This window comes from Equus caballus, chromosome 17 (assembly GCF_041296265.1).
Source record: "Equus caballus isolate H_3958 breed thoroughbred chromosome 17, TB-T2T, whole genome shotgun sequence".
NCBI classification, from domain to species: Eukaryota; Metazoa; Chordata; class Mammalia; order Perissodactyla; family Equidae; genus Equus; species Equus caballus.
In genome coordinates, this window is record NC_091700.1 from 76,815,636 (window position 1) to 76,887,724 (window position 72,089).

The 72,089-nt window shown below is 34.4% G+C and overlaps 1 pseudogene; it reads left to right on the forward strand.

Annotated features, from left to right (window-relative positions):
* The first annotated feature begins 33,898 nt into the window (after positions 1–33,898).
* LOC100056206 (small ribosomal subunit protein uS2 pseudogene) lies at positions 33,899–40,103 on the forward strand (annotated as a pseudogene).
* Positions 40,104–72,089: the final 31,986 nt, after the last annotated feature.

The following is a 72,089-nucleotide window of genomic DNA, read 5'->3' on the forward strand; positions in this document are numbered from 1 at the left end:
CAGTAAAGAGAAATCTGTAATTGTAAAAGGCAACACAATTGTATATTTTTCTTCTTTCTTCTCTTAACTGGATTAAAAAGTAATTTTCCAAACAATATAATTGAATTTTTGGTCCTATAACATATAGAAATATAACATCAGTGACAATAACAAATGGGGCACAAGGGAGGCGGATGAGAGCAATGCAGAGGTGGAGTAAGGAAATAATAGCAGATAGTCACTCAAATGCACAGAAACAAATGAGCAGTAGAAATGGTAAACAAGACAGTTAATATAACAAACTCTATAAAATATATATGCTCTATTTTCTTCTTTTATTTTAAAGTTAAAACACATGAAATTATACAAAGTAATAATTACAGCAATGTATTAGTGGATTTGTAATATATTTAGATATAATATTATTTTTAAATGCTCAAAAGGAATAGAGAATATAGCAATATAAGTAATATTTACATATCTAATGGAATACAGTTCGTATACTTCTAAAGTAGATTATGGTGAAGTTAGGAGGTATATGGTAAGACCTAGAACAACCCTTTAAGAAAATAACTTGGAAATATAGTGAAAATCCTTCAAAGAATTAAAATGCTAAACTAGAATATATTCACTTAATGCAAAAGAAAGCAGTAGAAGTGAATAGAAGACCAAAAGACATGAACCATATAGAAAACAAAAAGTAAATTAACATACATAAATCCAACTATATCGATGATAACATTCAGTGTGAATGGATTAAAAAATTCAAATGAGGGGCTGGCCTGGTGGAACAGCAGTTAAGTTCACACATGCTGCTTCAGCGGCCCTGGGTTCTCGGGTTCAGATCCCGGGTGCAGACATGGCACCACTTGGCGAGCCATGCTGTGGTAGGTGTCCCACATATAAAGTAGAGGAAGATGGGCACGGATGATAGCTCAGGGCCAGCCTTCCTCAGCAAAAAGAGGAGGATTGGCAGCACATGTTAGCTCAGGGCTACTCTTCCTCAAAAAAAAAAAATTTCAAATGAATAAATGAAAAGGATTGTCAGTCAGAATTTTCTTTTAAAGTATCAACTATATGCTCTCTATTGGAGACACACTTTAAATTCAAATAAACAAATAGTTTGAAAGTAAAAATATGTAAAACATATATATCATGCGCACAGCAACGATAATAAAGCATGAGTAACTATAATAATATTAAACAGATTTTCAAAAAAAAGTTTACTAGAGATAAAGAAACATATTACAATGATAAAAAAGAGTAAATCCACAAGAAAGCTGTAACAATTATGTACATATGTGACCCTGAGAAGAGAGTCCACAAACACAGGAAACGGAATATGAAAGAATTAAAGGGGGAAGTTGACAATTAAAAATAATAGTTGAGACTTCAATATCTCACATTAATGAGGAGAACAACTTAGCAAAAGACTGACAAGGAAATAGAAGATCAAAACACCACTGAAAACCATTGAGACATTACAGATATCTCTAGACTATTTCACACAACAACAATAGAATACCAATTCTCTGGTATGCACTTAACATTTTCCAGAACAGACCATATGCTAGGCCATAAAATAAGCTTCAATATATTTCAGAGAATTAGAATCCTTCAGAAATTTGCTCAAATCATCATGGAATGAAACTAGAATTCAATAATAGAAAGAATTTTGAGAAATTCGCTAATAAGTGGAAATTAACACAAACTGCTAAATAACCAAGGAACCTAGAATCAAAACTTAAGAGAAGCATATTAGTGTCCAGAGAGAATTTTATAGTTTTAAATCTCATATTATACAAAGAAGAAAGATGGTGAGCATAGTTAATAACACTGTATTGTAAATTTGAAATTTACTAGGAGAGTAGATCTTAAGCATTCTCACCACACACACACACACACACACGCGCACACACACACACACACACAACTATGTGAGGTGATGAATGTGTTAATTAACCTGATTGTGTAATCATTCCCAATGTATACATATATCAAATCATCACTTTGTACACTTTAAATATATACAATTTTGTCAATTATACTTCAATAAGGCTTGGAACAAAAGAAGAAAGAGTTCACATCAATAATCAACCTTCCATCATAAGAAACTAGAAACAGGAGAGCAAAATAATCTCAAGACAACCAGAGGAGCCAAACAGTAAAGATTAGCACAGAAGTAAAAAAAATAGAAAGTAGACAAAATCAATGAAACCAAAAGTTGGTGCTATGAAGAAATAGGAAAAAAAATGACAAATCTTTAGCTAGCCAGACCAAGAAAAAAAAGGAAAGAAAATTCAAATTATTATAATCATATGATTCCATTTATATGTACTGTCCTAAATAGAGAAATTGCAGGTAAATACTTAGAAACAAAGTTGATTGTTTTGCCTAGAACCATTGGGTAGAGGGTTGTCAGGAAATGGGAAGTGATTGCTATTGGGTGTGCGCCTTTTGGGGGAAGGTGGTGATAATGCTCTAAAATTTATTGTGGTGATGGTTGTGCAACTCTGTGACTATAATAAGATTGTGCACTTTAAATGGGTGAATTATCTCTTAGAGCTGTTATATATATGTATAAATTTCAACATGTAACTATCCACCAGAGATAAGAGGTCACAGGCATAGATATTGAATGTTGTTATTATCTCAGAAAAGACATGGCTGTAATTTACCTGAAACAGACGAAATGGATTCTATTCCAACAAGGTGAAAAAAATAAGGTATGTTATCAAGAGTAGTTAGTAATAACTACTGACTTGTAACGTTAAGAGTAATGAACACAAATTGATTGAGATCATAGAAGTAGAACTTAGAAATCCATATTAGAAATGCATCAACTATTAGAATATACTATCAATCTAATTGTTTGAGGGTGGCAATTTTCTCAATGCAATTGGAGCAGCAGTCACAAATCTCTCAGTTCTAAGAGTCCAAAATAAAAATATATGTGCCATATATTTAATGCACATTACAGCTCTTTCTACCTCATGCAATATTATAAATAAATAAATTTTATTTCTATAAGTATGCAATCAAAATTTCAAAATATTTGAAATTCAGACTAAACTGACATCAATACAACTGAAAGACTTGAATTCTAATGCATTAGATTACTAAGTAAAAAAGGACTAATTGTGTTCAATTTCAAGATGAAAACATTCTGGCTTTCAACATACTTTAAATCTGTATTTATCATAGAAGACATACGAAATGATAGATAAACATGGGTGTATTAAAATTTTAACAACTACATTAACACATGAAGTGAATATCTTTTAAATGATATCTGAAAATAGCCAAAGAAATTAAATTAATTAAATATTCAGTTATGTTTTCAATAATATAAGCAGTCATATCAAAAGTAGCACTTGCTTATTGCACTGAAAATTGAAAAGAAACATAATCACATTACACTAATATTTTCAAACGATCACTGAGTTGCTTGTGTCATTTTAATATTAACATTTACTTTGTTTAGAAATGAAACAATTATTTGGAGAACTAAATATTATATAAAAAAATGTCTTCACATGAATTGGTTGCATGAAGATTATTACAAAGCAGGCAGTAGCTTCCCAATATGGACTAGGTCTGGATGTCCAGCAGAAATAGGATTCAAGGGAGTCGCCTCCTCTGTAATTCTGTTTCTCAGTTCCCCATGGCTTACCTCCAGCTCTGAGGAGAAGGTCAAAGCTAAACATTTTTTTGGAATGAAATTACTGTCTTAACAGACTCTAGGCATGAGAGAAAGGAGCCTAGAGAGCATGTTCATCAATATATAGATGAGACAAGCCAAGATAGATAAAAATCTGGTCAAGATTTACCTAGGCGTTCTATCCTAGATGGCAGTACATAAGTGTAGTGGGATTTGCTGGTGTTAATGCTTCAGCATGCCTGTCTCTGACTATCCTAATCTAAAATGATTAATTTCTATGTCCTATATAGTGATTATCCTGGAATTTCTCTTTTCTGTCAAGCTGAGTCGGCCCTTTGTTCCCCTACCCTGATATTTGGCATGTGTGTGCGTATGTAACTGTCATTTCAGTGAAGCATATGTTCATTATTTATTGAAAAAAAGTACAAAATTATAGTTGAATAAGATTTTCTTTCATAATTGGATCATCTTATTGTTTCTGATATTGCTGTTGAGAGATTTGACACTATTTTGTATTTGTTTCCATGTATTAATCCTGTCACTCTAAATTTCTACCCCAACTCAAGTTCCCAGTATATCGTTAAAATGCTCCTGTTTTCAGTGTTCTAAAATTTCACAGTGATGTGCCTTTGTATGGAGATATTTTCATCCACTGTTCTAGGCAATCTTTGGGTACTTTCAATTAAGAATTTCATATATGTGAGTGATGGGAAATTTCCTTCAGTTATTTCTTTATTTTCTCACCCCCGTATTCTCTGTTCTTTCTTTCCGGAACTCTTATTTTTAAGATGGGTCTAGAAAATCCTGGACTTCTTCCATTTATACTAACATGTTTTTATTTAATTTCTTTTTTAAATCTTTCCATCTACTTTTTCTAGCATCCTATTCTTGTGTCATGGATATAATATCTTATCTCTCTGATTACATTAATGATAGATTTCCTTAAAATTTTGTTTTTCCTGAACAGTTTTTCATTTTTCCTAAAATTCCTGCTGTTTCCTTATTTTGTTTTCTTCTAAATTTCCATAATATAGAATTTCCTTGTAGACTTGGGATTCTTTATTAAAAGAGGATCAAAAGCATGAGTTTGTTGAATTTTAACTTCACTCTAGAGTTAAATGGGTGAATTTCTATTCTATTGTCATGCCTGGCAGGTACAGTTATAACTGCTGGCATTTTGGCAGCCAAGAAGCTTCAAAGAGGGCTGGAAATCTCAGCTTTCGCTATCTAGTATGCCTATGATAATTTAATCTCACTGTTCTTGTCACAGTACCCAAATTCGCAATTTGAATTGGTGTCCTCCGTATAAAAACCTTGGATTTTTCTCTCCAGACAGTAAAGATTTGGTTGTTCACAAAGGCAATCAGAAGCAGTTGTTCAGCGTTGTGAAGCAGAATGGGATCTTCTCAAACAGTTCACCGAACCCTCTTCAAGATTCTCTTCGCCTCTAGTTCCAGAAGTATGTGTTTCCAGTTCCTCTGCATTTTGAGAATTTTTTACTGAAAAATTTTTTTATTGAAAAGGCAGTTCTCATCCTTTTCCACTCAGAGCCTGGAATTTAATTTTTTTTTTAATCTAAGTGATTAAACACTTATTTATTTCCTTTGCAGATTCTAAAGTTTGTGGCTGTTTTCTCCTTCCCTGCTTTTGCTATCGTTGAGGTTTTGGTCTTTTAACAAAGACTTTGCTTTAGTTTTGTGGTGTTATGTGAAGGAGCACAATCAATGCATGTTTTTAGTCTTCCATCTTAACCCAGAACTCATCAAATCCTGCTTTTCTCCCCGCTAGTTTATGTTCAAATTTACCTCCTACATAAATATTGTAGTAACTCATGACTTTCCCGTTACTTGATAATGGTATCCTTTGTTAATCTGCAGATATGATTTAGTACCTGATTGTAAGTTATATTTATTGTTCTGTAGATCTTTCTAGTTGTTGCTTTGCTTATTTTATCACCTCCACCGCTGGAAGTTTCATGAATGCAGGGTATATGACCTTTCTTCTTTATTTTTTAAAACCAAATGCACATAACAGCATTTTCATAAATAGTAAATTAAATCACTGGCTATTTTCATAATTTTTTATTATCTTTATGAGTAATAACAATAAAGAAAGAGTTAAGTTGTATGCTATCAGTTTATAAATATTAGCTCAAATCAATTAAGGCTATTTTAGTCAGTAAGTATATTAAAATGGATAGATTCTTTATTGTAATTAATGTAATTTAGAATATATTATAGTTACTTGATATTTTGCGAAGATAATCTTTTTTCCATGCTGTTGAGCAGAAATACTTCTCCTAATTTCTTAAAGTTTCCTTTAACAAAGTGGCTAACTGCTTTAGTTTGATATTGTTCATTTCAACCCTCAATAACCTGTGATAACTTCAAAACAGAGTAAAAGAACTATAGATGGTGAATAAGTTTGTTCAACAACAGGTAAGTTTGCTTTGGTGAATTTAAATTATTTACACATAGAGTCATCTTTAGATTAACTTTATATACATGTATATATGTATATACACACACATATATACGAGAAAGAGGCTTGTTTTGCTGTTCCTCTCTTTATTTTCAATTTCCTAAGTTAGATAAGGCTGCTGACAGTCTTATGTATCTATTTGAGATATTCACATTGGCTTTGTGATTTAAATTTCTCTTCACAAAAATAAGCTTTCAAGAAATCATAATGCATATTTTCCTTTTCTTCTCCAATAGGAATTTTATTGTCTCTTGATCTTATTTTCTCTTCACATTCAGAGCTTCCTCAAACTCAAGAATATTATCAAAACCCCTATGAATACAATCTTTTATAAAAATGTGGGGCATTCATCTGTTTCCTTTAAGCCCCTTTCCCATAATTGTATGCTCTATGTATTGAGAGGGGCTGACATCCTAAATATAACACACAGATTCCATTGCCAACTGGACTCCGGTAAGGTTCTCTTACTGGGAAGGCCTAGAAGAAGACTAGACAGCAGAGGAGGGAGAAGTCAAGCAATTCCCACTTCTATGTTTCTTGGAATTACCCCTCCAACACCAGAGAACAGATATGGGCTACAGCCTCATCTGAAGCTGCAGCTTCAAGACCTGCCTTCTGCCTCTTTCTTGGTCTCAGTACCAGAAAACCCTGTCCCAGCTCCACAGTGCAGCCCCTAAGGGGTGTTCCTAGCACCTGCAGCAAGGCAGCTACACTGTGCCTTCGGCAATAACTTTCACAGTGATTCTACCACCATTCTCTTCTCTGAGATTCCAGCCAAGCCTACGCCACGGCTTCTGGACAGTAGCAGGACCCATGTGGTTGGTATTCGCAAGGATGTTTCTGAACTCTTTTAATACAGACTCCTCTCTTTTGTTTTCCCAGGGCTAGAGCTGCCAGCTGCTTCTTGTTGATAGAGCCCTGAGTTACTTTAACTTCCTTTCTTTGCACTTTTACCCCACTGGATACTTTGGACAACACAGGATCTCTGTGTTGAACTGCTTCTGTTTGACATACCTCGACTGCCTGCTTTGATTTGTCCTTTCTTGCTTCAGGACCAGAATTGGACAAGCCACTTCCGTGGCAAAAATGATTTGAAAAACAAGATATTCATTTTGTTGAAATATAAATATTTTTAAAAATTGAGTAAAAAGAACAATAGATACTTAATGATCTAATATAATATTAGATATAATATTTTATAGATTAAAGTATATTAAAGGGGTTTCATATTTCATAGTGCAAAGGTATCATAATTTAATATTATCTGAAGTGGTTCATTACTTGAGCTTTTAATGGAAAGCATAAGATAAAGGGAATTCAGTAATATCAACCAGTTAAATTCTTGTGATTTATGTGGATTTGCTTGATTTGGCAGTTTTTTAATGCTGATTATGAATATTAGATTTTTAAACAAAATTATTATAATAAATTAGATATTAATTCAGATAACTGACTACATTTTTGATATTGGATGCTGGGAAAGACGTGGATAATAAACACGTTTATGAAGATGTTTTTTGTTAGCGTGAGAATTATTTAAAATTTTTTGAAAAGTCGTTAAAATTTAATTTACTAAGATTTTTGTATGTGCAAAGCTTACACCCATATTATTTTTATGAATCTTTTAGAGTTAAAAGCACTGGTATGTTAGAATACATGTTTAAGCATATGGATATCTATTGCAATATGTTTTTTTAACTAACAATTAGAAGCAGCATAAGGTCTATCAACAACAATGCCTGTCAATGTGGTGGTGACTAAAAATGTATGGTCCACTATGTAGTATCTCTAATAATGCTATTTTAATAGTTTATAGTATCTACCTCTCTCTCTCTATCATCTATCTATAATTCCAGAATGATGATGAAAAGAAGGAAGGGATATCAATAACAATTATATTTGTATAGTTCAGTACTGTTTGTTGAGACAAAATAAATTGATGCTACCATGGGAATCTGGAAAACAAAAGTTAAAGTATTTTATTTTCTTAAAAAAAGAAACAAGCAATGGAGGCGCTTAGAAGTAGCCTAATAATGTGTTTCAGTGGGAAACTGTGTTACTCAGGTTGTGAGGTAACACTCATGAAATTGATTAAATAAATTGGATCTTATTTTTCTAGAATATTTTTCCTTTGTATTCATTAAAAATAAACCACCCTTTAGGCTTTTTCAGAGATATAAATATTTTTTCTGAGAACTGAAATGAACCTCTGTAGTCAGGAGAAAGATACCTCTGTGCTAGTATTCTTCATGGAATCAGATCTCATTTGATGACGATCAGTGTCATGTAGGTACCACTAAACCCGATTCTCCTCGTGTGAAGAAACTGAACATTGGGTTTGCTAAGGTACTTAATGTATCAAGGAAACCTTTTATCTACACTATTTTATGAGTCACAGACTCCATCACTCTCACATAATAACAGAAAATCATTGAAACAAAAATGCTTACTATCCTGCAACAGCAATAAAAAGCACATTTACCCCGAACCAGTACATCCATTATCTTGTAACCTTAGGGGGATGGAAAGGAGAGAGAAATTGCGATTCCAAGACTCCTTAGCCTAAGTTATTGGTTCAGTATTTATCATTGGTGTAATTTCAAATGAGCAAAAAGACGAAAATGGGATTTTAACTTTGTTATTCATCATTACAGTACCATTTTCCAAAATTTCCCTTATAAGAGCAAATAAAAACATATGCGGTATGCTATATGCTGCATTCCTTGGCATGTTTTATAATCTAAACATAAAACATAAATTAAAAAAAATCTTTTTCTTCAATCTAAAGAGGAAATAGAGATGTTTATTCAAAAAAAATTAATATTGTTAGTATAACACAGAAAGATAATACTTACATAAGAGTGAAGGTAGTCTTTACAATCAGTTTAAATTAAGGACCTCTGACTACATTGATAAATTTTAAGTCAAGGGCCCGGCCCCATGGCCAAGGGGTTAAGTTCTTGCTCTTCACTTGAGTGGTCCAGGGTTTCACTGGTTCAGATCCCAGGTGCAGACTGAGCCCCGCTCATCAGGCCATGCTGAGGTGGTGTCCCACATAGCAGAACTAGAGACACTCACAACTAGAATCTACAACTATGTACTGAGGAGCTTTGGGGAAAAGAATAAAAAAAAGAAAAGAAGATTGGCAACAGTTGTTAGCTCAGGTGCCAATCTTTAAAAAAAAAAACATTTTAAGTCAAAACATCACCACAGTGTTTCCATAGACCAAGAATAGACTGAAGTCGGATTAGGTTATAGTCAAATTCTGCTTTTAATTCAGCTCCAGCTGCAGTCTGGGAACAAAAGTTTCTTTATGTTTAATATTTTGAAATGCTATCAGTCAATTGACATATAAATGTATATCTATCATTGAAAAAACATTTGTAATAATTAATGAACAAGAAAACTTTTTATTTTACGCTTAAAATATTAAGAACTTTCAAATAGCTAAGTAAGTAATAAGTAATAAATAGTAAGTAATAAATAGACTGTTACTATGACTAATATCAGTATATTTAGCTAAAGATGTCTAGGGAAAAATTACCCTTTGATAGTTTGTGTTTCCCTGAAAGCAGAGAAAGAGGCCAGGATTGAGTGCTGGTACCTTTCTGGTCACGATCCTAGGAAACAGGACTGAGGAAACAGGAATAAAGAGATAAGTGAAGGAAAACCCAATTCAAGGGACGATATTGAAGTTGCTGCTCTCTTAATGGCAGCTCACTTATGCCAGGACTTCTGCCACTCTAAATTGTGCACCTGATGAAGGGTGGCTGAAACATTTTTTCATACCTCATTTGTTGGATGTTTCCTCCACTTCACTGATGCTAATTGCCTTTTAGTTCTGATAAGCATTTCTAGCTAAGCATATTTCTGTGTTTTCAATGAATGCCCTGAGATGGAAATTAGAAAGATATGTGACACAGACATATTGTAGAACACTGTTGGTTGAATCTCAACTGTATAGAACTGCCTCCTAGGGCTGGGGTTGAGGACGGGGAGCCTCAGGTGACACCATATAGGCCCCAAAAGTTCCTACTACATTTCATTCTTTTGAGCTAACAGATATTTACAACATTTAAATAACCTTGCTTTTTTGATTAATGTTTGCACGATATGTCTTTTTCCATCCTTTTACTTTCAACCTACCTTATTCTTATATTTGAAGTGAATTTCTTGTAGATAGTGTATAGTTGGATCATATGTTTTAATCCACTATTCCAATCTCTGTCTTTCAACAGTGTGTTTAAACTGTACGTGTTTAGGATAATTAATGACAGGTTATGGCTAAATCTGCCACTTTGTTTTTTATTTTGTATTCTCTCTGGTTTTCATTTCTTTGTTTTCTCTCTTCTGCATTAATGTGGGTTACTTGAACGTTTTTAAAAATTCCATTTGAACAGACCTAAACAGATTTTGCATGTATATACATTTTATATAGATTTAGTGGTTACTCCTGGTATTACATTATACATACATAACTTATCATAGTCTACTGGTGTCCACATTTTACCAGTTTTAGAGAAGTATAGTAATGTTTTTTCACTTTATGTCCTTTTGCTTCCTCCATTTATAATATAATATTCTTCGACCCATATCAGACAATGTTATAATTTTGGTTTCAACTGTCAAATATTAAGGGAGAAAACTCATCAGGAGAAAGAAAATGTATTGTATTTAGCCACATTGTTTCTTTTTACATGGCTCTTTCTTCTTTCCTAATGCTCTAAACTTCTGTGTGTGTGTGTGTGTTTTAAGTAATTTCTTTTAGTTTCCTAGAACTTTATTTGGCCATTATTTTGGGGTAAGTCTGTTTTGACAAATTCTCTTAGTTTGTCGTCACCTGTGATTGTGTGGTTTCTCTTCATACCCAAAGGGTGATTTTCCTGAGTGTAAAATTCTTGGTCGAGTGTCCTTTTATTTCCAGCAGTTAGAAAGCGTTGAGGCACTTCCTTTGGGTTTCCATGCTGTCTGGTGAGAAATACAGTTATTCCAATTGTTTTTTTCCCCATAGCTGAAGTTCCATTTTTCTCTCTATGGTTTTAAGATTTTTTTGTTCATCTTTAGTTTTCAGAAGTTTGATTTCAGTGTACATGGGTGTAGATTTCTTTGGGTTTATTTTATTTGTTTTTTTTTTCACCTATTTTTGTCTGTAGGTTTACGGCTTTTGTGAAAGTTAAGGGGAGGATTCAGCCATTATTTCTTCCAGTACTTTTTCAGTACCACCCTCTTTCTCCTTTCCCTCAGGAATCTAATAACACCAATATTTGATCTTTGGTTATAGTCCAACAGGTCCCAGGGCTCTGTTCATGTTTTTTTTTTCAGCATATTACCTCTATGTAGTTCAGATTTTATTATTTCTATTGTTCTATCTTCAAGGACACTGATTCTTTCCTCTATCCTCACCATTCTGTTGTTGAGCCCTTTTATTGTGATTTTAATTTTATTTATACTTAGTTCTAAAATGTCTACTCGTTTCTTCAAGTGGGTTTTATCCAGGCATAACATGAGGGATCCTTGTGGTGTCTGAAATGCTCTTTTACTTTAACTGTATCAATGCCAGTAACCCTGTTGTAATACTGTATTTTAGTTTTTTAAGATAAAGCTACTGGGTGAAACTGGATAAAACGTTCATGGGATCTCTCTGTATTATTTCTTACAACTGAATGTGGGTCTGTAGTGATCTCAAAATAAAAAATTTAATAAAAAGTGCAATGATATAAAGAAAATAAGTATCCGCTCTATCTACTGTAAACATTTCCATCTAATCATAATATTTAAATTGAATTTTATATTTTCATAAAGCTGGTTACTATTTGTTCAAATTAATATGACTATACTAATAATCACAGCATTTTAAAAATTTATACAAAAGTAATAATTTATTAGATCTCAAAGCTTTTTGGGTCAGACGCTCCAGAAGGGCTCAGCTATGCACTTACGCCTGGGTTCTCTCATGACTTTGCAGTTAGATTACAGCTGGAACCCCAGTCACTGGAAGGCTTGGATGGGGACTAGAGGATTCACTCACATAGCTGGCATACTGGTGTCGATTGTTGGCCAGGATCTCAGTTCCTGTCTATTTGTGCCACTCATTTGGGACCTTTATGTTTTTGTTTGTTTTCATTGGTACGGTGGCTGACTGTTCTCCAGAGCAAGTAATCCAAGAGTCGGAAATGATAATGCCTTTCATGATGTAGACTAAGAGGACGCATCACATATTATCACTTCTTTAGCATTCTGTTCATTATACGGGCACAGCCCTCGATTGCATGGGAGAAGACTACATAAGTGCATGAATATCAGAAGCCCAGAACCATTAGGGCCATCTTGGACCCTAGCTAAATGAACATATGTTAATGTCATTAAAATATTAAATACTTTTATATTTAGATTACTATATGGCTTAAAGTTGAGCTGCAGTAATGAGTCTTTTTAAAATTAATATTTCAGAAATAACTGATATAGATCAGGAGGATACAGTTTGTAAAATCATACTTCTGATACCAGAAAAATCTTGGGAAATTAGATACCATGACATTTGGCTGAGTCAACAGAGTCTCCTAGGTTTCTTAACTTCATTTAGGAACTTCACTAACAGTAATGAATATGCATAAATTCCAAATTTCAAAAACATATAATCACATTGACACTTAACATGTTCCACACCTTGAGTTACATTTTTTTAGGAAAAAAACATAAAACCTCTTTTTTTTATTTGTTAAAATTCCTCATTATGAATAAGTACACCAAGTTGTTAGGGGCAAAATAGAATCCCCACCCTACATCTTATTAAACTCATCTGGATTTTATGATGCTGATTAGAGAGTAAGAGGATGTAATTTCCATGAAATTACCATATATTCATACATACTGTCAAATAAAAATGGCAAGTAATAGGATATATTGGAATATATGAGGAAGCCATTTTGGTGTAAACCTAATTCGGCCTGACCTTGTCTTTCCAAAAGGGCCTGACCGAGGCCGTTGAGCATGCATTGTATATCTGCTTTAGAGATTCCCTATGGCAAGAGCAAAAGGCCCTTGAGATAAAGGTGCAACTTCCCTCCCCCTCCCAACATTGGCCTCTCCTTAAGGATTAAGCATCTTTCCTTAGGCTAGAAACTGATTGCTGCGCTCATCTGTGACTGCCCAGCTCGAGACAATAGACTTGCCTCCTGCTACGCCCACGAAGATAGCAGACCCACTACCTGCTGTGTCCAGCAAGCGATGTGCAGACAGGGCAATCTTGTGACTATTGTGGGAGGGACATTTCAATCATATGTGAAACACCCTCTTTGAGGGTATATAACTGCCATATGTACCCCCACTTCTTTGGAGTGCTCTGTTCCTTTGTGGAAAGACTCTCCCGGGTTATAATCCTAAGATTTAAGCTCAGAATAAACTCACCCAAATTTTCATTTATAGATTGGTTATGGATTATTTTCATCGACAATACAAATGACAAAGAAAAATAACGTATGCAATGCTAAGTTCCCAAGAAAATTGATTAAGTCAGGTTTAGTTAATTGTTTGAAAATGATGACTTTTATAGCAGGGCTTTGAACATAATAGCGGTTATATTTTTCACAACATCTGGTCCCAGATGTCTCAAAAATCCACTAAGGTACAGTTATGAATACTTCATATCTTTATACTGTGTTCCCTTGTTTATCAAAAATGTATATTTAAAAGTATGTGTGGCCAAATATTGTAATAACACCTAATTTGGAAATTTAAAAACTGGTCACAAGATAATGTTTTGGTAAAATACAAACATTGTTATTCAGTACCTAATTACATAGCAATGTGTATTCTAAGTTACAGGTGCACATAGCACATTTAAATAGTAATGGCTGTAGCAAAGCATCATAATTATATAACTGGTGTAGGGAGAAAATTTCATTCTGTTCTTCCTTCAGCAATAATCTCTGCAGAGTCTCCTCTAGGGAGGATTAGCTTCTATTCTGAAAGTTTAATTTTAATTGTTAATTATCATATACAATCCTCTGTAATAATGCTAATTAGTTTCTTAGTGACTGTACAACTATCCTCAGACCTGTCATCTTGCCATTTGACAAGAAATACCGTGATATTTTAATGTTCTATGAGTGCGACACTGCAGAAGACATAGGGAAGAGAAAGACTGTTGAATGGCAATTGGCAATTCTGAGCCAGCCAGTCTTTTCCCTTCTGTTTCATTAAAATCCTCAATACACTTTAATAAAGATTGTAATAAAAACTTTGGAAATGCCTCTGTAGAGAAGCATTTGGTACTCTATGATAATTTTGCACTACATTAAACTTGGGTTTTTTTTTTTTTATTGCTTGCATTTATTTTTCAAGAAGTTTACCTTAAGAGAAAAGTCTAAGCCTATATATTTTCATATTCAAATGTGAACCTAAAATATGCTCACCTATTTGTCTTTTAGAAATAGAATACATTAGGGGCCAGCCTGGTGGCATAGTGGTTAAGTTCACCCTCTCCACTTCAGTGGCCCAGGGTTTGCCAGTTCGGATCCCAGGGGCGGACCTCCACACTGCTTATGCAGCCATGCTGTGGCAGGCATCCCACATATAAAGTGGAGAAAGATGGACATGGTTGTTAGCTCTGGGCCAGTCTGCCTCAGCAAAAAGAGGAGGATTGATGGCAGATGTTAGTTCAGGGCGAACCTTCCTCAAAAAAAGAAATAAAACAGAATACATTAAAAAGATTATGATAAAATATTTTGTAATTAATTATAGATTAGACCACAGGCATAGGCATTTAAGGACAAGTTACACAGTCAACTAAAATGAGGTACTTTTCAGAATTTTACATATACTAGCAATTTTATGCATAGTTAATAACTATAATTCATAAACATAGTTATGATGTTTATAATGGTCATGGTAGTAATGATGATGAATTGAATTGAATGATGATGAAGAATTGAGTGAGTGTCCACATGCCAGAATCTGCACTAAGCACTGAATTGAAATCTAATTCATGTGGTCTCTCTTGGGCCCATATAATGACCTAGACAAAAGATAACCTCTTCCAACTCTTAATACTAATTTTCCATATATCTTTATGTGCATGTATTATTTTAATTAATATATATGTCTGTGTATTTATATCCATTAATCGTGATTATTATTTATTAGAAATTTTCGTATTCACTTGGTATAGTCATACGTGTAGATACATATATGTAATATCCAAACTAAAATTTAGAATTCTATGTTATTTTAAGACCAAGAGAAAAATTGAAAGACTTAAACATCAGAAAAATATTTAAATAGAAATGCTTACCCAAATTGCTAAATGGACTGGTAAATTGTAAATTTAAAGACTTTTCTTTAAATATTGAAAGAAATACATTTTATTTTTATTTCCAAATAAATCACTTGTATAATATTTGCCAAATAAATATATCTTGAATTATTTTTAACAGTAACTAAGTAAGGCTGTTTGATTTTATATTTATACCCTTTAGCTATCTTCTCTTTTTCATTCTTTTTATTAAATATGCAACTATTCTTGGTTTATGTGCATGATAAATAAAATTTGCTTATAAAATTTCTGCAACTTAATAACTTATTGGTGATTTTATTGCTTGAAAACATCACAAGACCAGGAATCTATTACCCAATATATTTTTGAAGTACAATTTAATTATATATGTCTATGTAATTACACATATATGTAAATAAATAATATATAAATTATAATTCTTACATATTAATTTTAAAGGAATTGCATCGTATGCAGTTGTGGAAACTGGTTAATCAACTTTTCCTCTAACCCTGTGTGTCTGATATTAGAGCTTAAAGTCCACAAGGCAGCAAGGAAAGAAAGAGAAATTGACATAAGTTGGAGGAAAACAAGAAGCTGAAATCCACCAGCAGGAGCTGGAACCGGTGAAAATGGACTAAAACCCATATCAATGTTGTGCTCCTGAATTCAGTAATGTAGGTGTCCTGTAGAAGTCAGTATTCTGTCGTGGAACTAAATGCGTACACCTGGCCCCCAAGTTAGAGGTCAAGAATGATGTAGGAAAAGGTAGAACAGTTAGAAGCACAGCATGGGGCAAAGAGGTGAGCCTGTGGCTAAATGGCAACATGCTTGAGTTGCAACATGGCCTGTCTTTCAATTCCACTCTCCAAATGTCCCACAAGACTTCCTTTCCATGACAACCCTACTCAGTTATAGAACCAGTAGACTCAGTCAGGAATGGAGACATCCTAGCTATGCCAAGACAATTATAGTCCATCCAGCGCTGAAGCCCTAATCTCTGTGAAGCAGGGAACTAGCTACTTCTTTTCACGTAAGCATATGAACTTAACACAATTGAGAACTATCTATTTAAATAGTAAAGTGACAGCAGTCCAGAAAATTCAGAAATATTAAAACAAATTTGGTTGGGAAGTAATATAGTCAAATTGCCTCAACTTTACACTTGATAATTTTAGAATACTCTATTTTATTTTTGTCAAAATTCCATGAAAGATGACCCAATGTAGATAGAACATGCACCTAGGAATCTCCTAATTTATATTTTCCTATATTCCACAAATCCAAGTCACTTCCTTAAAATTACCCTTTTTGAGGTATAATTTACATTCATTAAAATTCACTAATTCCTTCAACTTTGACAAATATATACAGTTCTGTATCCACCATAAAATTATAATGTAAAAGATTTCCGCAACCCTAGGAAGTTCTCTCACGCCCCTTGCCAGTCAATTTCCTCTTGCCATCCCCCAGCCTGGGGCAGCCATTGATCTGCTTAACATCACAATATTTCTATGATTTCTAGAATTGAATTAGTATGTAATCTGTTTTGTCTATCTTCTTTCATTTTTCGTAGTGAATTTGTGATTCATTCATTCTGAAATTATTGTGTCTGTGTATTTATAGTTTTCATTACTTTTGGAAATCATTTGGCCATTTCTTCCTTTTTAATTTCTTGCCTCCTCCCCCATCACCTCAATTTACACATATAAGAGCCTGTATGATATTGTTGCGCAAGTCACTGAAGCTCCTTTCCTTTTTGTTTTCAGTCTTATATCTGTGCTCTATTTTCAAGTTCACTAACTGTTTTCTTTCTGCAATGCCTAATCTGTTGTTTATTTCATCTACTATATTTTTTATTGCAGATACTTGATTCTGCATATCTAGAATTTCACTATATGTTTTTATATATTTCTCCTTATCAAGCCCATTTTTCTAACCTTTTGAATTAAGGGTACTTTGAATGTGTTTTAATACCCTTGTTTTCTATTTCCATCATTACTGTCATTTTTCTGTTTCTAATGGTTGATTTTCTTCTTGGTTATGGGTCATATTCTTCTGTTGCTTTGTGCACCTGGTAATTCTATATTGAATGCTAGGAATTATCAGTTTTACCTTGTCAGATGCTGAATTTTGTGTTCCTCTGAATAACACTGAACATTTATATAATACACACAAGTTATTTGAACGATTTTTTTTTATCATGATTTGCTTTTAGGTTTCATTGCAGTGAAGTCTTAAAGGTCTTAGCTTAAAATTTCAGCTTAAAGGTATTTTCGTCCCACTACTAAGCTTAGACACATTTGAGAACTCTGTCTAAAACCCTGCGTATCACAAGGTCTCTCTGAATTGTGAAAACACAATCTCTTAGAAGACCTGTGAATTCTCTGGGAATTATTTGACTTACTGCTTCCCATTGGTTTTATCCTTGGCCCCAGATAGTTTCTTATAACCCATGCCCAGATGCATGCATCTGTCTTGGCCTCCCTGATGCCTGTCTTTGTCCCTTCTCCTCAGTGGCACTGACAGCTGTTTCCTTGCACTGTAGCCTGGAAGCTGCCTCAATGTGCCAAGACCGAGCAATCATAAAGATGGTTTCATTTGTTTTCTTTCTCCCAGGGGTTACTGTCATGGGATGCCTGGTGTCTAATATGTGACAACCATTAATTCACAGTTTTTCCTCCTTAAGGGAAAGAAGTTAAGGCAAGAGGTTAAGCCTTATCTCATTTGTCCCATTATAGCTGGAAGTGGAAATCAAGATAATACTAGGGATCTATTTGTTTTCCAATTGCATAGTTCAACAATTCAAATACAGTTTCTATAATTTTTATGAGTCTAGAATCCCATCGAAATAGGAAATGTGATATTTTGGGATATGATATTCTTAGTGAATCAATCTGGTTTCTAAAAATCAATACACCCTTTAAAAAAGGATTTAAATGAGAGTATTTTAAAGTTCTCTCAAATATTGCTGAATGATAAGCATTATCTTTACCAATTCTTAATTTGAGAAACCCATATGATTTTCTGTTTTAAAAACTGGATAGCAGTTGCTTACTCCTCAATGCATCTCTACCATTTTCAGCAAATATCTAAAAGTTAATTCCATAGTGTGCCAATCTTATTTACAATCACATTCACTATCTAGTAGGGATATTTTCTATAATGGCAGAATTTCATTCATATGTAACAGTTATGCATTCAATTTAATCTTGCTACATCCTTTACAATTGAATTATTTCATAATATTACTTGTTTTACCACATCCAGGTCAATAATCATTCTTAAGAGCCAAAACAGAATCAACATAAACAATGCATAATTCCCTATTCCCACTGTTGTATACTGATATAATATCTTTTCCCAAAGGAGATGATTTCTTTCTTTAAAGTTATTTTTCTATGAAAAAATATTAATTTAAATTTTAGATTTCAGTTGCAGAGAGTTTAATTTATATTACTTTTAAGTTCATAGCATATCATATTCACAGATTCATGAAAAACCCTTTATTTTTTTTTCCATTTGATTCTGATTCCCTTTAATTTCCCTTTCACACCTCCAGCATTGCCACGTCTTTGATAAAGGTCTTTAAATATGCATTTGTTCAAAATACTTAATTTTTTTCTTAATAGTTTTATTTTTGCACAATTGGCATTGTGCTATGAAATTTAAAGATGTTTCCATGTGTCTGCATGGAAGAATGTATTTTCCTAGATGCCAATTATTCCTCATTGATGGTCCCTACATTGCCACCTTGCTAACACAAGTAACATGGTACAGCCCACATATGTTTGGACTAGGATTGGCTCATCAGGTGAAAGGGCATACTCATAATTAATTTAACTAAATGTTACAAAATTGCTTTCCAGAATGACTCTTCCTATTTACTAACTTTCTAAGTTTGCTGTCTTTTGAAAAAATGCTATCTTTATGAACTGTCCATGTCCAAAGCTACACTTAGATAATCTGTTTGTGATTATCTCTATTTTGAATGATGGAATTACATATGCCATCACTGACTTAATTTGCATTACAGTGATTTGGACCATATCCTTACGTTGCTGCAGGCTTTCAGAGCTCACGTTCTGTGATGTGACTACATAATATCTCCACCTGGATTTCCTGAATTATCCAGAGTGATTTCTATTTAGTTTACACATTAGATTATCATTTTTATGGTCAAGGTTTTCATTTAGTACTTCTTCAATCATATTGCTAATTGTTATGCCTTCTTTCCAATTTTTAAACCATCTTTCTGGATTTTAACATGTTATACATTCCTGTTCAGTTGGTTTCCTCCATTTTCGTTTCACTGGTGTATGTTGTTTTTATTCATTTTACCACTTTCATTTTCATGTCCTCCTTAATCGTCTTCTGAGTTTTCCCATGTAAACTCATCTTAATTTGCTTCATACTCTCCATACTTAGGCTAGTGATACCTTCCTATAGCTATAGATAGAGACAAAATCTAAGTTAGCCCCTGAAATGTTTTCCTCACTTAGCGGAGGAGAGATATAAATTTAGGATCGAATATGAGCCCCATCATTCCAGGTAAATCCTTCCTCAGGTTGCTTCCAAATTGCTGCATCATAGACCTTGTTCTTGTTTCTACGTTCAGTGATCCCCTTAATAATTCCCTTTATCTGGGGGGAGTAAAAGAGAGCTCAGAGGTATGCAGTCCAGCCCCTCTCAAGCTCTTGACTCCTCAACATAACAGTCCAGCATCCCTTTAATAGTACCCTTCCTATTGGCTCTACTGCTTTGCTGCCTTCTTGATTTGAATGAATCTGGAAAGATTCTAGGATTATAAGATCTTTGCCAGTGGTGCATAATAATGAAATCATTTTGCTATGCATTATGCTATTTTAGAGGGTTTGGGGCAGCACGAACAGTGCTACTGGCTCAAAACTGTGAGCTGATATTTCTGAATACAACCTGGGACAGGTTTCCATCTTCAACTTCATAATCATTTTCGCATACCTCTAGCTTCAGGCTTTGAGAGTCGCGACTTGAAGGACAGGAGGGGAACAATCTAGACTTTTCTTTCCCAGAATATATCTAGCAATCTGATCCCCTAGTCCTCTCCAGCCATAAGCTTCCATTTCTTCCAACAATAGTGACTCAGTTACTGTGATTCTCTGGGGTTTTCCATATTTTTCCCATTAATATTTGGATTTGAGTTTCATGAGAGTTCAAATTTTTTTCTTAAATTTCTGGGTTTTCTCAGCAATTGGAGCCATTCGTCAATTCCTATTTGCTATCTCTCTTATTCCATTAAACATTTCAATTATGAGTCAACTAAGAAATAACTCAAAACTTTTGCCTTTATTAGCCAATGTTAAGAATTAAATCACAGTCTAAAAACCTTTATCAATTACGACTGATGGACCACTACATTTCTCACAAATTTTATTCTCTTCCACTCAAACTCAGGTACTACTGGCCATTGGAGTTGTTATGCATTGACGTGGCAGTCTTAAATTTTCTCAGAGACAAATTTCTCACATTTTTTTTCTCTTGACTAAATGTGTAGGACTGAACTTTTTATCCTTATTCTTAAGTTCTCTTTTATTACCCCTTCTTGAAAATTGTATTTTACTCAGCATGACATTTTTACCTCAAGTCAACTAGATTGATTGTAATGAAATACGTTTACATTCTCCAGTTTATGGAAGTTTAAAAAACTGTCCCATACCTGTTATATAGTTTACTTGGTTCAGAATTCTTTTTAGTTTCCTTCAATAACTTTGTCTTATTTTTAGTCTGTTTGGATTCCTTCTGGTTCCTAAAAATTGTTTATTCATAAAATAAATTTATGTTCCATTTAGTATTTTTTTACTTTTTATTAGGTTAAAGTTATACAAGGGGAACTGACCTAGTTCATGGATTTCATGGAGCAAGGAAAATAACATGAGCATCTAGAATAATAGGTAGAATATAAGTTGACTGAAACAGTGAAAAAATGATGTTTATACCTTAGTGGGTAAAACAACTAAAATTTACAATGAATATTACATAATTTAACATTAACATGTGAAAAACAGCCCTTTTGCCTAGCAGAAGGTCCATCAGTGTATTGCAACTGTCAAAAACGTATGCAATGTTCACTTCTCAGGCAATGTATAGAATGAGGGGGATTATGGTTCAGTTTTAGTTTGTTCCTTTCTGTGCTGTGTTGTCTAAGAATAATGTGTCAAAGGGGGTGAAGATCAAAAGCTTTGCCCAAGAGTGGAAAATCTGAAGAAATGAGATTTAGCACAGAGAAGGAAAAAGTCACGTGAACATAATGCTTGTTTCCAAATATATGAAACATTGTTTGGTAACAATAACTTTTACTTCCTCAGATGAAATAATTAGTCTACAATGTGTAAGAATGAATCTGGAAATTACACAGATTCCTGGAAAAGAAGTAACAAAATCAGGAGTTCAGTCCTAGAAAATGGGATAGCAAAGAATGACATGTTTAGAAATCAGGCACAGAAACCTTCGTTGTCGAATGAATCCATTGCCCAAATGCTGTCTCTGATTAGGAATTTTTTAAAAAGGGTGACTCTGTTGGTCGGTGATGTGGCATTGTTTTCAGCAAGTAAAAGTTTGAAAGGTTTAGGTTTAATTTGTGTCATCACAAATAAAAATAATCTATGACATGCTGGTCATGATTATAGGAAAACAGACTTAAGATCAAGGTAAATGATGCTCTTTTTCTCCATTAGAGCAGTCAGAAAACTACGTGGATTGCTTTAGGACTTTGTGAGTTCTTCATGCCTGGCTGGTGGAGGAGGAAAGGAGAGCTAGAGTTTCAGTACTACTTTGCTGAGTGTCTACACTGCTTTAGGAACCATGAGGGACAGGGCCTGCAGTAGGAGCTTCTGTGAATCCACTTGTTTGAAAACTAGTGCTAAGGGAAATGAGAGAAAGCTGAAAACGTGTATCTATTTTAAGGCTATTATTAAAAGCACATTGTAGAATTTCAACATCTTCCTAGTGACAGTAATCTGATGACTCTACCACTCATAGTCACTTCTCCAAACTAGTTTGGGCTCCTGAATGACACTGTTATTGAATTGAGTAACCTGTCATCGTCCTTCACGATATTAAGAGCTGTAGGCAGCCTATTAAACCTGTCCTCACGAAGCCTTAAACTAATCCACTGTCGCAATTTTCATTCCATTCCCCTTAAACCTCATATTCCATTACCACACCAATATGTTGTCATAATCAGAAATACACAATCTCAGAAATCTTAAACAGCAATATTCTACTTGGCAATATTTCCTTGAATATTAATCCTTTCTCATCTGAGTCTCTTAAATTCTTTTCCTCATTTATATTTACTCCTTTAATACTTCTAGTGAACTACATCATATATAAAAATATGCATCATGTAAATGAACAATTTAAAGACTAATGAAAACTCAAGAACACAAGAAATAGTGTGTATCTCTAGTATTTTATATACATATATGTACCTTTCATATAAATAAATGTATTCTATACTTTTAATGTATACTACAGGTAATGTATAAATAATATACATATAGTGTGTGTGTGTATATATACATGTATATGTGTGTATGTATTTATCTATATGTACATATACATAGTGTGTTTATGTACATATTATGTACGTATGTCTCCAGTATTTTGGAAACAACCATACATATACTCCTGCCTAATTACATACACTCCCTCAGTGATAATTGCTAATTTACTCTCTGTAGTCTAAGCACTATTCTAGACTCAAAAAGAAAGAAAAAATAACAGTAGAAAATTAAGAATAGATCTACCATATGATCCAGCTATTCCACTGCTGGATATTTATCCAAAGAACTTGAAAACACAAATGCATAAAGATGGATGCACTCCTATGTTCATCGCAGCATTATTCACAATAGCCAAGACATGAAAGCAACATAGTGCCCATCAAAGGACGAATGAATAAAGAAGATGTGGTGTATATACACGGTGGAATACTTCTCAGCCATAAGAAATGATGAAATCTGGCCATTTGTGACAATATAGATGGACCTTGAGAGTATTATGCTAAGTGAAATAAGTCAGGGGAAGAAAGTCAATTACCATATGATCTCACTCATAAGATAAAAATAATGACAAACAAACGCATAGCAACAGAGATTGGATTAGTGCTTACCAGAGAGGAAGGGGGGAGGGAGAAGGGTGAGACAGGGATAATTAGGCATTTGGGTGTGGTGATGGATTGTAATTAGTCTTCGGGTGGTGAATATGATGTAATCTATACAGAATTTGAAATATATTATGATATACAACTGAAAGTTATAATGTTATAATCCAATGTTACTGCAATTAAAAAAAAGAAAGAAAAAGGAAAAAAAATGAAGAAATACTTTGCCTTTGTTGATTTTATATTCAAATGTGTACCTTTCAGAGCATGGGCAAGTATACAACAAGTACATAAAATGCATTTTTTTCTTAATTTTTTGAGTTAATGATAGGTTACAATCTTGTGAAATTTCAGTTGTATATTATTGTCTGTCAGTCGTGTTGTAGGTGCAACCCTTCACCCTTTGTGCCCACCCCCCACCCCACCTTTCCCCTGGTAGCCACTAATCTGTTCTCCTTGTCCACAGGTTTAAAGTCCTCATAGGAGTGGAGTCATACAGAGATTGTCCTTTTCTATCTGGCTTAATTCACTTAACATAATTCCCTCAAGTTCCATCCATGTTGTTGCAAATGGGACGATTTTGTTCTTTTTTTTACGGCTGAGTAGTATTCCATTTTTTACTAAATGATAATAATGTGTAGAAAATAACACAAATGGTGTCATAAAGATCGCTGATTGCGAGGGACTTACAGCTTTAAATGTGTTATTCAGAGAGACTTCATTGAGAAGGTGAAGCGTGCACTTGCACTCATGTTTCATCAGTCAAAGAAAAAACATGGTCACCTCTAACTTCACAATGATTCTCCCTTATGCACACAATTAGAAAAGAATGGACATTTGTGAATAATGACATTCTACATCAAGTTATTACTGCTGTTAAGACATGATAACACACCTAGCATTGCACGATGATTACAGGAACATAGAGAAAAATAAGAGCAATAATAGTACCTAAATTAGGTTGTGTATAATGGAAAATAATCAATTAACAAGAAGACTGGGAAGAGAAGTATTTGCAATATAAAATGCTAGGCACTGGTTGAAATGAAATTTGAACAGCTTCCATCTTTATAGGAGATAAGAATCAGGTTAGAAAGAGAGACAACACAAAATCATTTGCTGTAAACTGATTTTTGACACACCAAACTTTCCTATGTGCTCTGTTTATGCTTATATTATTTAATTATCTGTTTATTAGCTTCTTTTATCTAGGAGATTATGAACTCTTTTTAGGTACAGAACCAAGCATCATTCCTGAAATGTAGCAAGCAATAAATAGCAGTATTAAATTGATAGACAAACAGATGAACAAATTTACATGAGTGATATCGGTGAAACCAGGCTTTAAAAGTGTCATCTTTTTCATATTTCATTCTGAGATGATGAAACGATGCAAAGTTGTTCATTTTCTATTATGTGAGAAAAAGAGAGAAAATTCCAAAACTGTTTTTTATTTCTTTTCTCTAGCCTTCAATTCTGGAAAAACAAAAACAACTCTACTCCTTATATATGTGTTATGTGAATTTTTATATAGATTATTCAAGAAGTAGGGTAATAATTTTTGTTTAGAATTCCTGCTTTCTTTAACCGTAGTCAAACACCTTTGAGTCTTCAGGGGTTTTAAGATGAAGATATTTGCCACAATTCACCACTAAAAAGAAAAAAAAGGGGGAAAGAGAAAGAAAAGAGGATAAGTGCATAGCCTTGACTTGTGAGCGGAAATTGCTCTGACCACTCAGTGACACCGAATGCAATTGATGAAACATTAACAATAAGAAAAGCAGCTGAGAAAATTGCTAGAGTGGACAGTTACAAAATGCTTTTCTAGTCCATTAGACCACAGCATATCCAGCTAGATTTTAACAGATGTTCTCAGATTCCTGCAAAATATTAAAACTCCCTTTCGTTCAATCATAGTATTTCAACTGAAGAAATAGCCCGATTTCTTGCACCTTTTTCAGCTAATACCAAAGGTCCAGTGCAGGAGCAGTGAAAGCACAAGGGAGCCCAGGGCGGCTCAGCCTCTTTGGCACCAGGCCAGTGCCCACTAGCATGCCACTGGATTATTGAGATGCAAATGCCTGGAAGCCAGGCACTCATTGCATCTGAATAAATAGAGAAGTAAAAAAAGAACAAAAACACATGCAAAATCACTGTTTAGAAAACAAATCTTGGCACGTTCCATGGCATTTTGAGCCTCTAAATAAGAAATTTCAATTAATTCATTCTGGCAGTGCCAAGAAAAAGACTATACCAAGTCTGCCTGGAGGGTTTTGTAAGGTGGTGATGACTTGAAAAAAATTTGAAAGAATAAAAAATTTTTTCTTCTCCTTCATCCAAATAGATTATCTTACAGACTTTTAAGAAAGTTAAAAGTGTATGGGTGAGATGCATTTCAAAATACAAGAACTATGCAAATGAAAATGGGAATATGTCAATTATTCAAAAAGAAACTTGATTACTATATTCTAGATAAATCATATACTCTTAATATAAAAAAACCATACAATTAACCAGGATTGATTCTACATCTCAAAAGAAAATATATAATAATTCATTATTTTTTAAGGTTCTAAGGACATGTGTTATGAGCTTTATGATCTTTGAACAAAAATGAAACCCCTTCAAATTTACAACTCTTTATCTTCAACTTTTGACTAAATACACAAAATAACAAAACAAAATTATATTTTAAAAAAACTTCATTGAAAAATTTGCAATGATGGAGAGTATTATGAAAAAAATGATGCTAAGTTCTAGACTTCTCTTCATTCTTTATATATGTAATCTTCCTACTTTCCTTTGTGTTATTTGTATATAGACATGTGTTGGACATTAATGCCGTTTTCCAGAGATTTCTGGGTCATCTCTTCATTGAACCATATGATAAGACTATGTTTCTCTGTCCCCTTGAAGTTAGGAATGGACCTGTGACTTGTTTTGGCCAATGGCAGTAGTTTAAGTGAAAGGAGACATTTCTGGGCAGAAGCATCAAAAGCCACAGCGCTATTTATCTTGTTCCTTTCTCCTGCCACCGTGATCTTAGATGCATAGTCAAGATGAAACGAGGATTGGTCTGTGTCCTCTAGTGAGGTTAATATTGAGCAACGCACTCGTGCTGGAAAAGTAGAGTGAACACATAATAAACTTTTGCTTTACTAAGCCACTGGAATTTGGAAGCAGTTTGCTATCTCAGCATAAATGACCCGAGCTGATATAAACATAAATAGGCAGTGACAGAAGTAGATGCTGCTTTTACAAATAACTACAATGTTTGACATATTTTAAAAGTCCTGTAGTGAGCAGAAAATGGGAGAAATTGGTTATTGAAGCATAGAAGAATAGAGGTTCAGGCAATAGAATGACAAAGAAACTGGTGAAATGGTTACTTCTGATAATGTGGAAGACAGAGCATAGATGTTATGATCTTTTGAGTAAGAGGCTGGAGAACAAAATATTAGTAGTTTGTTTGATTTGCTATTGACTGCAAAAAAAGGGGTAGGATATTAATTTTCAAGTTTGCTAAAAGGAATGAAAAGGGATAGAGTTTACAAAAACTTGGCAATTTGGAAAACCAGGTGTTTCTCATAACCAATTTCTAAAATATAAGATGAAGAAAGCCTTGGGGTTAAAACTCCTCATTACACTAATCATGAAATCAACTATATGCATATCCCACTTATTGTTCAATCCTCTGTACAGATAAAGAGGTCTCAGATTAAAGGACTAAGTGTGGTTTACAGTAAATCCTTTCTTTCAACTCAATAAAATACTTCAGGGAATAGACACTAATCATTTGTCCCACTTTGTGGGCTCAAAGTACTTGAGATTAAATCATAAAGGGAGGCATGGGGATGTGAAAGCAAAAATGTACATAAATATGAGAAGTAGATTATGAAAATTTCCATAGAGTTTGATTATTGCCCCCAAGTGCTATCTGTAATCAAACAAGTAAACATAAAAGCCAATTAACTCTTAAGGAGAGTTATATTGTCTAGTCTGCATCAATCAAAATGCTAAGAATTTTTTGAGATTTAAAGCTACCTTGCTGCCCCCCACAATCTACTGGTGATTGTGGAATGAATACGTTTTTCCCCTATCAAGCAGCTAAGGCCACAAGAACAATGTAAATGAAGGATCTCCCAGAGAGTGGAATCAAGGATTCTGGAGAATAACAGACAAGTAGGCTTCATTCAGGAGCAAAACTAAGGTCTCATCAAATGTCCCCGTTCCCTCATAAAAACACAAAGCATCAACCAAGGATTCTGGACACTGAACTCATTCAATCTCATAGCTGAATAGGAATTTTGTCTCATTTGGGAAACTTGGAGCTAAGTGTAGTTATATGGAAAGCAGATTAAACCAAATAGTTACTACCCAGAAAGGAAGACTGTGATAGTCATTCAAGCTATGCTAATAGTCTGTTCTTTCTGGATACACGATGGGAGCATGTTTTCCCAGCCTCTTTAAGAGAGGCCTGTACATGGGACTTCTTTTAGTCAGTGAAATGTGAGAAGATGTGATATGTCTCATGTCTGGACAGAAGCTCTGAGAGTTGCTCTGAGCTCCCTTCCTCCAGCTGTGGTGTCATTGGAGCACATATTGAGGGAGAGCGTCCATCGGTCTAGATCTTGGATTGACTGCAATGAACAGAGGCCCCTGCCAATCTGCAAACAATGGTAGTATGAGTAAAAATTATGCCCTCCTTAGTTGTGTTACATTACTGTGACTTTGGATTGCTTTATTTTCTCCTAGCAAACCTAGAGATCTGTCCTATAATATGTGATACAGAACAAATATTCTTTAGCTTTCTACATAAGGAAAAAAATAATGATAAAGGTAAAGAATTATGTTCTGTGTAAACAGTTACTATATACATGGGCTAAGGACCAAAGAAAAAGCACAAACTATAATGGCACTTTAAGTTGAGCTTTTAGTTCAACTCATTAATTCACGCAACAAAATTGCATTAACCAGGCTACTTTCTCTCGGATTTTACTGTACATCGGGACAAAAGGAATGTGCAACATCGTTAACAAATAATAGAAATATATCATTTCTATTATTAAAAGTATGCAAAGTATGCGTACTTATAAAATTATGCAAAGTGCCATTGTGAGGAGGAGGGGCTTTGCTTTCGTTTCTAACAATATAAGAAAGTAGCTGATTGGAAATTCCTCTTGCTAGAAAACACCTAAAATCTGGGGATGAAATAGCCAAGTACAGTCTTAAGCATTTAGGTTACCTTGCAAGAAAATAGGAGGAATCCTCAAAATGAAACAAAAGTGCAAGACTCAAAAGCGTAATTTCATGATGTGGCACCTGGGGGAATTTGCCTGTCTTACTAACAAAGAGGCTTGGGTTGAATGTCCGTGATGTGGTGTGCTAGGGCGAGGGGGATGCAGGGCAGCAGACAAAGCCATGGCACAATCCATGATACAGAATTTTATAACTGAAGGTGGAAATAAGAAATAATTATAAGAAATACACCCCTCAATTAAAGGGTAGTCTGGGGAAAGAAAACTTGCCTGTCTGTCCTGATTCCATATGGGAAAACGAAGCTCACCTGAGAAGCCAAGGCCGTGAGTGGGCATGTCCATTGAGAATCCTGTAACTAAGCAATTAACATACTAAGGGCTTGCATACTAGTGATGCAGTTGATATACCTGACAGAAGCTGTCACAGAAATGCTCTTCAGTAAAATGTTAACCAAATCATGATACAAGAATTCATCTGAGCAAAAGTCAGCATGATAAATAAATTTATATGTAAAAATAAATAAAAAAAAGAGACACAAAATAAACAGATTTACACATCCAAGGAATATTTACCTTTTTTTAAGATTTAAATTGATAAAAGAATAAAATGAAAACAATGGAAAGAGCCTCTGTAAAAAAATAACTTGTGAATTTGAGAAAGAACCAAATTGAAATTAAGCATTCAATGATGAACTAAATAACAAATCAGGTATAATTCAATAGAGAATTGATCAAATAGTACAGAAACATCAGAGAAACAGTAAAGAATGGACCACATAAAGAAAGCTTGTGGGACAAGTAAGATGTAATAGAAACTCCACCAAGAGAATGAGTGAAACTGAGTATTTAAATTGATAATGCTAAGTGTATTCCAGATAAAATGAAAATATGTATCTTCGGATTCAGGAAGGACAGTGAGTCTTGAGCATGATAAATAAAAATAAATCAGCACTTAGACATCATAATTAAATTACAGAAGCACGAACAGAATAAAAGATCAAAAAGGTATGTAAATTAAAAAAAAACATATTACTTCCTAAGAATGGAAATTTCCTGGCAACTTTTTTTGAACAGCAAAAAGAATAAGAAGCTAGAATACAATGAAAAATCACTTCAAATTTCTGGAAGAAAATTACTGGTATCTCACATTTCAGTATCAAGATCAACTCAATTAGGAGGAAATGTGAAATAACCACGTTAATACCAAAATAAAGAGGAAGTTCGGCACTAGGAGACCCTCATTTTAACAACTAGCAAAAGGTGTGCATGCAGGAAAAGAAAAGACAGTATATATAGCTACCAAGCAGCAAATGCTTCCTTCAAAAGTAACAGTTGAGGGGCGTATGAATAAAAGATCAGGTTAGCCAAGTGGAAAGAAAATGAGGAATAGAGTAGGCATAAAAATAACTGTACTTCAGATATATGAAAGGTCATCCTGAGGTCCAGGAATGGAATCACAGGACAGACCCAGAGGATATATGTAGATTCATCATCAAAAGATATGTAACAGACATATTACAGTGTCTCACACGCTATTCCAAGAAGGTGTGCTGTTATCAACCAGGCAATGGAGAAGTTGGGAAAGGTCTTAAGTAAATTGCTGACATTCAGGTTGTGTTTCCAAAATACAGATGTTGTAGCAGTTTTGTGGAAAGATTATAAGGGGAAGCAAATACAGATGTAAAGGAAACATTGAAACATGTAAAGTCCTAAACAATAATGGAAGCGTGAATGAAAATTTTATAAATTGGGAAAGCAAACTTTTGTGAATGAATGTGTAAAAAAAGGAGAGAGGGAAAGATTTATAACGCTTTTTTTCTGTAGCCTGAGTGTCTGGGAGGGTATTGCTCAAATTTATTGTGGTAGGAATTAGCCAAAGGGAAAAAATGTGAGATGACAATTAAGAATGGGGTAAATGCTGAACTCTTTTAAGGGGTGGGTATATAAAGAGGAATGACATAATCTTTTAGTTTTCAGGAAAAAAGATTGACAAATACAAGTTAATATACCATCTAGGATAAAGGGCTAATTGTTTTGTGCAAAAAGTGCAGTGAGAACAAGAGGGAGACAGTGAGTCTGAATAGACGATTTGACAAAATGATACCTTATTAGGTTTGTGTTCTCGTTACAAGCATTGACAGCTCAAAGTTTCCTGTTCTGCCATACATACAATCTTGGGAAAATCTAAGCATAGTAACAATATTTTCATGTTTTTATTATTGAGCTTAACATTTTAATTATGGCAAGATATTAGGTAGAATAATATTTCATACTTGAAGGAAATGATAATTTAAAAGCTATTTTCTTCTGTACAGATGACCTATGAGAAAAATAGCTCTTTAAAAAACAATACTTTAGTTAGGATTATTTCAAAGAATTCAAACACACAGAAACCAAGGGGAGAGAACAACTTAGTGTTCTGATGACTGTGTATACACCTTGCTTATTACTTCTTTGCAAAGTTCAAAGGTACCAATTCCATGTCCTAGGCAGTGACAGCAGAAATCACACATACTAAATCCATCAACTGCCTAAGACGCAACCTCTATCTTACATATATTGAAGGATTCTCAAGTGTTTACAAATATCTTGTAACAGAGGTCTCCAGACACGCGGGATTTAATTTGGCAGGGCTCACTCTTACTGAGGTGTACTGACTGCTGAGCAGAAGATGTTTCCTGTGGGCCATATCCAAATGAAAAAGCTGAGTGGCATCGGTCTGCAGGGAAAGTGACATATATGGGCTGTATAAGTATCATCTCCAAGAGAAGATGCTATTGCTCCTTCCCTAGTCTGTTTTCCATCTTCCAGCTTTGGTAATGTTGTTGGATAGCAACTCAGGGTTCCTTCTTCTCTTAGAATTGAGCTTGGCCAAAAGGGAGCTACCTTAATCAGACTTCTCCTAATGCCTGACTGGCATGGGGACACCGAAGATCAGTCTCTTGCCTCAAGGTGAGAAAATTGTTCCAATTTGTGCTCCAGCACTTGTCTCTGTTTATAGAGCTGAGAATATATTCTTGCTTACCTTTCTTCTTCTATCCTTTCCTGCTTCCTCAATTCTCCTTCTCCTGAAAGCATTCCCCAAAAAACACTTGAACAAGAATCACCACCTCAGGATCTGCTCCTAGAGAGTAACTGACCTAACTGAGCTATTTTTTTTTCTCCAAAGTGAGTGGTCCCATTCAACATTGTTGCATTTAATTAAAAGTCCTTCCAGCCAAACAGGCCAGAAACTTCTGGGTTAAAGCTCCGGAGTTTTTCACTCCTCTCCTTGCATAGGAAGTTAGATTTCTCCAAGTTGCTGTCATTTCCTTTAGGGAAATCAGAGTAGACGTTTGTGCACAGTGGTTCAGTGCGATGGCAGTGGCAGAGTCTGCCTGAGAGAGAGCAAATATGTCAGGGTGGTAACATCATCCAGGTGCCACCTAAACTAACTCCAAATTTAGATATATGATTATTCATCTGAAGCTAAAGAAGTTTCTGGTATGGCCAGTGCAAAGGAGCATTATGTGCTGATCATCACATTTTTTTGTTGAAAGAAAATTCTCTTGAGTTAATTTTATGATAGAAATAGAACCCATTACAGATTAGAAATCGAAGTGTTAAGTCAATAGTGTATAAAATTATTTGACAATATCCAACACTTGTCCACGACAAAAGCTCTCAGTTTTTATCAACTTGGTAAATAATATCTACAAAAAACCTATAGCTCACATCAAACTTAATGGCGATAAACTCAAAGCTTTTCCACTAAAATCAGGAAGAAGGCAAGGGAGGCCCCTCTCACCACTGCTTTTCAACATCGTGCTAGAAGTCCTGGTTAATGCAGTAAGAAAAAAATGGAAGAATTGGGAAGGAGGAAATATAACTGTATTTCTTCTCTGATAACACTGCAGAAAACACAAAATAATTTACAAAATGTGGAAAATGGAAAATAATTTACAAAAAACCTCTTGGATCTAATTGATTACAACAGTTTCAGGAACAAAGTTACTGTAAAAAGTCAGTCATTCTCCTGTATATCAAAAGTAAACATGTGGAATTTGAAATTAAAAGCACAATACCATTACATTAGCATCCCCCAAAATGGAGAATTTAGGTATAAATCTAACAAAATATGGATGAGACCAAAATGATGAAAACTACAAAACTTTAATGAAGGAAATCAAGGAAAAACTATTCAAATTGAGGGATAATCCACAATCGTGTATAGAAATACTCAATATTGTCAATATGTCAGTTCTTCCCAACTTGATTTATAGATTCAATGCAATCTCAATCAAAATCATAACAAGTTATTTTGAGGATATAAAAAAACTGACTCTAAAGTTTATATGAAGAGGCAAAAGACACAAAGTAGCCTACAAAATGTTGAAGAAGAACAAAGTTGAAGGACTGACACCGCCTGACTTCAAGACTTACTAAAAAGTACAGTAATCAAGACCGTGAGGTATTGAGTGAAAATAGATCAATGGCACATAATAGAGAGCCTAGAAATAGACTCACATAAATATAGTCAACTGATCATTGACAAAGGAACAAAGGCAATGCAATGGAGCAAAGATAGTTTTTTCAAAAAATGTCATTGGAACAACTGGAAATTAACATGCAAAAAAATGAAACTAGACACAGACCTCAAACCTTTCACAAAAATTAACTTCAAATGGATCATAGGCTTAAATGAAAAACTCAAAACTATAAAACTCCTGGAAGATAACATAGGAGAAAACCTAGGTGGCCCTGGGTATGGTGATGACTTTTTAGATACAACATTAAAGGTATGATCCATGAAAGAAAAAAAATTCATAAGCTGGACGTTTTTAAAATTAAAACCTCTGCTCCGCAAAAGATAATAACAAGAGAATGAGAAGACAAGCCACAGAGTGGGAGAATACATTTACAAGAGACATACCTGATAAAGGACTGTTACTCAAAATACACAAAGATCTCTTAAAACTCAAAAGAATGAAAACAATCTGATCAAGAAATGGGCCAAAGACCTTAAAGGATACCTCACCAAAGAAGATATCCAGATGGCAAATATGCATCTGAAAATATGCTCCACAGGATAAATTATCAGAGAAATACAAATTAAAAAAAACATGAGATACCACCTATTAGAAAGGCCAAAATTTGGAAATACACCACCGAATGCTGACAAGGATTCAGAGAAACAGGAACTCTCAGTCTTTGCTAGTGGAAATACAAAATGGTACAGCTGCTTTGGAAGACATTTTGGTGGTTTCTTAAAAAACTAGACATACTCTTACCATACAACCTATCAATTGAACTTTTTGGTATTTACCCAAAGGAGTTAAAAAAATTTTCACATGGAAATCTGCACGTGGATATTTATAGCAGCTTTATCCATAATTACTGAAACTTGACAGCAACCAAGATGCTTTCTAGTAGGTGAGTGGATAAACACACTGTAGCATATCCAGACAATGGGATATTATTCAGAACTAAAAGAAATGAGCTATTAAGCCATGAAATGACATGAAGGAAACTTAAATGTATATTAAGAAATCAGAGAAGCCAATCTGAAAAGGTTATTTAATGTGATTCCAACTGTGTGACATTCTGGAAAAGAAAAAATTATGGAGATAGCAAAAAGATCAGTGATTGCCAGGGATTGGGTGGGGATGAGTGGTGAATAGCTGGAGCACACAGGATTTTTAAAGCAGTGAAGATATTCCGTATGATACTATAATGAAGGATATATGTCATTATATATATGTCCATATTTATAGAATGAACAAAATGAAGAGTGGATTTTGGTGATGATATGTCAATGTAAGTTCATTGATTGTGAAAAATGTTCTACTTTGGTGGAAGATGTTGATAATGGTGGGGGGGCTATGCATGTGTGGGGGTAGGGGGTATATATGAAATCTGTATACCTTCCTCTCAGTTTTGCTGTGAACATAAAACTGCTCTAAAAAATAAAGTCTACTTAAACAAATAAGTAGGGAGAGAATACATACAAAGAAGAGACTCAATCTTCTTGGATTATTGTAGAGCTCAGATTTTGGGGAGGTATAAAGGAAAAAATAGGGCTGGCCCGGTGGCACAGTGGTTAAGTTTGCACGTTCTGCTTCTTGGCGGCCTGGGATTTGCTGGTTCAGGTCCCGGGTGTGGGCATGGCACCGTTTGGCACACCATGCTGTGGTAGGCATCCCACATATAAATTAGAGGAAGAAGGGCATGATGTTAGCTCAGGACCAGTCTTCCTTAGCAAAAAGAGGAAGACTGGCAGTAGTAGCTCAGGGCTAATCTTCCGGAAAAAAAAAAAGGAAAAATATATACAGACATACGTGTGTGTGTGTGTGTGTGTGTGTGTGTATATATACATCATATATTTACATACATATATGCACACGTAAAGATTTTAAAAATGACTAATTTAGAAGATCACATCTGAGAGAAAGTGGTTATCACAGAAATCCAATCTATGTCAAGTGTGCCTAATAAACTGAATGAATTGTAGAATGAGAATTATCATTATATTGGTATAGTGGAGATCACTGGGCTTCTTCCCATTGTGCAGTAAGGATAAGTGTGTGACTGGTCTGGATTCAAGAGAATTCAACAGGAGAGAAAGGAGAACAATGTGAATAGCACTCTGATGATTTGCTGCTAAACAGAAGCATGGAAAAAAGTGGTAACTAGAGGAAAATATTGGGTTAAGGGTGGTGTTTGTTCATTTCTTTTGTGGTGAAATATATTACAGTGTTTCCTAATGTTGATAGAAATTACTATTCAGGAAGAAAAGGGAAACTTACAAATGGAAACTCTTTGTATAGGTGCACCAGGGGAATTCAATGCACACATGGAGAGTTTGACATTGGATGGAAACATTTCTGACTCATCCATTGTAATAGGGGTTTTAAAAAGAAAAAAGAAGTTTCATAAATTTGGCACTGGGTAAACACGGGAGATCTTTTGTGATCACCTGCATTAGCTCAGTGATGTAAGAAGCAACATTGTCAACTGACCAAGGCCTGGGAAGAAGGCTTGGAGAATTAGTTGTGTAGAAAAGTAGGAAAAATGAATTGATATGAGAAGTATAGGAGAGCCCACTTGAGGCTTCATCGATTAATGAAAGGTGAGAATGTGTGCACACACTTGCTTGTGTATGTGTGTGCATCTTCAGCTATATTTACATGGTGCCTTGCAGGGAGAATATCAATTAATTAATTAATTAATTTACTTATTCACTTTTAAGATTGACACCCGAGCTAACATCTGTTGCAAACTTCTGTTTTTCTTTTCTTCCCCTTCTCCCCCAAATCCCCCAGTACATAGTTGTATATTCTAGTTGTGGGTCCTTCTGGTTGTGCTATGTGGGACACTGCCTCAGCATGGCTTGATGAGCAGTGCTAGATCCATGCCCAGGATCCCAACCGCCAAAACTCTGGGCCACCAAAGTGGAGCACACGAACTTAACCACTCAGCCATGGGACCGGCCCAACAGGCAGAATACTTAGTTCAAACTGGTTATAATCCACACACCCACAATCTCAGGAGTTTACTCAAGGGAGAGAGACCAAATTTGAGGCTATGTGGAAGGGGATAATTATAAATGTGGGCAACTAGTTTACAACATGTATTCAGAGAAGTGAGAATCTAAAGGGTTGATAAAAAGTGAAAAGATCAGTAGCTTGTAGGTCATGAAAAAGCCTATAGATATTTTAGAAGCAAGATATTTGCGTGATTGAGCTATAAAGGCAAGAAGGTGGTAGTTAGGCAGGGGAACATTGAAATTGAAATTCGGGAAATGGTTCAATTACTGTTGATTAAAAATCTAGGCGTGGCAATTAGAATGTCTGAGGTGGGGTGAAAGACAAATTCATTAGCAGGAAGAAAATGAAGACACTATGGTGAACAATGACATATTTATATTGAATGATCATGAATGATGAAATATATAACTGGCAAAATACAATGAAGCACACTAAAATCTTCACTGAATGAGAGAAATCACAGAAGGAAGTAAATGACAGCAAACACTGAGGAATCTAATTATATAAACTGACGGCATATGGATCAAACTGCTGATCTTTCCGAAAGTCTAGACGTTAAGGAATTTGGCGGAGGCTGAGTTGTGTGGCGACTGAGATAAACTAGAAGATAGGGCATGCTGAGTCTGGCTCTCATCCTAAATTAGGGAGTGAGTCACATAAGTGTAGGTAGCTGTGCTAATTATAGTCTCTAATGGCACTGGACTCTTAGGCACGACATTTATGAGTGGAAGTTAAGTGGAAGTCTCATCAGGAACATAAGGAGCTCTCTAGGTCTTACTTTAACCCTGCTATCTTACTATGTGTGATAAGGCAAGAAACAGAGAGCCTTTTAGTTAATGCCAAACTTGGATGAAAGCAATGTTGAGGCTGAGGAACGACTCATGCCATCATGACAATTCTTTTCTTTCTTTCTTTTTGTTGTTTGGTTAATAAGATTGGCCTTGAGCTAACATCCATTGCCAATCTGCTTCTTTTTGTTTGAAGAAGATTGCCCCTGATCTAACATCTGTGCCCATCTTCCTCTATTTTGTATGTGGGATGCTGCCACAGCATGGCTTGATGAGTGGTGTGTAGGTCCATGACAGGGATCCAAACCTGTGCACCCTGGATCTGAATCTGTGAGCCCTGGGCAGCCAAAATGGAGTGCATGAACTTAACCACTATGCCACTGGGCCATCCCCAGTCCTGACAATTCTTATTTTTGGGGGGCGGGAGGGTAAGATTAGCCCTGAGCTAATATCTGCCACAAATCCTCATCTTTTTGCTGAGGAAGACTGGCCCTGAGCTAACATCTGTGCCCATCTTCTTCTATTTTATATGTGGGACTCCTGCCACAGCAGGGCTTGATAAGTGGTGCCATGTCTGCAACCAAGAATCAGGATTGGTGAACCCCAGGCTGCAGAAGTGGAATGCGTGAACTTAACTGCTGCACCACTGGGTTGGTCCCAGTCCTGATCATTCTTTAACAGAGCAAAGCTTATGAATAAATCTCCTTTCATAAGCTAGTACCGTATATGACAGGGTATTATTTTTAATAATATTTTTGAATACTATAATAACTTTGTATACTTACCAATTTATTATTTCAAGCATGGCCTAACGTAATAAACATATCCTCAGTGGGGGGAAACCAAATAGCTGAAAATGCAAATGGAAAACAAAAAAATCTTAAAATTGCTGAACACTCATAAATGAAGAACTGAGATTCTCAAATATCTTTTGTTGTCTAGGAAAGCATTTCTTGCAGTAACTTTTACTTTTTACTCTTCTCAAACACCTGGACAATTTTTAAAGCAAGCACATGTTGCTTTTATTTCTCTTTTTGCAGAGATCCAAAATTATTGTGGCAATTATTATTGCTTTAGTGTAAATAAGTCAAAAAAAGTATTTTGTTTATCAAAGTTCCATCTTTTCAAAAAGTGGTTGAAAAATTTCAATATTCGTCAAAGAGAAATATGCATAGAAGGATATCAAAAGGAAAAGTAATAGAAGTTTGACCAAATTCACAATCTATCTGAAAGTCATTCAAATGCCTTGCCATAAAAATAATTGTTGGAAATACAAGAGACTACTCTTGCTAGAATAAAACATTTACTACTTTGACCATGCTAGGAGCATGACAGTTTCATTTATTTTCAGATATTATAGCTCTTCCATTCCCAGTTTCTTTTGGAAACAGAAGAGTAGGGATGCATAAAAATTTAACAAAGCGTAAAATATAAGATAAAATAAACTTCAAGGGTATATGAGTCACAATGAAGTTTCAATGTATACGAAATATACTTTATAAATATATTTATAAAATATAGGGCTAATTAAGTTGTTTGAACAAAATCAATTCAGTGACTGACCTCATATTTTAAAAAGTCCATGCACTGGGAAGTTCAGGGATTCAAGAAACCATTAAAACACATGTATAGACACACACACACAGACACAGACACACACACATGCTTCTTGTATAGGATTTTGTATTGTGAACTCTTAGTTCCCCAGCTTTTGGAAAGTTGTTTGATAGGTTTCATTAGTACAAAACATCCTACATTATAACTTGGAGACTTCAGTCCTGTTTCTTGCTCTGGTGGGTACAAATCTGTCACCTTGGACAGATCATTACTCTCTGAATATCATTTTCGGTAGCAGAGATAATAACTATGCCTATCTCACACACATGTTGTGATAATTTATAAAAGACCTTGGGAATGGCCTAGAGTATAAAAATATAAGATAATATTTTAATAATTATTAAAGGCAACAGAAGTTCCAAAGATAGGCTCTCGCCTTCTCCTGGATTACCTGGATTCCTCTAGAAAGTTTTATTAAATGTCCACAAGACTTAGGTATTTAAGTTTTATATAAGCCTTGTGGCAACCACAAAACCATAACTTATAATAGACACACACAGAGTGTACACAGAGTTGTTCTGAGTTCCTGTCCTGACTTAAAGGAAAATTTTCACAACATCCAGAGCCCTTGATATTCTGTAAATGGAGAAGGAAAACATCCTCAAATTCCTTGCAGCAGGAACTCACTTTGGTGGCAGCACCCTTGACTTCCAAATGGAACAGTACACCTACAGAAGGAAAAGTGGTGGCACCTACATCATAAATCTGAAGAGAACCTGGGAGAAGTTTCGGCTGGCAGCTCTTTTCATTGTTGCCATTGAGAACGTGGCTGATGTCGGTGTCACATCCACCAGGAATGCAGGCCACGGAGCTGTGGTGCAGTTGGCTGCTGCCACTGGAGCCACTCCTGTCTGGCCTCTTCATCCCTGGAACCTTCACTAACCAGATCCAGGCACTCTGGCTGCTTACTGATCCAGGGCTTGGCCCCAGCCTCTCCCAGAGGCTCTCATGTTAACCTGCCTCTCACTGCTCTGTAACACTGACTCCCCTCTGTGCCAGCTATGTGAAGGCTGCCATCCCAAAGCAAGGAGTTCACCGGGCGAGTCTGTGGTCAATGTCACCCAGGAAGTTCTGTGCATGTGCGGCACCATCTCCCATGAGCACCCTCAGGAGGTCATCCCTGATCTCCACTTCTAGAGAGATCCTGAAGAGATTGAAAGGGAAGAGCAGGCTGCTGCTGAAAAGCCTGTGACAAAAAAGAAATTTCAGGGCGACTGGACTGCTCCAGCTCCCCAGTTCCCTGCTCCTCACCCAAGGGCACAGACTGGTCTGCAGGTGCAGGGGCCCTCCCTGCCTGCCCAGTAGTCCCCACTGACGGCCGCAGCACTCAGCCCCCACTGCTCAGGCCACTGAATGAACCAAGGAGTGGTCTTTAGCAGTTCTTTCACAGACTCTTGAATGGAAAATGGAATAAGATTGACAGAAAATAAGCAGTTTCTAAAAAAATAAAAAGGAACCACTCTTTTGTTTGCTATCATGCTGTGGGACTCGTCAATACAAGCCCCGTTGTCTTTCATGGCTTGGTGTTTTGGGGACCTGTCCCTCAGACGGGAGTCCCAAAAGTTGGGGCACTCGATGTACAGTCCAAACTCTTTGCTCTTCAGGAAGAAGTCGGGGCTTGAGGGTCTCTCCTCATGGTATGGTGTTGTGCCGGGGGTGGCGTTTATGATGAGAGTGTGTCTCAGCCTTTCCCACCCGCTTTGATGTGGGTATTTTCTCGTTTCCACTTAAGAGAAAATTGGAGCATGCATCAAATTCTTTATTGTACTGAAAAGGGGAACACAAAGCAAACTCCTTGAGAAATTAAGCAAACTTCCAAGATATGCTAAAAAGGGCAAAATCTTTAAAAAGAAAAAAAAGTGAAAACTGGGATGGCCTACTGGACATCAAAACAAAATACACACACATTGAGTTTAGAGCTAAGAAAACTTGTGTTTAAATATCTACTTTAACGTTAAATAGCTGTGTACTTAGCTTTATTTTATGAACTTTTGTTCATAAAATAGGGAATTGAAAAAGTAGCAGCTAAATCAAAGAATTATTGTTCTAATTTATATTACATTTTCTTAATTTTTTATATTATTGAAGCAATCATTGTACTTTAGGATAATTTATTTGTAAAACTCTATTGTTGAAGAAATCTTGACTGAGATAAACATGCTACCTGACCTAATCTTATTGATTTTTAGAGGCTGTTGAATTGTAAGATTTTCTTTCATAAAGTTGTTTACCAGTATTTCATTTAACTGCAAGTTTTGGTACTTATTGTCCATTTAGTATAGAAATAGACTGGATTGTTTCATAATGTATATCATTCATCTTCAAACAATTATATTGATATCACGCTAAGTATCATCTTCATTTCACAGGCAAGAAAACTATGGCACTGAAAGTTTAAGTTTAATATCCTGATTTTCATAGTCAAAATGTCACCAAGACAAAATTCAAAGAACGTTGGACTGTACTCCAAAAGAGAACACGCAACTCCTCACAGATTGTTGCCTAAGCACGTAGTAGGCTTGGTAAGAAAAAAAGTGCCATCATGTCACCTTCATTTATGTAAGTATATGATTCAACTATTTCAGATTTTTAAAAATTTGAATAAGAAAATAGGTTTTTTTCTTGTAAATCATTTCAAAAACCTTTATTGTTCACAGTGCCTGAGTTTAAATTTGATGTGGACTCTTGGCTTTTGTTAACTGAAGTATTTCCCATTAGCATTCTAATTACATCAACCACACATACTGGATCTCTTATTTTGTACTTATTATTTCCAGATAGACTTCGTTGAAAATTAGGATCTAACTTACATTATTTCAAAGGAGTTCCAGAACATGACATTTAGCATTTTAGAAATCAAAGTTGCATTCTTTTTTATGCTGTAACCGTATTGGATATATGTATGCCTCTTGTCTTTCAAGCCTGAAATTAATTTCCTGAAATGTGCATTTTAACTATATGATAAGCATTGAGTCCCAAAAAGAGTTTGCTTCAGTGAAGAATAACTAAGCCGTGGGCATTGCTTTCAATCTTTAATGGAATGCAGATTACCCATTAAAAAGCAAAGCCTTCATTTCATAAATTGAATAGAAAAATGATTGAAAATAATTATAACTGGTTGAAAGTAGGTCACTTGGACAAGTCAAAGCTAAGTATCTCTCCAAGGGCCTGTAGTGTTTTTATTTAATTTTGAATATAAAATATTTTCATTTATTTTAAACATCTAATGTTTTGTGCTTTTCCCTTAAAACTAGGGTTGATTGCTGTTTCAGCATTAAGTTTTCTTTTATTTAAAAAATAAATTCTGAAATTTCATTAATATCAGATTAAAAAACATATCTTCAATATCATTGAAACTAAAACTCTTGCAGAAAACATTTATCCTTCTACTTTGCTAGCAACTTAACCTTATAGGAATAATTAAACGAATTCCTAAAGGAATAATTACAGGTAAAATAAAATATTTTACTTTCTCATTCTTAATTTCATCTAACAGATAAGATCTTGTTCAAAATAGGAAGACAAACAATGTCTCAGATGATTATAGCATGTAGATAAATGAAATAAATAATAGCAATGTTATAAGGGACAGGTGGAAGAAACTGGGAATTTTCTGTTGTAAGATGCGTGCACTATACATGAAGTGGTATAGTACCTTTTGAAAGGAGAATTACATTAGTTGTAAATTATATTACAAACTCCAAAGCAACCACTAAAAAAAGAAGAAAAAGTATAATTAATATGTTAAGAGAGGATAGAAAACAGAATCATAAAAAGTGATCAATTAATATCACAGAAGGCAGAAAAGGAGTGGAAGACAAAGAACAAGGGCAATGAATAGAAAATAGTTACCAATATGGTAGATACTAATCCAACTATATCAGTAATCACCTTAACCCTGAATGGTTTATAGATAGAGACTGCCAGAGTGGATTAAAAAAATAATATCTCACTATATGTTGTCTACAAGAAACCCTTTTATTTAAGACATAGATTAAAAGTAAAAGGATGGAAAAAGATGTTTCACTTCAGCAGCAATGGAAAGAAAGCTGGGGTAATGTTAATAGCCCTATTGTTTGCCGGGCTGTCCTAACAAATTATCACAGACTAGCTGGTTTACACAACAGAAATTTATTTTCTCACAATTCTGGATGCTGGAAGTTTGAGATCAAGGTGTTGGCAGGGTCAGCTTCTTCTAAAACCTCTTGCCTTGGTGAATGGTTAACCATTGTAGGGGAGGAAGACATTTTCTCTACCCTCTCTGGGTTCGTCTGGCTGGAGAATGAATTAAATTCACATGAGACAGAATAACAGGAGAAAATTAAATAAAGCTTTATAACATGTATACATGGGAGAGGCTCAGGCAAGCTGAGCAACTTGCCAAAATGGCTGAAGCCACCACCTTAAATATCATAACCAGCTAAAGACAAAAGAGGATGCTGGGGGTGGAGGGGGAGTCAATCATGGGAGATTAACACACAAGTACAGTAAACAAATGCAGATTTAAGTCCTTGCCTTTGGCATTGATTAAGAGTTTCTAGAGATAAAGTCATCCCCCTTCTTCCTGGTACAGAGAGGGAGACACCTTTACAGATGGAGATTTCCCTTATAAATGTAAATGTCTCCTAACAAAGGGCAAGCAAGTTCCACTCCTCAGAGCCTCCCTCCTGTCTGCAGTTTATTAAAAGTAACCAGCCCCAAATAATCCTCATGCCAAAGAGACATATATGGGTTGGCCAATTCCAGGACCCCACACCATCATCTTCCTAAGTCTTCACATGGCTTTCCCCGTGTGTGTTTTTGTTTCCTAATCTCCTCTTCTTTTAAGAAAACAAGTCATATTGGATCAAGGTCCACCATATTGACTGCATTTTCACTTAGACCCCATCTCCAAATACAGTCACATTTTGAGGTAGTAGGTCCCATGCCTTAAACATATGATTTTGAAGAAACACAATTCAGCCCATAATGGGTAGCCATATTAATTTTAGGCAAACCAGATGTCAGAGCAAGGAAAATTATCAGAGATGTAGAGAAGCATTATATGATGAAAAAGGGGTCTATTCTCTAGGATGTTATGACAATCCTTGATGTGTAAGTGCCTAACAGCAGTGTCAAAATAGTAAGGCAAGAAATGATAGAACTGCAAGAAAATATAGACAAATGTACTATTATAGTTGGAGACATCAACATGCTTCTATCAGTAATTGACAGATCCAGGAAGCAGAAAATCAGTAAGGATGTAATTGAACTGAGCAACATCATCAATCAAATGGATGTACTTGACATTTATGGAATACTTCATCCAACAACAGTAGAATACACATTCCTCTCAAGCTGGCATGGAGCATTCATCAAGATAGACCACATTCTGGGCAATAAAACACACCTTAAAAAATTTAAAATAATAGAAAACAATGTTCTCAGACCAAAATCGAATAAACATAAAAATCAATAATAAAAAGATACCTTAAAAATCCCAAGTATATGGAGCTTAAACAGCACATTTCTAAATAGCACATGGGTCAGAGAATATCTCAAAAGAAATTTATGAATACTTTGATGTACGAAAATACAGCTCATCAAAATTTGTGGGATGCAGCAAAAGTGCCTAAAGGGTAATTTATAGTATTGAGTGCATACATTACAAAAGAAGAAAGATTTAAAATCAGTATTCTAATATTCATCTTAAGACACTAGAAAAAGAAGAAAAAATTAAATTCAAAGGAAGCAGAAAAAAAAATCAGAGAAGTCAATGAAATTAAGAAATCAATAGAGGAAATTAATGAAATGAAAAGTTTGTTCTCTGAAAAGATCAATAAAATTCGTAAGTCTGTATTCAGCCTAATCAAAAAAAAGAGGAGAGACACAAATTACTGATGATAGAAATGAAAGTGGGGCCATCACTACTGATTCAGTGGATATAAAAAGGATAATAAAGAAATATGATGGATGACTCTATGCCCGCAAGTTTGAAAACTCAGATAAATAGACAAATTCCTTGAAAGACACAATCTAACAAACTCACAAAGATAGATAATCTGAATAACTTTCTATATATTAAAGAAATTGAATTAATAGTAACCTTCAAAATAGAAAGCACCAAAACTATATGGGTTCACTGGTGAATTCTATCGAACATTTAAGGAATAAATTCTATCAATTCTTTACAGTCTTTTCCAGAAAATAGAAGCAGAGGGAATATTTCCTGAGTCGTCCTATGAGGGCAGACTCAGGTTTGGATCCTGGGCATGGACATGGCACTGTTCATCAGGCCATGCTTATGTGGCGTCCCACATGCCACAACTAGAAGGACCCACAACTAAAATATACAACTATGTACTGGGGGGATTTGGGGAGAAAAAAACAGGAAGGAAAAAAGAAGATTGGCAACGTTGTTAGCTCAGTTGCCAATCTTTAAAAAAAAAAAGGAAATTGGGGAAAACTATGCACCAGGAGTGGTGGTGGAGAGGGGTAAATGAGAACTTTCTGTATTTCCAGCTGCTCAGAATTTCTAGGTATTGTCTATTGTTTACTTTGTTTTGTGTTGCTAGATCTCTTTGGTGTTTTTCACCAAAAGAATTCTTTGCCATCTGCAAATAAGGAGAGTTTTGTTCCTTCTTTTCTACCTGCATGCATTTTTTTCCTTGTTTTATTTGACTGCCTAGACTCTCCAGTGCTGTGTAAAATAGAGGTGGGAGGGAGAGGCAATCTCGTCTTATTCCCGATTTTGGAGGGAAAGCACTCACTCACCATTAACTATGATGTTAACTCTAGGTGACTCATAGCTGTCTATTATTAGTTTGAGGAAGTTCTATTATATTGGCAGTTTCCCGAAAGCCTTTAGTAGGGATGGATGTTGCTTTTTGTCAAATGCTTTTTCTGCTTTTATTGAGATAATCATGAGTAAGTTTTTTGGTTTGTTTGCTTGTGTTTTTTTTGTTGTTTTGTCCTTTATTCTACTGACAGAGTGTGTTATGTTCATTATTTTCTGGATTTTAACCTACTATACCTTTCTTAAATAAACTCCACTTGGTCATGGTGTATATAGGTTTCTATATGTTGCTGGATTCAGTTTGTTCATATTTTTAAAGATTTTCATGTGTATGTTCATGATAGATATTGGTCTACGGTTTTCATTTCTTTTGATTTTTTTTCCTGCATCTATGTTAAGGTAGTCCTGGCCTAATAAAATGAGTTGGAAACTTTGTGTAGGATTGAGAGATCTTTTCCACCTTAAATGTTTGATAGAATTACCCCAGCTTCTTTTGTGGGAAGATTTTTAATTAATTCAATTTTATTACTTGATATGTCTATTTACAGATCTATTTATTCTTGTTTCAATTTTGGTAATTTCTGTCTTTCTAGGAATTTGCTGATTTTGTCTAATGTCTCTTATTAGCACAACACTTCGTATTTCCTTATAATTAGTTGAATATCTATAAAGTCTACATGTAACAGCTAGATCGCAAGTTAACATGAGGGAAGTCATCTTAGGGAAAAGAAGCAATATTGTAACTATGACCCTGACTCACTAGTCTCAGTGAATACTTTCTAGCCTGCATGTAGCCTAGATGATTAAGCACCTCTCGCTTTTACAAAATATGTGCTCTAGTAGTTCTATGAGTCTTGCTTACCTGTATCTCCCAGGTGTGATAAGACAACTTTGTTCTCTGAGTTCCCCAGAACATGACGACCTCCAGAAAGAAAATTTTCATTGGTACCCATCAGAAATGACAGAAGAAAGAGATAACACAGTGCCTTGAAGTTCATCACACCCGATAGTTGACATCCCTAGCCCCCTCCTTCCCTGCCCGTTTCCTGTACATAACTACCTCTAGATTCTGTATGACTTTAGGATGGTTCTTCAGGATACTAGTCCTCCATCTTTGGATTATGCTAGCTAATAGGATGAATTTTCCTTTCTCAATCACCAGCTTGTTTGCAATTGATTGGCACCAGATTGCAGTGAGCAGAACGAACCCCTTTCTAGTTGCTTACAATAGAGGTATTCCTCTTTAATTTCTGTGATCTGAATTTTAATGGCTATATAGATTGAACATATGTCTCCCTCACTCTGCTGTTAGAAAAATTCAGAATCAGTGTATTATGTGAAAAGAAGCTACTTTTAACAGCATACATGAAAGTAAAGTTCTTTATCTTCAAATAATTTAAGAAATATTTCTTCTACTTTTAAAGTTTTTATCTTCCTTACTATACTTCTAAAAGAATACTAAGAGCGTATTTAATCATTCAGTTACACTCAAGCTTTCATTCTACTGCAAACAAGCTAGGTGAATGATGAGAACAGAAATTAATCAAAACAACTCCGATCTTTAAGTGGTTTCTCACTAGAGAAAGGATTGTCATAATGTTTTAATGATCATCATGATTTTAAAGACAATTCACACTCCATCCCTAACATTCTTCTGAGTCAAACCTTGCTCAATAGTTTCAGGTGATTCTGATGTAGATAGTCTTGAATACACTTAGAAAACACTGTTCTAAGAGGGCAATATAACACTGATGTCTATACAAATCAACTCAGCGTTTCTGTTCATTATTGTCCCAGAGTAAAAACTATTAACCCATCGTTTGTGCCAACAAGCAAATGTAGGATAAATAGTATTTGCCATAACATCAAAATCTGAGTGAATTTAATTTTTATCTTTATATATGTCACGCAGTTTACTGCTGTGTAACTCTTAAAAATTATATTAAGATTTTATAGAAAAATAGAGGCTTCCAATGTATTCTGATCTTTAAGAGACTAGTAGTATAGTATAATTTTCAAGCTAAATAGGCATACTTAGCTTGATATATGTATTTTTCATCATGCATTAACTTTATTATCTGTCATACATTTTCATACACCTCAAAGGAGACTTGGTTTAATTCTATCTTTGTACCATTTCATGAAACAAATGTGTGTTTCAATTTTAAATTGTCATTTCTGTAAGCTGGTGTTCAAAAATGGTGTTTCTATTTTGTATATTTTCAGCTGGATCTTGGACCAGAAAATATAAATACATTTCTCATCATATTTCTCACTAAAAATTAATTTCAGAGGTAATGATTAAGATGCTAACATGATTTCAATGAAAATAATAATCACTCAATATTTTAAAATTGTGAAATATAATATGCCAAAATAAAACATTGCTTTTTTTTAAACTGCCAAACCACTTGATATCACTTGACAGAATTGGTAGTCAGAATATTGTCCTCAAATACGTCCATGTCCTAATCTCAGAACTTGCGAATATGTTACTTTACATAGTATAAGAGACTTTGAAGATGTGATTAACTTAAGGAGATTACATGGATATGCCCTATGCAATTACAAGGGTCCTTGGAAATGCAATAGCCAGGCAGAAGAGAGAGAGGGGAAGGTGGCTACAGAATCACGGTCAGAGAAATGAAGTGTTGCTGGCTTTGGAGATAGAGAGGCCACAAATGATGAATCAAGCAGCCTATGAAAGCTGGAAAATGTGAGAAAATGGACTCCACTGTAAAGCCTCTAGAGATGAAGGCAGTCCTGCAAAGACCTTGATTTTAACCCAGTGAGATTTACTGGACTTCTGGCCTAATGAACTGCAAGATAATAAATTTGCATCGTATTAAACAACTAAGATTGTAGTAATTTGTTATGCCAGCAATAGAAAACTAATGGGACGTGAGTGAGCATGATAAACATGAACCACCAGTGATTTACAGGCCAAACTTTGTCAAATACTGGAATAGATTGTAAATTTCAGCAGCAATCAGCACCATGAGAAATGGCCAGTTTTAGCTTGGCCAAATGAAATAGAAGTTGGGCAATTACTAAAACACAAAAATACTTGAGTTAATGCACTCAGATCTATAAAAACATTATGTTCATACAGTCGTGCACTGCAAAACAATGACATTTCTGTCAATGACCAGCTGCATATATGACAATGGTGGTCCCATGAGATTCCTACCATATAGCCTGTGTTTGGTAGGCTAGACCATCTGGTTTGTGTAGGTACACTCTATGATATTCACAAAGTGACAAAATTTGTCTAACAACACATTTCTCAAAACGTATCCTGTCATCAAAGCAAAACATGATTGTATTTACCGTCATTATTATTATACTACAAGCAAAAATAAGCCCTACGTAAAAGTAAGTTTTAATATTCCTATTGCATCTGATTTTAAATGATTTTTATTAGTGACATATTCTAGTCAGAATATTAAAAGTTTATTTGACTTCTGATATAAACATGTGTCAACCGAGAAATTCCAAAATTGATTGTGGGGTTTATTTTATATTTTTAAAGCATTATAAAACCTGTGAGAATGCTTTTACTATCCAAAAAATCTTGCTGCTTGATATTATTTTTGGATGCTTTCAATGACTCTTGCATTTTACAGGTACTCTTCAGTATTACCAAATTTAATCTTTGCAAAAGCCCTGTGATATGAATTACATTATTCCTATGTTAAATACAAAGAATCTGACATAAGATGCTTTAGTGACATTCCAAAATTCAGCTTTGCTAGGCCCCAGAGTTGTAATCAAATCTAAACTAATCCTACACCTATGTCCTTTAATTTATTAATATACTACATACATACCAAAACCCCTTTTTCAATGTCAAATCACTTTATTTCTCCTCCTCCTCCTGCACACTCCTCTTTGCCTCATTTATATACCCAGGTGTGGTTAAAGATTATTTTTTGTTCTACTGAGTATAAATATTTAATGACCTTCTGTATTAGTTCTTAGTTAAAATCAAATTTGATTTCCTGAATGTATATGCTTCTACAAAAGAAATAAAACTAAAGAGAACGGTAGATAAAAATGGTAAAACAGATTAAATCATAACTAAAGGAAATATTAACATATATGGGATTATAGCTTTGTACATTGTGATACCTTTTTAGTGGAAAAATATCCTGAACATCACATGAGTTTTCTCATTTAATGTAGTACACATCACTGCCATTCCATTATTCAAAAGAAATAATTCCCCACATCTTCCAGCAGGTGACAGCATAGTCTCACTATTTGAATCACAGTTTATGCTTTTAACTAGGCAAAACTAAATGGTAAAAACACAGGAATAAAGAATATTTTAGAAACATACTTTGGAGATTTAAAACATCTTTCTTCATGAAAAATATGTACTGATTATAGCAAAATTTCATACTCCTTTATGATTGTAAATTATATTTAGGTATGGAAAAAGTAAAATTCAAAATCATGGTGGGTTTCCCTTCAAATTATAACTTTTCCCAGAATCATTTCCCGTATATTGGATAAAATTATCTTTGAGAGAATATTACTGTTTAATCAATCTAAAATAAAATCAAATATGCTTTAAAAATCTGTTTGCTTTAACTAATTTGATATATGTTATTTATTGTTATAATCCTAAAACTATTTGCCTATTTAATTAATTTAAAGAATAAAATGTAGCATTAGAAAATTTTCTAGAATGTCCAGTTCTGTACAGCGTAGGGCAAACACATTTCCATTATCAAATTAGTTTTTCTCCTCTGTTCCCTAGCTTAATGACATCACTGTCCAATTGATTTTGTCAATCCAGTAAATTCAATTTTTTCAAGCTGACCGTCTCTCTTTACCTTATTCCACACATCAACTCTTATTCTCTCCTACCAGTTTTACCACTTAAATATTTATAGTACCTGTCCACTCCTTTCAATCCCCCTGTCACTTCTGTGGTCTGAGCCACCACGTCACCTAGATAACATCACCAACCTCATGAATCACCCACCAGCCTCAGCATTGTACTGTTACTATGTATCCGTGTGAGGGAAATTTCTAAATACAAATTATATCATACCATTTTCTCTTTAAAATCCGTTTAAAGGTTCCTCATCTCTTCTGGGATACATTTAACAACACTTACACAACAAGTTAATTTTGTTAGGTGCTTGAGACTAAGTAATGACTAAAAGAAAAATTAGCTGCAACTGTGGAGTTTAGATGTTTCAGGGAAAATAAATGTGCTGCTAATATTATTATTTGACAGTGTTGGAAAAGTTCAGGGTGTTATGGAAGCAGAAAAATAAAAAGAGATGATCACAAAAATTTCCCCAGAGAAATGACATTTGTGTTGAGGCAGATCATAAGATGAAGGAGGGAGAGAAGCGGGAAAGGTACGGTAGACTATGCTGAGGCCACGGTCCTGTCTGGGGACTCTATATTCTTCCATGCAGCTTGAGTGGCACGCTAAAGAGTTCCTAGACTATATTTGAATTTTGTAGTCCCTGAAGAATTGATGCATGGGGGTAGTCCCTAATGTGTATTGTAGACACTCAAATTGTATAAGAAGAAGAATTTGTGGCCGAGAGTGAGGAGAGTGAAACAGAAAGCGGGGGGAAAAGTGAATAGTCTAATTATCTAAAAGAGTAATTTTTAAAGCCTCATTTAATCTCCTTCCTCATTATTGATCTTTTCAGATTTTCTATTTCTTCATGATTCAGTCCTCCTAGGTTCTATGGTTCTAGGAATTTGTCATCCATTTCTTCTAAGTGACATAATTTGTCAACATATAATTGTTCATAATAGTCTCTTATGATCCTTTATATTTCTGTGGTATCAGTTGTAATGTTTCCTCTTTCTTTTGTAGTTTTTTTAATTTGAGTCTTCTCTATCCTTCATATAAAAAATGTAAGAATTCCTTAAATTTGCTATTCTACTCTCCTTTCAATATACAGTGAGGTCCATGATCTAGACTTCACCATAGATTCAAATTAGTATCTAATAACGTGAGGAGTCAAGGACTACAATGGGGTTACAGCGGCTGTGTACGATTCCTATAGCTGCAGTTTTAGCGGTTTGAGTGATGGCATCAGTGCCCTATGTTTGTGGAGTCCGTGATGCAATCTGTATTATCTGTCCCAGTACAAATGAGAAGGAAAATAATTTAAACCCAAGGGAATCCCAGAGGGTAGCTCACACTGGCAATGCCCCACCCATATCTCTTGGACCTTTGAGATGCGCCAGGTAGTTTCCAACAGGCAGCATCTACATCCCTGCTATTGAAGGTCCTTTTACCTTGGATTTTAGAAAGGCTAGCTTCCTACACAGCTTTGCCAGCAGGTTGGACATGCCAAGGAACTGTAGCACCCAGGAGCAGCCCTTAATGAACGATGCTTAGGATAAATGGGAATGTGCATCTGCAGTCTTTCTCAGCGTTCCTAACAGAGTAAGCCTGATTAGCACTTTATGGTAGCTGCCTTAATACCACACTCATTATTGATAGTTATTCCTTCCCTTATCAATTCTTTACTTCTTTAATAATTTTATTTTACAACTGAAGAATTTCACATGAATTCTGGACTCTGAGTCTGCTTCTTGATTAATGAATATTAAGACACTGGGCTTAGACTTGTGATGCTAAGTCAAATGGTATACCTTAAAGAAAATATAGTCACTTAACACAGGCAGGTACAACAAAGACTCAGATCCCTTAACAATGAAGATACGGCTCACCTCACAGGGCAAAAACTCTTAATAGTTTAGTTGCTGGCTGAAGTTACAGGAAACATTAGTAAAGACCAGCTATAATCTATTGACAAGTTGGAAAATGAGTATTCCAGCATCTACCCATATTTCCTTTCTTGCTCTGGCACATGCATATGTATATAATGTAGATAATTTCCCTCTACTGTACATTTCTTTCTCTCTGCTATTGAATAAAGATTGTGTGTTATTGCTAATATCAAAACAAGAAGTTTGACCAAGTAAGATTTTAATATTCATAACTAAATGATTATGGTTGTAAATTTGTATTCTGCAATTCATAATAATTTGGTTTAAGCCTTTCAATGAGAAGGTTAAGATGTATTTGATTGTACAAGATATAATTATGTTAGGAAAATAGATAATCTTTTGGTGCTTATTTTAGAAGTAAAAAGGGAACAAATAATTATACTGATGTTGGACAGCCAAAGGTGGTGATGTTGAATGTTTTGTATTACCTTTTGCTCCTCTGTAAATTAATCCCACGTATACATGTGGGGAATCTTTCCTGCTATGAAGAAGGCCATCTTTCCAACAACAGAATTTGAAATTTTCAGATTCTTGCTTTCCAAGTCTCTCTTGAAGATAGTGTGTGTGCTTGGAAACTGGACCTGATTAACCCCAGGCACCTATCCCAGACACTGAATCAGAACCAAATAAAATAAATGACAATGGCCATGTGTGATTTATGGTGAGAGTCATGGAACCAGTAGAATCTGTATCCAGTTTATAGGATTAGCAGTGGCAACAGTTCACATGGGGTCATCCTCAGTCAAGAGAATTCTGAGGTCAGTGCAGTCTTGCAGTGTCTGGGCCTGTTGGCAGTGGCAGTGGAATTTTCATTAACCAGTTCTGTACTTGACTGTGATCACTCTTTCTGTGTCCAGTCCAGCTTCTCTACCCTTGGGTATTCTGTGAGCCACCTAATAATCCTTAAGTATCACCATTACTCATTTGTGTTTACCAGACAGAATTATGTTTTTTAACAAATAATCTGCTCTGATGGGACAATGTTTCATTGTTATGAGGTTAATTGACTTCACTCAAAGATAGTTATATTTTAAAAGAAAGTAATTGAAAAATGTAGTTAAATATAAAGATAAAATAATTCTGATTTCTAACAGAAACCTAACATTTGCTAATATGACAGATAGAATTGAGAAATATTTTCACCAGAGTTTGATTCTTAGTTCCTTCAAACCACATTATGCGGGCAGTGGTCTCCCTTGTCTACATATAAATAAGCATTTTTATATGTACCCAAAACATTTAACATAGATGCATACTGATTTTTTCTATTGGTAAAGCCTTATCAATGTATTTGCATTCGTTAGTCCTTCAGATTACTATGTAAACTAACAATCTTCTCATGTTTTTTATTTTATTATTTTCTATATGAGGAATACTTAGAATAGTTGAAATGAATAATAACCCAGTTTTCAAAAGTAAGCCAACAACTGGAATTTTCAATTGCTACACTATGTGAAAAAGTACAGATCTAGATGTTACAGTCAATTTTTTTTTCAGGTTAGAATGGGTTGACAAGGCCAGTTTTAGAGTGTGGATTCTTGTCATCTATCAAATAGCAGTAGAAAATCAGGAAGAAGTAAGTAGCCTTTCTTGATGATGATAAGTTATTACTATAGGACAACTCTGTCTTCCCCTGGCTGCTTCTAATCACCCCACCAATCCCATGTCAGAATTACCCATCTGAAGCCAAAACAAGGGGAAAAATGTGAAACTAACATACGTCATACATAAAGATACAGTTTTATGAATAATTTTTGAAACAGTTCAAATCACATCCTTATTAGTGAGCATGGCTTCCGTAATGAAAACAGATGTTATAGCTGTCAGCCTTCCCACTTCTATCCTCAGCCCAGATGATGATGTTGATAGAGTTAGTTTTTTACTGAATCTTAAAAGACTCCACTACTTTTTCTTACCGAAATGTATATGAAGATGGGACGAGGATAACCCAGAGGAAAAAAGATATTTTTCCCCAATACAGATATCCTGGACCACTTTAGACACTTAGGCAGATTCTTGAAGAAATCTAATGGCATTCCTATATCTTTCTGAATAAATATTCCATCATAATAAGAAGAATAACAAAGCTATTCTCATGACATTTATAATTATCAGGACATTTTTTAAGTCAATACCCCACAGATCTAGCCCATATACTGATACAATATGAAAATTATTTTGATTATGACTGGAATATTTATCTTTCTTCACCAGAGAAGGATCTCTGAATTATTTATGATTCATATTTATGTTTTGCTGTGTTTGATGAGTATATATTATATACATGTATTCTATGGAATTTTAATGCATTTTCAATTTTCATTAGCTCATAGTTCTGCTCTTAAAATTTTCTTTACTGTTCTGATGCGTCATCATTTATAGCTGTTTTTTGCTGTTTTCTTCTCTTTCAAAAGTTTTATAAATTTCTCTTTACTCTAATAATCAGAAATATTGTGATGATATTGCTTGATGGGAGAATTTTTTATTCTTTTTGCCTGGCACCCAGTTAGTGGTCTGAAAATTAAGAGGAATAAAATCCATGTTAGCAGGTGACCACAATCAAGAGTGATATTGTATAACATCTGATGTCATGAGATTCAAAATTGAGGGCCTTTGTGAAGGAGAAGGGAATTTATTTTGAAAACAGGAATGAGAGGGAAAAAGATGTCTGTCGCATAGTGCTGAACCCATTTGTACAAAGACTGGGAGAAAAAAAAATAAAAAACAGACAGCTGCCACAATAAAAAATTAGAGGTATCACTATCCTTGTGGTAGACCCAGGACTGTTCAGAGAAGAGGTTAATGATATAGGAATTTTCTTGATGATGGATGTCGAGTTCTAGATTGTATATTGTAAAAATTCTCAAAGTTAGGGATCATGAGATATGAGGAAATAAAATCTGTGCAGAGAAGTATTAAAAGTGTAGACAATTTTGAAGAGTAATTGAAAGTAGGAGCTGAGCAGGGACCTGAAATTCTAGGACCTTTCAAGGTGATTTACATTAACAAGGATAAGGAGCACAATGATGTTAGTTGTGGTGTCATTAAGAATTATAATAGTGACAACACTTACTGTTGTTTTCCTTTGTTTTATAATTTTTGTTTACATCAAGAAAAATTTATTCATTATGATGCAGAAAAAGTAACTTTATTAAATTATTATGTGTAATACATAAAATTATATAACTTTTTTCATACATTTCCCCTCAAGATAAATGATTGTACTAGGCATCACTTTAAGTAGGCAATGGCTTTTAAAAATGAGTAAAATAATCTCTATTTCCAACAGACTTAGAATTTTGTAATCATTTGTCGGTAATGAGTAATGTGTCTTGTTTTATATCATAGACTGCACCAATTTACTAGAGGCAAAGATAAAGAAATACAGCTTCCTAACTCAAGGATATGCTTAATTAATATAGAATTCTAGATATCTATATTCAAGATATCTTTCTGCATTTCTTTACTAAGAAATTACTACTCGTAATTCAAAATACTAGTTGTATGGATATCACAGTTTCCTTCTTTTGTGTTGCAATGAAAGATCACACTTGAGCTTTCTAGGGAAATGCACCTTGATGCATTCCTAGGTGAGGTACTATACTAAGGAAAGGGCTGTTTCAAGATGGGAAACACCGTTTTCTCCTTCTTTAGCTCAGCTTTAAGAATACAGCAAAATACACACTCATATTCCCCCAGTGTCTAAATCACCATACAGGTTAAAGGGTTTTAGTGGGTGGTTCTTGGCACTCTCTCTAGTGATGAAAGTGATAGGCAATAGATACAGGAGTAATGATTTTTCTTAACTGTGACAAGACTTTTATAGTGCCCTCTGTTAAGCTTTATGTTTGTCTGCCAAAGGTTGTTACAAAATAGAATCAGCTATCCGGACATAAGCCAAATCAAAAAGATCTAGTATGCTAGTTTGTGAATGGAGACTATATTGTTTTATCCACATAAATTTTCAGTACAGGGAGATTAGCCCCAAAAGAATAAAACCCCCAACATCACCCGAGGAGACACACTGGTAGTACCAACAAATTCCTCTATGTTGCATAAATATTTCCTGAAAGTTGTTTGTCATCTAAGTCATTCCTTGCTGTGTATCATTGCTATACTCTTTTGTTGCTACATGCTGAGGTCTTATACCTGATTTCTTGTTTCTAACTATGGCAAATAGAGACATATGATCCTCTCTTACGTTCCTAAATTATAGTGGTTATCAGACTTTAGTGTTTAATAAAACAACAAGCTCATTCTTCTCTTTCCTCTCTTTCAAGGCCTATCATCATGTTGCAGAAAGCAGCCAGCTTACCTTTCACTGTGGGTGCACCTCTAATCACATCCCACCTTGTGCAGTCCAGGCTCCATTGCATCTAGAGAGATCCCCCTGTTCCTAGTGCCCAAGTGTAGTTTCAAGTGTATTCATTTTAATATTTTTTTTAGATTTTCCCAAGAACAATAAATAGGAACTTGCCTTATGCCTGTATGTTTAAACTGTTCACAAAAATGCACCATACCAAAGAGAATGTCATAAGCACAAATTGTGATTTCTATCCTAAAAATAGCATATTTATAACTTCACTTACTTTGTTATCCAGACTTTTATAGGAACCAACTTACACTCATAAATATGTTTCAAAGAAACGAAGACAGGTTGTCTTAGAAAACTCTGTCCAGATGGTATTTAAACTTGATGGCCAGTATGTAATATCCTTTATTTACAAGGATCTAATTTTATTTCTGTGACCATGGGCACTTTCTGAACAGAGCCTCCTAATGCAAACTTCTTTAGGGCTTTTTTCCATGCTTCTTTGAGCTGTGATATGGGAAAACAATTTTCTCTTCTATTTGGCTTATCCTATGCCCTATAACAAAAATATTTGATTTCTCTTTTGCATTTTACCTCATAGGGTAAAAATTTTTTTTTTTATTTTAGCCTTTCTAAATTCAGGAAGAATTTTACTCCAAATATAGAAGGAACTTTTTCCTACTAAGTTACTGGCTGTGGATCAGCAATTGCAACAAATTTAGTATATTTAGTAATTCTTGACATGGTGCATATCTAAGTGTCTTGAGCTATTTAACTTTGCATTGTCAGGATTAAACATTCAAGAATTTTATTAGAGAAAAAGCCTGAGACATTCCCTGAGAGGAAAGAGGAAGGAGACTAGTAAGGCTGGAAGATCTAGCATGTTCCGTGCAAGTTTGAGTCCAAGGGAAAGAGAGAGTATAGGAATGTATGTGAAACAGTCCCAGAGGTTTTGCAGTCTAAGAAAAGTTCAACAGGGAGATTGGAGAGCTCTGGGGCCAAAGCTAGCTATCAGAGGAGTCCTGTGTCTTCCAAGAATAGGCCAGCCATAGTATCATTACCACTCTCAGTCATTAGCAGGGAGTAGTTATTGAAAAACTTGGCATTGATGCAAATGTGGCTGATTGATTTCAGAGCACAGAAGCTAATCTGTGGTCAATTATTCTTTCATTTTCATGGCTACCAGAGTCTACTGCTTGTGCTGTACAGATCAGCTTCTCTGCACAGATTCAGGGAACAGCTCTTCCATGGTTCTCTGTGGCCCATTCTCTTGAGGAAAACCTTAGAGAAGTGTTATTGCTATGAACTTCAGCCCCCACTGATGCAACTGATCTTGAAGCTACAACTGATACTCTCCCTCTCCCAACTCCAGTGTCCATTCTAAATTCCTCACAATCTCAGTTATCTCTTCAGAGGTCATGCTGGCTCACTTAGTAGTGTCACCCAAAACTTCATTCCTGACGGATCTGATCCCTTGATGATGATGCACTTCTTCTCAGTCCGGGGTTGCTACAGGTGTCTATTCACAGTTTAAATGGGGCAAGGAAGTACCAATGGGGCAGAGGTGATTCAGGAGTAGATCATCTGGGTTCTATACATATTCCTCCCTGGGCCCATTGTCTAAGAATAGCCATTCTTCCTCCTACTGATCAAGGTCAATTACTTCTGACACTAAAATGACCCCTCTGCTTGCCTTCTGATTCCTGGGCCAAGTGGTTTCTGAAGTGACCTGTTGGCAGCCATAACTTATAGTTAAATGAGCCTCTTGTTGTGTCACCTACTAAAATGCTACTCTATGTGGGATTCCAAGCCTGTGGCTCAAGCGTTTTGTAGGTTACTATGTGGCAGTCCTCATTGAAGCTTTTTGTGCAAAAAAACCAAACCAATGTCTGGAATAATTATCTATCATTCTGAGGAAAGAACTTCTGGCCCTTGCAGGACTCCACCTCAGAATGCTCCAAGAAGTAGATGCCAAATGGGGTTAAATGTGCAAGCATTTTATTAGGGAAAATGCCCATGAGAACAAAAATGGGGTGAGATCTGGGAGTTGGAAGAATCCGGGGGAACCTTACAATTGCAGTGCAAATCTGATCCCAGTGAAAGAAAGAGGGAAACAAAGTTGGAAGCTTTCTAGACAACAGCACAATCTAAGGAAAGTTTGTCAAGCCTATGAAGGGAATTCTCGAGTCAAAGGTGGCTGTCAGAAGAGTCTTAGCTCTCCCAGGAATGGGCCTGGCTTTGTATTCATATCATCCTTGGTCATTGGTTAGAAAGAGATTGTAGAAAGCATGACCTTCAAGCAAACATGGAAATGGATTTCAGAGCACAGCAACTGGGGTTTCTGGTCAATTATGCTGTCATAGCTGGAAAATCAGTCAATGCATTCTTATCATTGGCACACTTTTTTTCTTACTCACTAATATGGTAGTTGGTGACAGGAGATCAATACTCATTGTTTGAATTAATAAATACTAAAATTAATTTAATTGAAATTGTTACAAGTTATATTTGAACTTATCTCTTTAGAATTGCCTTTCAATTCTAGTTATGAAATGTAAAATAAACCTACAATTTTATTTTATAATGACTTATTCTTTTTTATTTAAAAGAGTATTAGCCAGCTCCTATACGACTTTTTTTCCAGGGTAGCTTAAAATGCTGTTGTTTTAGAAGAATTTATTCACAATGGATGAATTTATTCACATCTTCATCATTGATAATGTTCAAATTAATCGTCGTGTAAAATATGTGTTTGTGAAGAAATATAAACTCAAAGATGAATTCTATGTACAATTAATGTGTAAGAACTAATCTCTAATATTTGTAAAGTTGTTCTGCATCTTATTCAATACATTCACTATGTTACACATTTCCTTCAAATTTCACTAGATGGTGCTATGTATTAAATATAATAAATTTTATGTTTAGTAACGGATAGTTCATTTTAATGAGCTATTTTTTATCATTTTATTATATTTATAACTATAAAACAGGAAACTGGCATTCGATGACTCTGTTTTTAACAGCATTTATGGACCTCATTTATGGAGAGATGTAATTGGCACAAATGATGAGAAGGCAAATTGAAAAAGTGCAAAAGTCTTCCCCTAACATGACTGTGAGGCTGTTTAATGGTGTGTGAGAGCTTATCCAATTTGTCGTGGTTCACACTCCCTTCTGTGTTATCATATATCTTCTTTAGTGGATAATTAAGTTATAATTTATAAATTTCACATAAGTCTTCCTTTCTAGAATGTGCAGTAATTATTGATATACACTAATTGACCATTCAGAATGGACCTGATGAGCCATAAAAAGTGCAGGCAGGTACTTTGAAATTACATACCACAGGTGCTGTCAGGCAGAGTTTGCTGAGATCTCTGTCAAAGAAGGCCAAATGAAACGCTGAAAATGCTGGAAGTATAATCACTACTTTATAAAAGTAATGAGGTCTATTTTAGGCCTATGTCAGTAAACCTTTCTTTTCCGATAAATCCAAATTAGAAAAGTTTTAGGATTCTTGCTAGTATATCATTACATAGCAAAAAGTTTAATTACTTTAGTCAGTATTTAAACACCATTAGTAAGTGATAAACACTATTATTTAAACACTTAAGCTGCATATCTCCTAAAAAATCAAGGCAGATCTTGACGCATAATGGCTAAAGGAAAGCAGGCTACTTAAATGAAAGAGGAGCTTGGGTTTTTAAAATTTCACTTAAGATTTGGCTGTAGAAGGTATTTTAAAAATGATATCTAAAGGAAAATGGCTTTGTCCTTCCTTGTGCTGTTTTATTCTGATTGATTAGCCATAAACCTAACTTTCCCACTTTCCCAAGAAGGCCTATTCTTCCCAGGCCTGCCAAATACTCTGAACTCACCTGCCACCACCTTTCTATATTCACATTGAGTCCACAGCCCACTGGTCCAATTTTGGATAGTTCTAGATTCATATCGATGTCATACGTGTTTTTCCTCATTTGTGCCAGTTGCTCTCTCTGCCCAGAAAACTTTTCCCTCAGATGATCCCATAACTTTGATATTTATTTGCTATTTATTGTCTGTCATGACCTACTAGGATTTAAACTTCGAAAGAGGTGGTACCTTTGTGTCTTGTCCAAAGACATGTTCCTGAACCCAGAATATACAAAGAACTAAATAATCATTTGATTGAAAGAACCAAAACATTAGCTGAAACCAAAGGAGCTTGGCACATATGTGTTTTAATTGTAGCGAGTGAGTTCAAATGAGGAAATATTGTTGAAAAGTACGTTTGTGCCTGTGTATGTATAGTGTTTTTTTTCAAGCAGGTTTTTGAGAATAATTTTTTTTCACATTGGAACCAGGATATTGAACCATCCTTTCATACGCAGCTGAGTTTCAATAGGAGCCTTACTTTAATATCCTTTTTTCTAGCTTTATGTGTGTCTGCATGTGTGTGTGTGTGCCTGTGTGTGTGTGTGTGTGTGTGTGTAAGAGAGAGATAAAGAGGGATGGAGAGATGGAAGAAAATAAGAGATAAAAGTTTTCACTGCATATTTTTTAATATGAATAATAATATCACAATATTTTGTGTGTTTTTTTGTGTATGTTTTGTTCTTTATTATGGCTAACGTTTTTTAGGATATTTAGTTTAAACTGTGATGTATACAGAAAGAGATCATTTTTCTAATTTAGATTAAGTTATTTTAGCATCAGTACTGCAATTGATGATAGGACGAAATACAGCTTTTGAAAAATACAGACAGACAAAGGATTGTGAGAATATCGACAAAATACAGCTTCTGAAAGGTATAAACAGACAAAGGATCATGAGAATGCCAATATCTGAATGGGTAATGTCACATTTCTTGGTCCACTGGTTGAGATGTGATTATAATTATGGATATAAATGCACTCTAATTCAAGTTTAACCTGATTAGATCTGCACAAACTTTCAGAAGTCAATCAATCAAGTGAAGTGTGGCACAACTTCATGTGTAGGTCATTCACCCTTAACAGCCTTTGGATATAAAATATGATTGCATTTCTTTTAGTTAGTTCCACCTGAAGTGTTTGCTACATGTTCTTCTGCAAAGGACATTGGTAAAATTGACCTCTGAATGGACTAGTTATCATATCCTGGTGGCGTTGCCAAATGATGCACTCTGACATTGGGGAGGTGCTCCTTCCTCTCAATGCTTGCCAGTAAGAAGAGGTTTTGAAATTACCCTTTGAAATGGTTGAGTCGTTATAATTTCTGCCTTAGGTGTTCACTTCTGAGATTCATGCTGACCCTGTTGATGGTACTGGGAATGTTGCTAATGTTACTGTTACTAACAGTAAAAAGTGATTGGGCATTGCTGTTTCTTTATAGTCTACCTCTACTTCGCCATGAGAACTTACAGCATCTCCACTACTAGCATCAGTACTGAAATAATCATTCCAATCTCCCTGCTTATCAGAATGTGGTCCCCAAAGAAAGAAGGAAATTCCTCCTTGTCACCAATATTCAAGATTGGCCTTTTATTTGGATGTTAGAAAGTGAGTATCCATTTCATCAAGTGAAAAACAAAAACAGAAAAAAAATATATATATATACATAGTTTATATATATATATGCATATATATAAACAATTCCAAAATATTTATAAATTAAACAAAACATTTCTAAATTGCTCATGGATCAAAGAGGAAGTCTCAAGGATATTAGAAAATGTTTTTAACTAAATGAAAATGCAACATATCAGAATTTGTGAAATGCAACTAAAATAGTGCTTAAACAGAAACTTAAGACGTTAAATGCATGTATTAGAACAGAAGACAGGTCTCAAATAAATCATCCAAGTTGCACCTTGGAGACTAGATTTAAAAGAAAAAGAATAGATTAAGTTCATAACAAGCAGAATGAAGGAAATAATAAACATGAGTGCAGAAATCATTTGAATTGGAAACAGAACAATAAAAGAAAAGCTGTGAAACAAAACTTGGTTCTTGGAAAAAACTATCAAACCGCTAGTAAAACTGGCCACAAAAAAAAACCCAAAACACAAATTACTCATATCAGGAATGAAAGGGAGATTATCCCCTCTTACCACATAGACATTAAAAGGATAATAAATAAATACTATGAAAAATTCCATGACCATAAATTTGATAGCTTAGATGACAAAGAACAAACCCTTGAAAGTCACAAACTATCAAAACATACTCAGGAAGAAACACATAACATCATAATCCAAAATATGTTATATAAACTGAATTCTTAGTTAAAATCTTCCAGCAAAGAAAACTGCAGATGCAGATTTTCACTAAGTTCTATAAATATTTAAGAAATAAATAATAAGAATTTTTTTTAAAATCTTGAAAAACTAAGAGAGGAGGGAACATTTTCTACTTCATTTTATGAGGTCAGCATTTTTTAATATCTAAGCCAGATAAACAAATTATAAGTGAAGAAAACCACAAAACAATGCCCTTCATGAATATAGTCGCACAAATTCTTAACAATAAAATAACATGTCAATTTTATATATGTATATGGATGAGTAGTGTTTATTCAAGATGTGAAAGACTAATTAAATATGTTAAATTCATTGTAATTCACCATATTTACAGAATACAGAAAAATAGTCATATGATCACCTCCATTGATTTAGAAAAGCCTTTGGCCAACATCTGCTTATCATAAAAATGTCTCCACAAATTAAGAATGGAAGGTAAGATCTTTAAAATAGTAATATGAATTTACAAACACCTTACAAATAATATCATACTAAACAGTGAAAGACTGAAAATTTCCCCAAGAGATCATGAGCAAGGCAAGGATATCTACTCTCACCAGGCCCTTTGACCAGTATATTGGAGGTCCTAGCCATTGCAATAAGGAAAGAAAAAATATTCACAGATTGGAAAGGGAAACATAAAAATTTCTCTCATCAAAGGCAACTTGATTGTCCATGTAAAAACTCCAATAGGGGGCTGGGCTGGTGGCGCAGTGGTTAAGTTCACACATTACACTTGCAGCCTGGGGTTTGCACGTTCAGTTCCTGGGTGCAGACCTATGCACTGCTTGTCAAGCCCTGCTGTGGTGGATGTCCCACATATAATGTGGAGGAAGATGGGCACAGATGTTAGCTCAGAGCCAGCCTTCCTCAGCAAAAATAAAAATAAAGAACAGAGGAGGATTGGTGGTGGATGTTAGCTCAGGGCTAGTCTTCCTCAAAAAAAAAAAAAGAAAGAAATCCAATGGGATATACACAAAACATCCTAGAAATAATATGAGCTGAGCAAGATTTCTGGATACAAGGTCAATGTACAGATATTAAGTATGTTTCTAATTGTTAGCAATGAACAGTTCTAAAATTTGTATGAAAAGGCAAAGGAGTAGAATAGCAAAATGGTAGTGAAAAAGAACAGAGTTGGAAGAGGAACTTTACTTGATTTTAAGACTTACTATAAAATTACAGTAAACAAGATAGTGTATTAGTTAAAAAATAGTCAAAGAGATTGATGGAGTAGGAATTAGAATTCTGAAATCAACACACAGTAATATGGACAAATGCCCTATCAAAAAGGTGCCAAGGCAGTTCAGTGAAGAAAGAATATACGTTTTAACAAAGACGATTGGAAAACTGAACAACTATAATGAAAGGAAAATGCTTTGACTCATACTTGATACCTTATATCAAAATTGTACCAAAATGGTTAATAGACCTAAATGTAGACCTTAGAACAATAAAAATTTTAGGAACAAAATTTAGAGAAGTTTTCTTGTGAAAATATGTATTGAATTGTAATATCCCAGTCTACCCACGTACTACAGTTTGTTTACCCATTTACTCATGGAAAGATATATCAGCTTTTCCGAGGTTAGGGTTTTTACAAATAATGCTGCTTTGAACATCCCTGTATACATTTTTGTGTGATCTTAGTTTTCTTTTGCTAGGATAAATGCCCAGAAGTACAATTGCTGTGTCATCTGATAAGCGGATTTTAATTTTATAAAAAACATTCAAGGAGGCTGGCCCCATGGCCTAGTGGTTAAGTTCAGCACATTCGGCTTCAGGGGCCTGGGTTCACTTCCTGGGTGCAGACCTACACCATGCTGTGGCAGCAACCCACATCCAAAATAGAGGAAGATTGGGACAGATGTTAGCTCAGGGTGAATTTTCCTCAGCAAAACAAACAAACAGACAAAACATTCAAACTCTTTTCCGGAGTGGCTGCATCATTTTACTTTTCACCAGCAAAGTATGGGAGATGAAGATAGTCTGAAATAACCCCCAAGTTTCACATTTTCACTAACTTTTAATTTAGCTGTTCTAATAGGAACATAGTGGTATCCTATTGTGGTTTTAATTTAATTTCTCTAATGGCCTATTAAATTAAGTATCTTTTGAAGTATTTATTTGCCATCTTTATATCTTCTTTAATTAAGTGTCTGTCCAAATCTCTTGACCGTTTTGTAATCATATTGTTTTCTTACTGTTGACTTTATAGAGTAATTTATATATTAAGGACACACGTCCTTTCACAAATATGAGATTTGCAAATAAATATTTTCCTCAAGTCTGTGTCTTGTATTTTTCTTCTCATCATAGATACTTTCCCATAGAAAACGTTTTAATTTTGACGTTTCAATTTATCAACTTTTTTCTTTTGTGGTTTTTTTTTTTCAGTCATGTCTAAGAACTCTTTGCTAATCCTAGCTCATGAGGATTTTCTCACATGTTCTCCTCTTAAAAATTATATATTTTTGAACAAGATAAGTTTCTCTATAATTAATTTCTTCTTTTATTTTTGTCAGGATTTTAGAGTTTTCAGTGTATAAATCCGCATTTTGCTAGTTTTATACCTAAATATGTCAAAGTTTGGAGCCATTGATAATGGTATTTCTAAAAAAAGTTCAGTGTTCGCTTTGGTAGCACATATACTAAAAAATCCTCAGCTCCTAATTAAAATTGCTCTTACAAAGAAACATATTTGATTATTTGCATGCTGACTTTTTATCCTGTGACATTATTAAACTCACTTATTATTTAAAGAGATTTTCAATTTAATTTCCTTGGTATTTTCTCCATAAATAACTATGTATTTTGTGAATAGAGAAATTTTTCATTGATTCCTTTCTAATTCGAGTACCTTTTATTATCTTTTTTCTGTGCTTTATTGCACAGGGTAGAAACTTCCAGTACTATGCTGAGTAGGAGTGGATGGAGAGAAGTCCTTGTCCTGTTACTGATGTTAGAAGGAAAGTGTCCAGTCTTTCACCACTGTGTAATTATGACAGATGCAAGATTTTGTAGATGATCTTCAGAAGATTGAGAAAGTTCCAATCTATTCTCAGTTGTCCGAGAGTTTTTATCAAGAATGGATGTTGAATTTTGACAAATACTTATCCTACATTACCTATATGGCCTTGTGGCTTTTCTGCTTTATGAACTTGTCTTGTATTACTGGAATGAAATTATTTGAACCAGAAAATGGAGGAAACTTCACTCAGTAACAAAATTACAATTGAATGACGTTTTCTATCTTAAAGCAGGTATTGGGTTGTGTTTTATTTTGGAAGCAGCGGCATTCCTCAGATATCCTTATTGACTTCTATATACTACTTGGATATTTAAAACAAAATAATGAAAACCCACTAACAAAATGTTGAGAAATTAGTTTATGTAATATCCGATTATTTGATTTTAAAACCCTCATGATTGATTCCTATCTCTTGTAATTATGCATACTTTCTCTCAAACCTTAGTAGAGGGTACCAGTTAACTTAAGTCTAATAAAAACGTTTTTTCCTGACATTTTGCCAATAATTATTAAAACAGTTTAAAAATGATTGTTGCCTTTATATTTTGCTATTGTTATGACTTATTTTGAGAATCAATCTGAACTTAGGACAACAACTTACAACAAATAGAGTACATATGCATATATTTATGATTGGTAAAACAGTATGTGAAGATAAAATTTTTTTTTTAAGATTAGAGTTCTCATTTCAATGAAAATCAAGTAACCCAGATAGAAGAGATCTAGTTACTTATCGATGTCATCCTATAGATTTCTTGTACCTTACCTAAGGATATATATGGATTATATGGTGTGAAATGGCAGGTTGTTACAGAAGCCATATTATGGATTTATGAGTCATCCCTAGAAACATGGAAGAATTTCCAGAGATCTGAACAATTCCTTACAATTTCCATGCACAATTATTCCAAAGACAAAGCAGTAAAGCCTGAGCTAGTCGCTCATGAACCCCACTCCTGCTCATTGACACATACCACAAAATTACATATCACAGAGCCCTGGGGTCTAATAGCATCCTAGCTACCAGCCCATAAGCCATAAATTTAAGTTGAAACTTTCAAAAGGGCAAGCAAAGTAAATAGTCAGTGTATATATTACAAATGCCATGGTTTCAGTACTTCCTGGTTTCTTTTTATACAGTGCTGAGCTAATGCGTTGTTTATAAACATCTTGAAAATCTCTGAAAACATCCTGTTCTGTGTTGGCTATGGAAAAACTGGACAAAAGCTGAATTTTCTTAATATGCTAGATATAAAGCTAATAGACTTACAGGATAAGTACTTTCAGAGCTTTCACAAAATTCCACAGACTGTGGTACAAAATAATTTTTTCATTTAAAAATGAATAATAATAGAGTAATTAATTATGTTAATTTTTAATGTCAATGTTAACGCAAAATTCTGAATCTCAAATCCAAAAGGCATTGTGAGTTAATGATATTCTATGCAATGTTCCATAATTTCATACTTTGATTTATTGTAACATTTGACCCTTGAAAACAATTATTGATTTACTTATATGTTTCTTTTTTTCTAATAAGTTTCTTCAAACAGGGACTATGTCTTTACATATTTGGATCTCTAGCAGCTATCATATACCTTGCACATAGCACATATTTAATAAATAATATGAGGAGAGCCATCTTTGGTAGATGCTCACAACTTAATAATTTCAAGAAAATGTAATTGGCACAAGATGCTTATGTAGTTACATAGACTTGATGGATTGATGTTCTTACATACGCTGTTATCTAAGAATTTGACATTTTTGATGCTTATTTCTTTATTTGAATTCAAATATGACCAAGCACAAAGGTATCAACTCTATAATACTGGGTTTATATTACCAGAGAAGAAATGACTATTCTTAAAAGAGCAAAACTGAGCTTGATGATGCAAGGGGGTTAAGGAGATTTGTCTGTTATTCACAAAAATGTGCTTGCCTTGTTCTTTCCTTCTAAAGTTTTGACTAAATTAGAAATTTACAAAGATTGGCATGGAGTCATTTATGATTTTTTATAACTGGCAGAACTCATATTTTTCTTCTGTGCGTTGGTTGAAGATAGTTTCTATCACTTGGATTAACTGCTAGAGACCTAATTCACAGTGACACGCATTCCATCACGTATCATGAGGGTTAAAAAGTAGCTTAAGACTATAGAAGACAAGATCATTTAATTCAATCGATACTTGTTTTGCCATCTTGACTTCAATTTGTCTTAATAGCTAAAATAATTCTATGTTTATGTTAACCTGTAAAATCTACAATGAATGGATTTGAAGTAATTTTGGTGATTTATGTGGTGTTATTATTTGTAATCATTTTTTCTATTTTAAAAATCAGTCACTATTTCAGTCAAGAACATCATTAAAAATAGTCATTTGACAAGAGTATAATTAAAACATAATCACTTTTATATTGTTTTCCTCTAAGGTAGTCATATTTAATAGGAAATGACAGTTCTAACAAAATTAAAAGTTTGAGTAACATATGTAAGCAAAAATGATTGAATCAGTGTCTGAGTTATTGGATGCCATGTTGTTACAGGTACAACTAAATGAAGGTTAATTCTAATTTCAAATAGACTACAAGAACTAGAATTTTCTGCATAAAATGCTTAATCCTCTTCAGTTTTTATTAATTTTGGTCTGATAAGGAGTTTAGAGACTTGACCTATAGGATTAAAATCTTAATCTTCAAATCTTCTCAAATATAACAAAGGTTAAGATTAGTCATTGATTATTATTATTCGTTTTAACAATGGACTTATATTGAGCTTTGCTGTTCACTGCTACAGAAACTTGAAATTATGGTGGTCTCTGATAAGCTTTATCTTGGTAACAAAAATATAGAAATAAAACCTGAGAAGAACAAACTATCTGAGAAGGGGAATGATAACATTAATTGACTATTTAATCCCACCCATCCAGTTGTGAGGGGACACAAATGTCTGATAAACAGTTGAAGAGACACTCAGAAATGTGCTTTCCTCTGTTCATGTCAGTTACAAAGCAAACATGATATTCACTTATAATTGGTGAATTACAATGTTCAAAGTCTGATTTTAAAAGCTTGTTGAAAATACGGCATGTGAGTCACCACTTACATGACTTTATGGTTGAAGTTTCTGTATATAGCAGCCTGAAAACATGCTTATTCAATGAATCATCAGTTGTTGATGGGAGTGGCTCATAAATCTATCCCATTCATATTGCAGAAAGATAAATCACAATGATGTTTATAAGCTTGTAAACTGTTATATCACACATTTCTTATTTTAAAAGCTTTTTGTTGACATCACTGTTACAAAATATGCCATGTCAGCTATTTTCTCCTTTATCAATTAGAAGTGGGCACTGTTGCTTTTCTGGGGAATTTACTTTTAGCAGAATACCTTACCTCTGATTGCAATAGCAGTTATTATTTTTTGTTAAAGAAACAATTGATTTGTTCTTAAAATCTTGACAAAATAATATGCTGCTGCTGATAAGCTGGCAGCTTACTTTTTAATTATTTACCATTTAAGCTACACACTTTCACCTAAATTTGGCTTAGTTTTGTAATACAAGGTAAGTAAAAGACAAAAAGGTTAGTTGATGGGCAGTAATGGCAGGGTCTAAAATGAGTAACAAAGCTTTTTAGAGATCAACTTGACAGACTTCAAAGATATTGTATTCTTCAGTACTTATTATGTAGATGACTGTAATTTGTGTGGAATTAAGTTTAAAGAAATTGAAAGTTACTGACATTATGTTTATAGAATTTTCTGGGATTTGAGAAAGTGTTTAAGAAATTACAAATTTCTCCTTTTAATGCTTGCTTAGACTTGTTTATTGAAAAAAAAATAGGAAGAAAGAAACAAAGAAAGCTCTGAGGTCACTTTCTCATTATATATTCACCCCTTCCCTTCACCCGTGTATATTGCTTAATTGCCTGACTGCAATTGAAGGTGTCACCAATGCATCCAGTAATTAAAATAATCTTAAACTGAAAGGAACAACAAGTTTCTGTCCTCTTGATACAAGTAGTAAAGGAAAAGGAACAAAGTACCTTCTCATTCTACAAAAGTGAATTCAGTGATTTGAAAAACTGTTATAAGATCCCCATAGCCTAGAGTGAATGAAAGCCCTGGGAAATTATATTAAAAATAAATAAGCAAAATGTGATTAAGAGACATATGCCAAAGTGTGTATTTTATAATTAATATTATTAAAGCAAGGCTTATCTGAAGTCAACATAATAACTGAAAATATTTATCAATAAAATTTTTGAATGAGTATCTATATAATCATTACTAATTTAATGAGAAACAAGAAAGTCAGAGTCTCTTAATGTAGACATAATAATATGGAATAATATGGGAAGAAATTGTAATTAAAAGTATAAATTTTACCATTAATGTCTTCAGGATAATAGAAGTACTAAATATACTCATATTTTGCTTTGTTTCCTTGACCTTTTTAAACAACAGATTTATTGAGATAATTCCCATGTCATAAAATTCATGATTTAAATGTGAACAATTAGTGGTTTTTGGTACATTCAGAGCTGTATAGGTATCACCACTACCTAATTTTAGAATGTTTCTTTACCCTAAAAAGAAATTGCATATGTTAGCAGTCACTTCCTGATCTTTACCCTCTCCTGCCCCAGCACCTGGCAACCACTAATCTATTCTCTATCTTTGTGAATTTGACAATCTGTACATTTTACATAAATGAAATCATTAAGTATGTGGCTTTGTATTTGGCAACTGCTACTTAGCATAAGGTTTTCAAGGTTCATCATTGTTGTAATGTGTATAAGTACTTCACTCTTTTTACTGCCAAACAACATCTCATTGTATGGATGAACAACATTTCATTTGTCCCTTCATCAAATGATGGACATCTGAATTGTTTCCACTTTTTGACTATTACAAATAAAGCTGCTATGATCATTTATGATATGTTCTTGTGAAGACATATATTAGTATTTCTCTTGGGTGTATAACAAGGAATAGAATTACTGGATAATTCTGTTTAATATTTTGAGGAACCGCCTAACAGTATTCCAGAGTAGCTACAGCTACATAGTAAGTTTTGAAATAGGAAAATGTGAGTATTCCAAATTTCTTCTTTTTATTCAAAATTGTTTTGGGTAATCTGGATATCTTGCATTTCCATAGTAATTTTAGGAATATGATTTTCAACTTCTACAAAAAAATAACAGTTGAGATTTTCAAAGAGATTGTGTTGAATTTGTAGATCTGTTTGCAGAACATTGCCATCTTAACAATTTTGTCTTCTGATCCACAAAAATGGGCCTCTTTCAATTTATTTAAGTCTCCTTTATCTCCTTTCAGCAGTTTTATAGTTTTCAGTGTACATTCTTGCACTTCTTTTATTTTCTTCCTAACGAGTTTATTATTTTTAGTATTAATATAAAGAGAATTTCTACTTAATTTCAGTGCTAGTGTACAGAAATAAAATTGATTTCTGTACTGATTGCATGTCCTGTAAGCTTGCTATTAGTTCAGATAGTTTTAGTGGATGCCTAAGATTTTCTACATACAAGATCATATAATCTTTGAACAGTTTTACATTTTTCCTTTCCAATCTGTGTGCTTTATATATGCATATATTTATTGTCTAACTCACCAAGGTAGAACCTCTAATACAATGTTCAATAGAAGTGGTTACAGTGAGATTCTTGTTTTCTTCCTGTTTCCTTCATCTTGAGTGAACAATGATTAGCAAAAATAATATACAATTTCAGAATCAAATATTGTAATTATTTATCTTTTTCAACAAAATGCATTGTCAAATAAAATGATTTGCACATATATAGTTTTTTAATTTCACTTGTCCACACACATCATTACTTGAGGAAATTGCAAGTATATATTATGTTAAGCCAGTAATTATTGCTATGAAAAGAGTTCTAAATACGACAGAACAAAAACAGTAATGAAATTTACAAGTTATTATTAGTAGTGAATTTCAAATGTTTACTACTAATCCCCATGATAGTTTTATAAATCAATATTAATTATCTCGAAAAATATTAGAAAGCTAGAGTACAGCTCTACATTTTTAGAGCATTTATATTTTAAGAAAAACTAATAGTATTAAAAACTAATCGTATTAAAACATACATGAGCATACAAAATTACATGAGTACATAAAACTTACATGCATACAACAAAATTTGCATAAATAGGTA